Source organism: Ovis aries, chromosome 1 (assembly GCF_016772045.2).
Source record: "Ovis aries strain OAR_USU_Benz2616 breed Rambouillet chromosome 1, ARS-UI_Ramb_v3.0, whole genome shotgun sequence".
NCBI classification, from domain to species: Eukaryota; Metazoa; Chordata; class Mammalia; order Artiodactyla; family Bovidae; genus Ovis; species Ovis aries.
Window position 1 is genome coordinate 79657112 of NC_056054.1, and position 72089 is coordinate 79729200.

At 36.8% G+C, this 72089-nt stretch overlaps 1 pseudogene; it reads right to left on the minus strand.

Moving 5' to 3' along the window:
• Positions 1 to 24405: 24405 nt before the first annotated feature.
• Positions 24406 to 33043, minus strand: LOC101117031 (integrin beta-1-binding protein 1-like; annotated as a pseudogene).
• Positions 33044 to 72089: the final 39046 nt, after the last annotated feature.

The window sequence follows — 72089 nt, forward strand, 5'->3', positions numbered from 1 at the left end:
AGGAATGATCCTAAAGCTAAAGCTCCAGTACTTTGGCCACCTCATGCGAAGAGTTGAGTCATTGGAAAAGACTCTGATGCTGGGAGGGATTGGGTGCAGGAGAAGGGGACCTCAGAGGATGAGATGGCTGGATGGCATCACTGACTCGATGGACATGAATTTGAGTGAACTCTGGGAGTTGGTGATGGACAGGGAGTCCTGGCATGCTGTGATTCATGGGGTCACAAAGAGTCGGACATGACTGAGTAACTGAACTGAACTGAACTGAAACCAAAACTATTGATTGATGCTCAGTTTAACATTAAAATTTTAAATAAGAGTTTTTTTTCAACTCAAAATGTAAACATATGCTTGTAAAATTCTTTCTAAACATATGGTCATGTTTTATTGGCAATTTTTAAAAATTATCTTGAGTCTAGTTGATCTGTTTTGGTTTAATTTGGATTAATGTCAAATGAAAGTAGGTGGATATCTGCAAATATGTGTATTTCTTCCAGGAGGATATAAAGTTACAGCTTATCTTTCAAAATGTGTAACTGCATGCTCAGTCATTTCTGACTCTTTGAAGGCCCCATGGACTATAGCCTGCCAGGTTTCTCTGTCCATGCAGTTCCCCAGGCAAGAATACTGAAGCGGGTTGCCATGCCCTCCTCCAGGTGATCTTCCTGACCCAGGGATCAAACCCATGTCTCCTGCATCTCCTGCATTGCAGGATTCTTTATCTCTGAGCCCCTGGGGAAGCCTTGCAAGATACATTGTGAAACAATAACAAATGCATAATTACATAATCCATGGTATCCTTTTATTAAGCCCTTAAAACTTTATTGTGTTCCCAGGTTTTAGTCTTAGAGAGAAGGAAAGCATTTTGCTATGTGGTGGGAAGTTACAAGAAGTGTCTATTTAACCTTCTTATCATTGGAGCAGCTTTGTTGTTCAGTCACTCGGTCGTGTTAGACTCTTTGCAACTCTATGGACTGCAGCACGCCAGGCATCCCTGTCCCTCACTAACTCATGTCCATCAAGTGGGTGATGCCATCCAACCATCTCATCCTTTGTCATTCCCTTCTCCTCCTGCCCTCCATCTTTCCCAGCATCAGGGTCTTTTCCACTCTTCGCATCATGTGGTCAAAATACTGGAGCTTCAACTTCACCATCAATATTTCAAATGAATATTCAGGGTTGATTTCCTTTAGGATTAACTGGTTTGATATCCTCACAGTCCAAGAGACTCTTAAGAGTCTTCTCTAGCTAGTGACTGCAATTTTCCCTTATGAGAGAGGATTTACAAATAATTCACTTATACCTGATTCTAGAATATCCTGAACTTTATCAAATCTATAGCAGTCACATGAAATGATTCTGTTCTAACTCAAAACTAATAATGGGACTTTTTAAACTAAAAGCAAAATACTGAGACCACATAATTAGCTACTATCTTGAGAAAACCTTATGGAATCTGCTTTTAATTTTTTTAAATGATGATTTTTGTTGAAAAAAAATTAAGGTAGTTAAAACTTTGCTCTATTGTCAGATAATCTTGAATTTTACTTATATCTTTTTTCTTCCTTTTGCCCACAAATTTGGATCTGGATAATATTAATCATAGTGCTTAAGTAATTTAAATTATTTTTATACTTTTGTTATTATGCATAAAGAATGCAACATTTAGTAATGCCATTTAAGTTAAATCAGTTCCATGAAAAGAGTTTATAAATTCTAGAAGCATTGCATGAGAATTTTATGAGATGTTCTGAATAACATGATATTATTTGAATATAGATTTTTCATTTGTAAATACCATTAAAAAATTTTTTTTTTTAATGTGACGATGAGCTGTTAACTAGCTCTATGGAGAGACCCATGCGGTAAGGAATTAATCTATCCTGCCAATAAACATGGAGGAATTGAGCTCTCCCACTGAAAGCTGTGTTATGGGTTGAACATAATACATTTTGGGGGTGCCACACAAGTTCATTTGCTGATATTTTAACCTCCTGTTTCTCAGCATGTGACCTTATTTGAAAATAGATTAATTGAAGACAAAATTAGTTAAAAATTAGGTCATTAAGATAAGACATTGTCTAATATTACTGGCATCCATATAAAAAGGAGACATTTGAACACAGAAATAGTAGAGGGAAGACAGTATAAATAGACACAGGGAGATGATGCCTTTTACAAGCAAAGGACAAATGTGAAACAAATCCCAAATCTGCCAACACATTAAATGTGAACTCCTAGCCTCCAAAACTATGAGACAAAGAACTTCTGCTGGCACTTTGTTATAACAGCCCTGGGAAAGTAAATGCATTAAGTGGAACAATAGTTTCAAGGTAAAATGAGGAATTGATTACTATAAATATGTTCATCCACACACTTGTTTCATATGAACACTTTGGTGATTTTTGAAAATAACATTGAAGTGTAAATGAAAGTCAGAAAATATAAGATAGCTCTAAGATAGCTCACATTCTGTGATATAATTAACACAAAAAATCTTTATATGTTCATCTCTGCTTATTTGTGTTTTTATTTTTCACAAACAGGAATCATTGTAAACAAATGATATTCAGATTATGCAAAAGCTTAGGGAAAGAACATTCCAAGCTCTTGTGCATGAAATACTTATGCTCAGTAGATAGAATTAAATCTTCCTTACAGGAAAAATATTAGGCAATGGTAGCCTTCAGCAGTAGTAATTTATACTCTAAAGTTTTATGAGTTGCTTACTGGCTTTATTATTTAGAAAGCAAAATCCATACTTGCTATAGAAACTTCTATAGTTGTTTTTATTTAATAAATTTAAAGAGTGCAGCATATGGCTGAACTGTGATATCAGCCACAAAGGACTTTTTAAAATATATTTTATTCTAAAATGTGTATCAGGTATTATAATTCAATTCAGTAAGCATTTTTTGAGAATAATACTTCACCAGATTTTGTCCCTAGTTTCAGTTTCATGTATAGGTAAATAATACTTTAAGAATGCTATTTTTTTTTCAATATTTCTTAAGTTGGGCATCTTTCTATTCATGAAGTAACTAAGCTTTTCTTACTTTAGAAAGGGTGTTTATGAGCAGAAAAAAAAATTATAGAGTCTAGGATGTTGACCAAGAAGGAAGAAATCATGACATAGACAATATCTTTTAATTTATTTATTTTTAATTGGAGGAAAATTGCTTTCCAATGTTGTATTGTTTTTTGCCATGCATCAGCATGAATCAGCTGAAGGCAGACATATGCCCCCTTCGTCCTGAATATCTCTCCCAGCTCCCCACCCAATCCCTCAGACAACCCCTCTAGGTTGTCACAGAACACTGTTGAACTCCCTGCATCATACAGGAAATTCCCACTAGCTCTCTATTTTACATATGGTAATGTGTGTCTTTCAATTCTACTTTCTCAATTCATCCTACCCTCTCTTTCCACGTTGTGTACACAAGTCTGTTCTCTGTGTATGTCTCTATTGATGCCCTACAAATAGGTTAATCAGTAACATTTTTTTTTTAGATTCCTTATATATGAGTTAAATACAATGTTTGCTTTTCTCATTCTGACTCTGTATAACAGGCTCTAGGTTCATCTACCCCACTAGAACTGACTCAAATTGTTCCTTTTTATGGCTCAATAATATTCTATTGTATATATGTACAATAACTTCTTTATCTATTTATCTGTTGATGGACACCTAGGTTGCTTCTTTGTCCTGACTATTATAAATATTGCTGTAGTGAACACTAGGGCCACAGTCAGCTCCTGGTCTTGTTTTTGCTGACTGTACGGAGCTTCTGCATCTTTGGCTGCAAAGAATATAATCAATCTGATTTCGGTGTTGACCATCTGGTGATGTCTATGTGTACAGTCTCTCTTGTGTTGTTGGAAGAAGGTGTTTGCTATGACCAGTGTGTTCTCTTGGCAAAACTCTATTAGCCTTCACCCTGCTTCGTTCCATACTCCAAGGTCAAATTTGCCTGTTATTCCAGGTGTTTCTTGACTTCATACTTTTGCATTCCAGCCCCCTATAATGAAAAGAACATCTTTTTTCAGTGTTATTTCTAAAAGGTCTTGTGAGTCTTCATAGAATCATTCAACGTCAGCTTCTTCAGCGTTACTGGTCAGGCCATAGACTTGCATTACCATAGTATTGAATGGTTTGCCTTGGAAAAGAACAAAGATCATTCTGTCTTTTTTGAGATTGCATCCAAGTACGGCATTTCAGACTCTTGTTGACTATGATGGTTATTCCATTTCTTCTAAGGGATTCCTGGCCACAGTAGTAGATATGATGGTCATCTGAGTTAAATTCACCCATTCCAGTCCATCTGCACTGATTCCCAGAATGTCTACATTCACTCTTGCCATCTCCTCTTTGACTACATTCAATTTACCTTGATTCATGGACCTAACATTCCAGGTTCCTATGCAATATTGCTTTTACAGCATCAGACCTTGCTTTTATCAACAGTCACATCCACAACTGGGTGTTGTTTTTGCTTTGGTCCCATCCTTTCATTCTTTCTGGAGTTATTTCTCTACTGATCTCCAGTAGAATATTGGGCACCTAAAGACCTGGGGAGTTCATCTTTCAGATCATGAACACCGTATTGCCAAATTCAGACATAAATTGAAGAAAGTGGGGGAAAGCACTAGACCATTCAGGCATGACTGAAATAAAATCCCTTATGATTGTACAGTGAAAGTGAGAAATAGATTTAAGGACTAGATCTGATAGACAGAGTGCCTGATGAGCTATGGATGGAGGTTCGTGACACTGTACAGGAGACAGGAAGCAAGATCATTCCCAAGAAAAATAAATGCAAAAAAAGCAAAATGGCTGTCTGGGTAGGCCTTACAAATAGCTGTGAAAAGAAGAGAAGCCAAAAACAAAGGAGAAAAGGAAAGATATACCCATTTGAATGCAAAGTTCCAAAGAATAGAAATGAGAGATAAGAAAGCCTTCCTCAGCAATCAATGCAAAGAAATAGAGGAAAACAAAAAATGGGATAGACTAGAGATCTCTTCAAGAAAGTCAGAGATATGAAGGGGACATTTCATGCAAAGATGGGCTCAATAAAGGATAGAAATGGTAGGGACCTAACAGAAGCAGAATATATTAAGAAGAGGTGGCAAGAATACACAGAAGAACTGTACAAAAAAGATCTTCAAGATCCAGATAATCATGATGGTGTGATCACTCACAGTAACCTAGAGCCAGACATCCTGGAGTCTGAAGTCAAGTGGGCCTTAGGAATCATCAGTACAAACAAAGCCAGTGGAGGTGATGGAATTCCAGTGGAGCTATTTCAAATCCTAAAAGATGATGCTGTGAAAGTGCTGCACTCAATATGCCAACAAATTTGGAAAACTCAGCAGTGGCCACAGGACTGGAAAAGGTCATTTTTCATTCCAATCCCAAAGAAAGGCAATGCCAAAGAATGCTCAAACTATGGCACAATTTCACTCATCTCACATGCTAGTAAAGTAATGGTCAAAATTCTCCAAGCCAGGCTTCAGCAATATGTGAACTGTGAATTTCCAGATGTTCCAGCTGGTTTTAGAAAAGGCAGAGGAACCAGAGTTCAAATTGCCAACATCTGCTGGATCATCAAAAAAAGCAACAGTGTTCCAGAAAAACATCTGGAACTTCTGCTTTATTGACTATGCCAAAGCCTTTGACTATGTGGATAACAATAAACAGAAAATTCTGAGAGAGATGGGAATACCAGACCACCTGACTTGCCTCTTGAGAAATCTGTATGCAAGTCAGGAAGCAACAGTTGGAAGCAGACCTGGAACAATGGACTGGTTCTAAATTGGGAAAAGAGTACATCAAGTGTGTATATGCTCACATTGCTTATTTAACTTATATGCAGAGTACATTGTGTGAAACGCTGGGCTGGAAGAAGCACAAGCTGGAATCAAGATTGCTGGGAGTAATATCAATAACCTAAGATATTCAGATGACACCACCATTATGGCAGAAAGTGTGGAAGAACTAAAGAGCCCCTTGATGAAAATGAAAGAGAAGAGTGAAAAAGTTGGCTTAAAGCTCAATAATCAGAAAACTAAGATCATGGACTTTGGTCCCATCACTTCATGGGAAATAGATGGGGAAACAGTGGAAACAATGGTTGACTTTATTTTTGGGGGCTCCAAAATCACTGCAGATGGTGATTGCGGCCATGATATTAAAAGACGCTTACTCCTTGGAAGAAAAGTTATGACCAACCTAGATAGCATATTCAAAAGCACAGAGACATTACTTTGCTGACTAAGGTCTGTCTAGTCAAGGCTATGGTTTTCCAGTAGGCATGTGTCAATGTGAGAGTTAGACTATAAAGAAAGCTGAACACTGAAAAATTGGTGCTTTTGAACCGTGGTGTTGGAGAAGACTCCTGAGAGTCCCTTGGACTGCAAGGAAATCCAACCAATCCATCCTAAAGGAGGTCAGTCCTGCGTGTTCATTGGAAGGACTGATGTTGAAGCTGAAACTGCAATACTTTGGCCACCTGATATGAGGAGCTGACTAGTTGCAAAAGACCCTGATGCTGGGAACAATTGAGGGCAAGAGGAGAAGGAGATGACACAGAATGAGATGGTTGGATGGCATCACTGACTCAATGGACATGAGTGTGGGTAAACTCTGGGAGTTAATGATGGACAGAGAGGCTTGGCATGCTGCAGTTCAATGGGTCGCAAAGAGTCAGACGTGACTGAGCTACTGAACTGACTGAACATTGGGGCACATATTTCTTTTAGAATTGTGATTTTCAAAGAGTATATGCCCAGTAGTGGGATTCCTGGTCATATGATAGTTTTATTCCTAGTTTTTATTTTTTATTTTTTTAAGAAATCTCCATACTGGTCTTCTCCATAGTAGCTGTATCAATTTACATTCCCACTAACATTGCAAAAGGATTCCCTTTCTCTACACCCTCTCCAGCATTTATTGTTTGTAGATTTTTCGATGATAACCAATCTGACCTGTGTAAGGTGATACTGCATTGCAGTTTTGATTTCCATTTCTATAATAATAAACAATGTTGAGCATTTTTTTCTTGTTATTTGTTAGCCATCTGTGCGTCTTTTTTGAAGAGATGTTTGTCTAGGTCTTCTGCCCATTTTTGTTTTTTATTGGATTGTTTGATTTTCTGCTATTGAACTCCTTGTATTTTTTTTTTTTTTTAGATTAATCCTTTGTCAGTTGCTTCATTTGCAGTTATTTTCTCCCATTCTGAGGGTTGACTATTCATCTTGTTTGTGGTTTCCTTTGCTGTGTAAGCTTTTAGGTTTATTTAGGTCCCATTTGTTTATTTTTGTTTTTATTTCCATCACTTCAGAAGGTGGATCATTGATAATCTTGCTGTGATTTATGTCATAGAATGTTCTGCCTATTTTTTCCTTAAGAGTTTTATAGTTTCTGGTTTTACATTTAGATCTTTGATCCGTTTTGAGTTTATTTTTGTGTATGGTAGCAGGAAGTGTTATAATTTCATTCTGTTACACATAGCTGTTCTGTTTCCTAGCACCATTTATTAAAGAGACTGTCGTTTCTCCATTATATATTCTTGCCTTCTTTGTCAAAGATAAGGTGCCTATAGGTGTGTGGGTTCATTTCTGGACTTTCTATCTTGTTCCATTGATCTATATGTTTGGTATTGTGCCAGTACCATACTGTCTTGATGACTGTAACTTTGTAGTATAATCTGAAGTCATGAAGGTTGATTCCTCCAGCTCCATTCTTCTTTCTCAAGATTACTTTGATGACTCAAGGGCTTTTGTGTTTCCATACAAATTTTGAAATATTTTGTTTTAGTTGTATGAAAAATGCCACTGGTATTTTGATAGGGATTACATTGAATCTATAGATTGCTTTGGTTAGTACAGTCATTTTTGCAATATGATTATTCCAATCCAAGAACATCCATTTGTGTCATTTTGCATTTTTTTCATTAGTGTTTTATAGTTTTCTGTATACAGCTCTAATATTTCCTTAGGTAGGTTTATTCCTAAATATTTTATTCTTGTTGTTGCAGTGGTGAATGGGATTGAATCCTGAATTTCTTTCTGATTTTTCATAGTGTATAGGAGTATAAGTGATTTCTATGTAATGAATTTGCATCCCATGACTGTATTAAATTCACTGATTAGCTCTATTAATTTTCTGATAGCATCTTTATGGTTTTCTATGTCTAATATCATGTTGTTTGCAAACCCAATCTAGATTTCTTTTATTTCTTTTCCTTGTCTTATTGCCATGGCTAGGACTTTCAAAATTATTGAACAATAGTGATGAGAATGGGTACCTTTATCTTGTTCCTGATCTTAGAGTTTTCAGGTTTTCCTCCATTGAGAATAATGTTTGCTATAGGTTTTTCATATATGGACTTTATTATGTTGGCCTTTATTGAGATATGATCCTTCCATGCTCAGTTTCTGAAGAGGTTTTATCATAAATGAGTCAAAAGCTTATTCTGCATCTATTGAGATTATCATTTTTTAAATCTTTTATTGTGTTAATATAGTATATCTCACTGATTGATTGTATAGAGAAGAATCCCTGCATCCTTTGGATAAAGCTGACTTGATTATGATATATGATTATTTAAATGTGTTGTTGATTCTGTTTGCTAGGGTTTTGTTGAGGATTCTTGCATCTATACTCACCAGTGATATTGGCCAATAACTTGCTTTTTTGGTGATGTCTCTGTTTGGCTTTGGTATGCAGGTGATTATGGACTTGCAGAACATATTTATTTATTTTATTTTTAAAAAATTTTATTTTTACTTTATTTTACTTTACAATATTGTATTGGTTTTGTCATACATTGACATGAATCTGCCATGGGTGTACATGAGTTCCCAAACATGAACCCCCCTCCCACTTCCCACCCTATATCATATATACAATGGAGTATTATTCAGCCATTAAAAAGAATACATTTGAATCAGTTCTAATGAGATGGATGAAACTAGAGCCGATTATACAGAGTGAAGTAAACCAGAAAGAAAAACACCAATACAGTATACTAACACATATATATAGAACATATTTAAAAGTATTGCTTCCTATGAAATTTTTTGGAAGAGTTTGAGAAGGATAGGCATTAGCTCTTCTCTAAATGTCTGAGAGAATTCACCTGTGAAGCCATCTGGCCCTGGGCTTTTGTTTTATGGGACATCTTTCATCACAGTTTTGATTTCAGTGCTTATAATTATTAATAATTTCCATTTCTTCCTGGTTCAGTCTTGGATGGATGAACTTTTCTAAGAATCTGTCCATTTCTTCCAGGTTGTCTATTTTATTGGCATGTTCATAATAGTCTTTTATGATACTTTGTATTTTTATATTGTCTGGTATAACCTCTCTTTTTTCATTTCTAATTTTATTGATTTGAGTCTTCTCCCTTTTTCTGTTGATGAGTCTGGCTAATTATTTGTCTATTTTGTTTATCTTCTCAAAGAATCAAGTTTTAGTTTTATTGATCTTTGCTGATAGCTCAGTTGGTAAATAATCTGCCTGAAATGCAGATGACTCTGGTTCGATTCCTGAGTCTGGAAGGTCCGCTGGAGAAGGGATAACCTACCCACTCCACTAATCTTGGGCTTCCCTTGTGGCTCAGCTGGTAAAGAATCCACCTGCAATGCAGGAGACCTGGGCTTGTTGCTTGGGTTGGGAATATTCCCTGGAGAAAAGAAAGGCTAACCACTCCAGTATTCTGGCCTGGACAATTCCATGGACTGTATATACCAAGAAGTCACAGAGAGTCAGACACGACTGAGCAACTTTCACTTTTGTTGCTTCCTTCATTTCTTTTTCATTTATTTCTGCTCTGATCTTTATTATTTTTTTCCTTCTACTAACTTTTTTTTTTTTCATTCTTTTTGCAGTTTCTTTAGGTGTAAGCTTAGTTTGTCTGTTCAATACTTTTCTTGTTCTTTGAGGTAGAATTGTGTTGCTATAAACTTCCCCTTTAGAACTGCTTCTGCTGCATCACATAAGTTTTCAGTCATCATTTCTCATTGTCATTTGTTTCTAGGTATTTTTGATTTCCCTTGTTATTTCTTCAGTAACTGGTTGTTTATTTAGAAAGGTATTGTTTAATACCCATATATGTGTGCTTTTTTTTTTTTTACAGTTTTTTCTGTTATTGATATAAAAAGTCATTACTAACCTTCAATATATTTGCTGAAGAAATCTTTCAAATATATAAACCTTTATGCACCTTCTAAGCCTTAGAATTTAAGTGCGCTGATATTTATTATCCCTGTTAGTTCTTGAAATGACCAATAAAATATGACCATTAGTATCTTTAGTCTCCATGATAGAGAGAATGAGTCTTACTAAAGTTGTTGATAACAAATCAGAGCTGGAAATATATATATATATATATATATATATATATATTTTTTTTTTTTCCTGTAAGCCGTTTTCTGAGTATCTGCTTTGTGCTAAGCACCAGGAAGCAAAAGTGAGTAAGATGTGATTTCCCATCACCTGTACCTTAGACCACACTCTCAAGTACTGAAAGATAACACCGTTTCAAGAATCTACCCTGCGACTTAACTTATTCTGCTCCTTGCTTATTACTGGTGTCTGGAGGTCCCAGCCTGTTATAAACTTCAGATCAGAAAGATAGGTATGATATTCTGTCCATTTTCCCTAATAGTATCTAATTTAATCAAGCTTATAGGCATCCTGTCTAGAGCTTCTGTGCTGGGGAATAATGATTCTAAAGTTTTCCTACTCACAGCCTATTGCAGGTCCTCTCATGCACTAATCCCTCTAAAAGACTGCATTCAAAATTAAACCACAGAGTTCAAGTTCTTCATCTATTTTCCAAATGATAAACATTTGCTTCCCAATGCTTTTGAGAAAGAAATCTAAATCTGTAGGTATATTAGCAAGTTCTCATTAAATAAACAGAACACTAAACGTGAGTAGGGAAAAATCATCATAAGGAGCCCCTCCCTTGCCTGTGAAACACTTAAACGTTTTGACATTGGTATACTTGTTCAGAGAGTTGGAGGGTCCACAGGGTTGAGTCAGTATTGATGAAAACTTGTCAGAATCATTTTCCAGTGTGGTATTCCCATTCAGCTCTTGCCCCATTTGGTCATGTGCAGTCATCCTTGCACTGCTGTCATTGTTTCTTCTTCTTCTTTTTTTTTTTTTTTTTTCCATCCAGACAGAGATAAGCTTCTTCTCTGAAAGAAAATTGATTTGGTCAGTTTGAATTCTTTCAAAAAATCAGCTAGCAGTTTATTTTTGGCTTGAACTGATACATGTTGTTTAGTTCTTAGGAAAATATATAACATGGAATTGGCAATGAGGACTCTGCCCACATCCCTGATGAAACTGTAGAATCATAGCAGTAATATTTTTTTACAGAAAGCTCTTAATTTTGCACCCCAGTAGAGACTACATGGTGGTGGTGCTGGTTTAGTCGTGAAGTCCTGTCTGACTCTTGCGACCCCATGCACTGTAGCCCGCCAAGCTCCTCTGTCCATGGGATTTTCCAGGCAAAAATACTGGAGTGGATTGCTATTTCTTTCTCCGGGGAATTTTCCCAACCCAGGAATCGAACCCAGGCCTCCTGCATTGCAGGCATATTCTTTACCAACTGAGCTATGAGGGAAGCCCAGAGACTACACAGGAACACACAAATGGCCTGTGTAATAATGTATAGAATCTTTGCAGTTACACGCTGTATTGAAACATGAGAGAGAAAGAGATTTAAATTGCCGTATTCCAAAAACTCTGCTTGGAGCCAAGTGGTATTGTGATGACAGAAGCAAAATAGCTAATCTAATTTAGGTATTACAGCAACCCTTGATCTTAAACAAGGCAATGACAGACCATGATAGGAATATCAGCACTGTATTTGGCTGACTTTCTAAATTATAGCCAATACCATTTTGGATCAAAGTAGATCAGGAGCAATAGTATGATTCTCATTCTTATGTACGGTTTGAGACTGGGAAAATAGCCAGGGGACAATGCATCCTTGTGCAGACAAAACATCTCTGAAAGTATATTACCTCTTTAGTGGGAGGATGTGACAAAAAGTGAAATCTTCTTTGTACTGTGAAAGAAGAGTGGGCATCAAGAAATCAATTAATTGCTTAGAGGTGATAATGAAACTCATCCTGAAGCAGTCAGCTACAGATTGAATCAGTCTGGAAAGAATGGCAGACAACAGAGAATGTTATTCTTTGGTTTCCTTGGGTTTATACATTTTAGTTTCAGCAAATAAAATGAAATTATCAAGGTGAAAGCATTCAAGGATAGCTAAGAATGTAAATGATAGGATTCACTGTTCATTGTCGAGGTGAGTCACTTACTAATGACTTTTCTTTCTTTTTTTTAAAATGAGGCCGTATGTGATGATAGGGAAAATGAGTTTCTGTTCATTTTCTTCTTTGAGCTTATTTTTCCCCCATTCTTGGTAAAATCTTGGGTAGAGAATATTCCAGTTTAATCAGTGTCAATAATAACACTCTGAAATTAACCAAACTTTACTCAAATGCACATAAGCAGTTTATATTTGAGAGATTAATAAACCAATTATTAAATTAAATATAATTTATTATTCAGTTTAAATACAGCCAACCATTTATGTTTTATTACATTTTATTATAAAATCATTATAGGATTATTTTAGGATCACTATCTCTACCATAAAATAGTTGTTGTTCTCGTTCAGTCGCTAAGATGTGTCTGAATCTTTGTGACCCCAAGGACTGTAGCACACCAGGATTCCCTGTCCTCCACTATCTCCCAGAGTGTACTCAAACTCATGTCCTTTGAGTCAGTGATGCCATCTAATTATCTCCTCCTCTGTCGCCCCTTTCTCTTCCTGCCCTCAATCTCTCCCAGCATCAGGGTCCTTTTCAATGAGTCAGTTTTTTGCATCAGGTGACCAAAATATTGGAGCTCCAGCTTCAGCATCAGTCCTTTCAGTGGGTATTCAGGGTTGATTTTCTTTAGGGTTGACTGGTTTGGTCTTCTTGCAGTCCGAGGGACTCTCAAGAGTCTTCTCCTACATCAATTGTTTGGCACTCAGCCTTCTTTATGTCTCAACTCTCACATCTGTACATGACTACTGGGAAAATCATAGCTTTGATTATATAGAAATTCGTTGACAAAGTGATGTCTCTGCTTTTTGATATGCTGTCTAGATTTGTCATAGTTTTCCTTCCAAGAAGCAAGCATCTTTTGATTTTATGGTTGCAGTCACCATCCACAGTGATTTTCAAGCCGAAGAAAATAAAATCTGTCAGTTTCCACATTTTCCCCATCTATTTGCCATGAAGTGATAGGACTGATGCCATAATCATAGTTTTCTGAATGTTGAGTTTAAGCCAACTTTTGCACTCTCCTCTTTCAACTTCATCAAGAGACTCTTTAATTCTTCTTTGCTTTGTACCATTAGAATGGTATCATCTGCATATCTGAGGTTGTTGATATTTCTCCCAGCAGTCTTGATTCCAGCTTGTGATTCATCCAGCCCAGCATTTCGCATGATATGCTCTGAGTAGAAGTTAAATAAGCAGCCTTGACACACTCCTTTCCCAATTTTGAACCAGTCCATTGTTCCATGTCCAGTTCTAACTTTTGTTTCTTGTCCTAAATACAAATTTCTCAAGAGGCAGGTAATGTGATCTGGTGTTCCCATCTCTTTAAGAATTTTCCACAGTTTGTTGTGATCCACACAGTCAAAGCTTAAGGTCTTAGCTTACTTAATGAAGCAAAACCTGATGTTTTCTTCTGAAATTTTCTTGCCTTTTTTTTTAATGATCCAAAACATGTTGGCAGTTTGATCTCTGGTTCCTCTGCCTTTTCTAAATCTGGTTTATACACCTAGAAATTCTTGGTTCACGTATTGTTGTAAGTCTAGCTTGAAGGATTTTGAGAATTAGCTTGCTAGTATGTGAAATAAGCAAACTGTCCTCTATTTTGAACATCTTTCGGCTTTGCCTTTCTTTGGGATTGGAATGAAAACTGACCTTTTCCAGTCCTGTGGTCATAAAACTGCATTATTACTAAAGCGAAGTTACATCAGTAATCAGCTTTTTGTGTTTTTTTTCTTCCTTTGGAATTTAGTATCTATCCTTTCCTCTTATAAATAAAAAATAAATGATTATATATAAACATTGTTTGAGTGTATATATTATAAAAGGTTATTTTCTACTTTCTAATATTCTATACTTACAGAATATTTTTTAACTATATATGTGTCTTAGTCTTACATCAACTTTTCTTAAATAAAAGGTTGACTCCAATTGTTTTCAAGCTTTGTTAAAAATTAATTTGCACCAGGCAAATCTGTATATATATATCAAAATTATCAAAACAGGTACAGTAAATGAAAACTACTTACTCAAAACAATATTTTCTTAGTTTCTTCCCTTATGAATCTGCCTCTCAAATATCAGTGGCTGACTTTTAATGCTATTTTTTTAAAATGTTCATTTAAATGTGTCTTTTTTTTTTTTTTTTAATGTGGTTTAGGTAACTGTTCTTCAAAAGTCTCCATGAGGACTTCTGCACTCCAAAAAGTCCCCAACGTGTGTGCTATACTCTTTATCTGGTTTCCTATAGTTCTCCTTAAGCCTGGTCCTGATCCCTCTCACCTCTCTAGGACTCAATCCCAGGTAAAGACTTCTGTCTCTGACTGCCTATGGGAAACTCATCCATCTACATTGCCATGCTAAAAAATGGGAGTGCATGCTTTCTCCATTATCTTTTATCCTCAAACAGCCATCACTAGAAGCTCTATATTATCTCTCAAGTTCATAATCCTCAGGGCAAGTACACACCAATAATATGTTTATCCTCAAATCCCAGAATTCAGTGTTAAGCTCCTTCAGATACTTTTACCATGCCTTACTCTCACTGCCACACCAGGCTAGGGCTACGAAGTTTTGCACAAAATAGTGGTCTCTCCATTTTATAAATTTCTTCAAGTTTCCAACAACTAAGTTTGGGAAGGAACATTCTTCCTTTCCTTCATGAGAAAAAAATAGAGAAATTCTTCATATTCCTCATAAAACCAAATACCAGTAATACTTACTTTTTTCCAAGTATAATTTATGTTTGTTTGTTTGTTTGTTTTTGCTTATATAAAGGATTGGATTACTAAGTAAATGTCACATGCTGTTTACCAGTTCTTTTCAGGAAAGTATCTGACTTAATTTGGAAGAGAGGGAAATTTAGTTCCGCCTTTCTTCCCTATTTGTCCCTCTAGATAAAATTTTGAATCACAAAGTCTCAACTGAAATTACCTTATATATTAATGGAATATGATTCATTTTGACTTACCATTCATCCAATTATTATAGTTTAGCTAGAGCATTTTCATGATAACTTGGACAAATTATTAAGCTCTCACCATATTTTTAGCATGATACTAGGTCAAATGTAAAAGTATAACATGGTGGTGTTTCATTTGGAGAGTCAATATTTAAACATATAATTCAACAATTACAGAAAAAACAAAGACAAATACTATTGCTATAAACATGCTAAGAGTAATTTAGTGTTTGAAGAAGATTAGAAAGGATGTAGACTACTATAATCACTAAAATATTTGAAGTTAGCTTAGACCTTGAAAGATACAGAGCAACCTGGGCCAGTATAAAGGATAGATTAATTCTGAAGCTGTGGGAATATCAAAGCAGTGGAGTTGGCAGGCGTGGCACATGAACATAGAGGAGAGTAACTTGACTAAATTCTAATAAGAATATTGAAAAATAATAGGAAGTGTAATTTTGAAGAGGAAAGAAAGAGTGAGACCTATTAGGGGAGATACTAATTAACATAAAAATAACTTGATAGAGCCATTAGAGTACTTAACTTGTAGGAAGTATAGAAAAATGACAATTTAAGGAATGATCAGCTAATTTTCTAGGTATATTCTCACAAAATTAAGAAAAGAAATTAACTAGGCAATTAAAACCACAATGACAATACTCTACTGAGCATATATTAAGTAAAACAGTGACAGATAAGGTGAGACATATGAAAAATATATGGTAATAATCGCCTTCAATGAGTTTATGTATTCTAAGTGATGCTGTTGTTTAGTCATGTCCAACTCCTTGTGACCCCATGACTGCAGCATGCCAGGCTTCCCTATCCTTCACTATCTCCTGGAGCTTGTCCAGGCTCATGTCCATTGAGTCAGTGATGCCGTCCAACTATGCTGTACTCTGTCATCCCCTTCTCCTGCCTGCAATCTTTTGCAGCATCGGGGCCTTTTCCAATGAGTTGGCTCTTTGTGTCAGGTGACCAAAATATTGGAGCTTCAGCTTCAGCATCATCCTTCCAATGAAGATTCAGAGTTGATTTTCCTTAAGATTGACTGGTTTGTTCTCCTTGCTGTCCATAGGACTCTCAGGAGTCTTCTCAAGCACTACAGTTTAAAAACATAAATTCTTTGGTACTCAGCCTTCTTTATGGTCCAACTCTCACATCCATATGTGACTACTGCAAAAAACATAGCTTTGATTACATGGACATTTATTGGTAAGGTAATGTCTCTGCTTTTTAATATGCTGTCTAGGTTTGTCATACCTTTCTTTCCAAGGAGCAAGTGTCTTTTAATTTCATGGCTGCTGTCACCATCCACAGCGATTTTGGAGCCCAAGAAAATAAAATCTGTCACTGTTTCTACATATTCCCCATCTATATACCATGAAGTTAGGGGACCAGATGCCATGATCTTAGTTTTTTGAATGTTGACTTTTATGCCAGCTTTTTGATTCTCTTTTTTCTCTTTTATCAAGAAGCTCCTTAGTTTCTCTTTGCTTTCTGCTTTAAAGATGGTGTCATCTGCATATCTTAGGCTGTTGATATTTTTCCCAGCAATCTTGATTCCACCGTGTGACACATCCAGCCTAGCATTTCACATGATCTACTCCTAATATAAGTTAAATAAAAGGGTGACAATATACAGCCTTGACACACTCCTTTCCTGACTTGGAACCAGTCTGTTGTTCATTTTTGGTTCTAACAGTTGCTTCTTGAACTGTATACAGATTTCTCAAGAAGCAGGCCAGGTGGTCTGGTATTTCCATCTCTTCAAGAATTTTCCAGTTTGTTTTGATCCACACAATTAAAGACTTAAGCATAGTCAATGAAGCAGAAGTGGATGATTTTCAGGAACTCTCTGACTTTTTCTGTGATCCAACTGATATAGGCAATTGGATCTCTGGATCCTCTGCCTTTTCTAAATCAAACTTGAATATCTGAAAGTTTTCAATTCATGTACTATTGAAGCCTGGCTTGGATTTTGAGCAAGACCTTGCTAGCATGTGAAATGAGTGGAAGTGTGTAGTAGTTTGAACTTTTCTTTGGCATTGCTGTTCTTTGATACTGGAATGAAAACTGATCTTTTCCAGTTCTGAGGACACTGCTGAATTTTCCAAATTTGCTGATATATTGAGTGCAGCACTTTAAGAGCATCATCTTTTAGGATTTGAAATGGCTCAGCAAGAATTCCCTGACCCCCACTAGCTTTGTTCATAGTGATGCTTCCTAAGGTCCATTTGACTTCACATTCCAGGATGTCTGGCTCTCAGTGAGTGATCACACCACCATGGTTATCCAGGTCATTAAGATCTTTTTTGAATAGTTCTGTGCATTCTTGCCACCTCTTCTCAACATCTTCTGCTTCTGTGAGGTCAATATCATTTTTGTCCTTTATTGTGCCCATCTTGTCATGAAATATTCCCTTGATATCTCTAATCTTGAAAAGATCTTTAGTCTTTCCCATTCTATAGTTCCCCACTATTTCTTTGCATTGCTCACTTACTTAGGAAGACTTTCTTATCTCTTTTTACTATTCTCTGGAACTCTGCATTCAGATGGGTATGTCTTTCCTTTTCTCCTTTATCTTTGGCTTCTCTTCTTTTCACAGCTATTTGTAAGGCCTCCTCAGACAACCATTTTCCTTTTTGCATTTCTTTTCCTTGGGGATGGTTTTTGGCAACAGTGTTCTAAGTGAGTAATTGATAAACAAATGTTTCCCTCTTAACATGAAGGAGTCTAGATATTCTTAAAAATAATAGTTATGCATTACTCTATTGTAAAGGAAGAAAACAATATATTGGTTCAGCTCAGTTCAGTCGCTCAGTCATGTCCGACTCTTTGCAGCTCCATGAATCACAGCACGCCAGGCCTCCCTGTCCATCACCAACTCCCAGAGTTCACTCAGACTCACGTCCATCGAGTCAGTGATGCCATCCAGCAATCTCATCCTCGGTTGTCCCCTTCTCCTCCTGACCCCAATCCCTCCCAACATCAAAGTCTTTTCCAATGAGTCAACTCTTCGCATGAGGTGGCCAAAGTACTGGAGTTTCAGCTTTAGCATCATTCTTTCCAAAGAAATCCCAGGGTTGATCCCCTTCAGAATGGACTGGTTGGATCTCCTTGAAGTCCAAGGGACTCTCAAGAGTCTTCTCCAACACCACAGTTCAAAAGCATCAATTCTTCTGCACTCAGCCTTCTTCACAGTCCAACTCTCACATCCATACATGACCACTGGAAAAACCATAGCCTTGAGTAAACGGACCTTAGTCGGCAAAGTAATGTCTTTGCTTGTGAATATGCTATCTAGGTTGGTCTTAACTTTTCTTACAAGGAGTAAGCATCTTTTAATTTCATGGCTGCAGTCACCATCAGCAGTGATTTAGCCATTCTGAAGGAGATCAGCCCTGGGATTTCTTTGGAAGGAATGATGCTAAAGCTGAAACTCCAGTACTTTGGCCACCTCATGCGAAGAGTTGACTCATTGGAAAGGACTCTGATGCTCGGAGGGATTAGGGGCAGGAGGAGAAGGGGAAGACGAGAATGAGATGGCTGGATGGCATCACTGACTCTGTGGACGTGAGTCTGAGTGAACTCCGGGAGTTGTTGATGGACAAGGAGGCCTGGTGTGCTGCGATTCATGGGGTGGCAAAGAGTTGGACACGACTGAGCGACTGAACTGACTGACTGACTGAAAAAGTATTATCATAAATTATTTATCATCAACTCATCAAATAATTGTTGAGTACCCATTCTATTCCAGAAAGTGTTTTTAGAAAGACAAAGCAGGGTTAAAAAAAAAAAAAAGAAGAAGCATCTCTGTCCTACGGTGCTTGCATTTTCATGCGGGACCTGGTGGGAGGAGACATGTGAGGAAGTATATCCGAGGGTGCTAATACATGATAAAGGGCAGCAGGAATACCAGGATAGAGGAAAAGAAGATCATTGTTTTTATTTAGGATATTCAGGAAGATGCTAAGATAAAATTTAAGCAGAGTTCTTAAAAACTTGTAATGAATACGGTGGTGGTGGTTTATTTGCTAAGTTGTGTTTGATTTTGGGCATCACCATGGACTATAGTCCACCAGGCTCCTCTGCCCATGGAATTCCCCAGACAAGAATACTGGAGTAGGTTGCCATTTCCTTCTCCAGAGGATCTTCTTGACCCCAAGAATACTGGAGTAGGTTGCCATTTCCTTCTCCAGAGGATCTTCTTGACCCATGGATTGAACCTGGGTCTCCTGAACTTGAGGCAGATTTCTTACTGACTGAACCACAAGGGAAGCCCAATGAATAGGATATATTTTTATATACACTCTAGGCAGAAAAGATAGCAAATGCATAAATCCTGACACAGGAGCTTAATCAGTATGTGTGAGGGGGAAAAATAAAATAAAATCAAGAAAGTCACTGTGTCTGGAATGAAGAGAGTGAGAGAAGAGCAGAGAGTGAAGGCAGAGGAAAAAATGTCAAGATTCTGGTCAATGTGTATATGAATGACAAGTCCAAGATAATTTGTATCATGCTAAGCCTTGTTGGTCATAGTGAAGTTTTTTGCTTTTATTTTGAATGGGCTAGCAGGACATTGGTAGATTTAATCAAAGAAAGAACTATGGAGATCATTCTGAAGACTATCAATAAAGATCAAGTGAGAGTTATGACCAAACTAGACAGAATATTAAAAAGCAGAGACATTACTTTGTAAACAAAGTTCCATCTTGTTAAGGCTATGGTTTTTCCAATAGTCATGTATGGATGTGAGAGTTGGACTATGAAGAAAGCTGAGCACAGGAGAATTGATGTTTTTGAACTGTGGTGTTGGAAAAGACTCTTGAGAGTCCCTTGGACTGCAAGGAGAACCAACTAGTCCATCCTAAAGGAAATCAGTCCTGGGTGCTCATTGGAAGGACTGATGTTGAAGCTGAAACTCCATATTTTGGCTGATGCGAAGAACTGACTCATTTGAAAAGACCCTGATATTGGGAAAGATTGAAGGCAGGAGGAGAAGGGGATGACAAAGGATGAGATGGTTGGATGGCATTACTGACTCAATGTACATGAGTTTGGGTAAACTCCAGGAGTTGGTGATGGACAGGGAGGCTTGGTGTGCTGTGGTTCATGGGGTCACAAAGAGTTGGACATACTGAGCAACTGAACTGAACTGATCTGTGATCATTAAAAACCTTGGCAAGAACTGTTTAGAATGATAGGAAGAAAAAATATTGGTGATTTATTTGGGGATGAAAAAGATGAGAGGAACAGGAGAAAGCAAAAATAGATAACTCAAAATATTTAAATTACTAGTAGTCAAAAATTAGGAGAGGAGCTCAAAGGAAGGTAGCTTAGAGAGAGGTGCATAGTTTTTTGTTTTTTGTGTTTGTTTGTTTTTTTTTTTTGGTAGGGGTTTAGCGGGTATATTGCTCTGTTTTTAAAATAATTTTATGACCTTCAACCTCAAAGGAACCTTGATACATTTGTACAGATACAAGTTATAGGCAGATGTGGGAACATACAGCAGTTTTCTGATGATCGCTTCCATTTCCTTAGTGAAACCCAAAAAAAAAAAAAAAAAAAAGAAGATTGAAAAAGTGCTTGAAAGAGAGAAAATAAAAGATGAAGTGGTTGCTGAGGAAAGGAGATTGACTGGATTAGACACATGTAGTAGAATTGCTAGGCAGTATCAAGGTTCCTTTGTGAAGAATAGTCATAAAGTTAAAGTGAGACCAGTGAACATGTGTTTCTCTCCTGTCATAGTCGACTGCCTTGTTTGTATGTGAGGAGGAGAACAAAAAGCTGGACTCCTGCAGTGCTGACCTCCATCTCTGTGGAAGAGAGAGATTAAAAGAATTAAGAATATATGCATTGGAATGATTTTAATGAAAAGCCATGGAATCAGAGCTTGATAATCAGGAAGGTGAGGTTATAATGGGAATGGAAAATAGGGAAATATAAGATCAATGGATTGTAGGTCCAGGTGGACAGAAAGATGCTTTACAACAAGTGCTCTGAGGGAGTGGGTTGGAAAATCAAATGTGATTTTGGGGGAAAGGAGTGCTTCATATTGAAATAACAAAAGGTTTATAGTTTGATGTTGGCCTCCTCGGTGGCTCAGATGGTAAAGTGTCTGCCTGCAATGCAGGAGACCTCGGTTTGATTCCTGGGTCAGGAAGATAGCTGGAGAAGGAAATGGCAACCCATTCCAGCACTCTTGCCTGGAAAATCTCATGGATAGAGGAGCCTGGTAGGCTACAGTCCATGGGGTCCCAAAGAGTCAGACACAACTGAGCAACTTCACTTTCACTTTCTTATAGTTTGGTAAGTATGAGATTTAAGCAATAACTTCAGGAGTAGATAACTGGGGTAGTTGGACATACTGAGAGAATCCTAGGTATTGAAAAGATTATCTGCATGGTAAGTACAAATAGTAATTAAACATAAGACGCTTAAGTCTCCCTGTTGAAAATAAGAGAAGACAAGTCTTCCCTCTCCTTATATTAGAGTAGTTACTTTGTAAAACTTAAGTTCTTTCTCTGTCTCTTTGAACTGTATATAAATCTTTTTAGAAACTAGACAAGCCTCTTCCCAGTTATATGACTCAGGGATGCCTTTATCAAGGACCTAAACATCTGTGGGAGGGTAGAAGCCTAACTTTAATGGATGTCTTGCTCCATGTTGTAAAAGTATATCCTGTCATAAAGATACAATAACTTTGTTTTTCCTCTTGATAAAGTCAGTTAACACCAATAGTAATTACCAGATGAATTTGGGATAAATTGTTTTTGAAAATAGTGCTGCTCAGTTTCCGTATTAGAGGACAAGTTATTGGTTATCTTGAAAACAAGTAAATAATGGGCTTTACCTGTTTGGCTATTTAAAGAATGAGATGTCTTTCTGTCCTTGAAATCTCTTAGCAGATTGCCAGTAATATACATCACATTCTGGTTTAATACTTATTCAGTAGTAAAACTTTTTATTTCTACTACTCTAGTTCCTGGTGGTTCAGACGGTAAAGAGTCTGCCTGTAATGCAGGAGACCCGGATTTGATCCCTAGGTCAGGAAGATCCCCTGGAGAAGGAAACAGCAATCCACCACAGGGTTCCGGAAGAGCCTGTCTGGCTACAGTCCATGGGTTCACAAAGAGTCGGACACGACTAAGCAACAAACACTTTTGTTGTATTTCCTCAACAGCTTGGGTATTAAAATCATGGAGAATCATGACAATAAACCATGATTCAAAATCCTTCAGAAGTAAAGAGTGACCTAGACATCTCTAGATGAATACAACAGAAAGAAAAAGGCAGAGTACATACAAATGGGAGACCTGGGCTTCAGAATTATATTGCACAGGTATACATCACAGCTAAAATGTGATAACAAGGTGGTATTTTCTATACGGTCATTGTATCAAATATTTAGAATTAACTACCTGTAAGTTTGACTGTGTGGCTTGGTATGGTTAAAAATGTAGAGATGCACATTATGAAATAATGAGTCAGAAATGTTTTCTTACATGAAGAATTAAACATCAATAAAACAACAATTTAAGAAATGTCACAAGCCAGTACATGAGTTATTGTCAAATGAATTGTACAGACAATTTGTGTTATAATTTCAAAAAAGCAAAGAGGTCACAAATTTAATGAGTTGGAAAGATTTTTGTAATTAATATGTATGGAGCATTCTCTTTATCAAATCAAAAGGATCATGACTAAACTAGCTTTCAAATAGCACCCAGAATGGGACATATACCCCATGGGGGCTCAGTAAGTACTAATTATCATAATATCAAAGAGTGAGAGGCACCTCATCTAATTCAGCCCTAAGGCATCAGGCTTAAGCCATCATGGATAGATGAGAGGGTGTCTGAGTTTGAAAATCTTCCTTGAAAAACCTATTTAAAATAATTTCTGCTTAAAATCTTTTCTTGTTTTAAAACCTATCCAATTTTCTGGGCAATTACTACAACTTAGCACATATGCTACCCATACCTGCTAAATTGCTTCAGTCATGTCCAACTCTTTGCAACCCTATGGATCATAGCCTACTAGGCTCCTCTATCCATGATAGGCATGAATACTGAAATGGGTTGCCATACCCTTCTCCAGGGAATCTTCCCAACCCAGGGATTGAAACTGTATCTCTTCCATCTCCTGCACTGACAGGCAGGTTCTCTATCACTAGCACCACCCCGGCAGCCCAACTATTATTACATTTGTAGACAGTTCAATCATAAATGTTAGACATCATAATTATTTGCAGTTCTCTTTAATGAATTCTTTTTCTCATGTAATAGATGTCAGAATCAGATATAGATACAGAACTCAAAGTCCTGGCATTCATTCATTTATGCATTTATTCATTTATTTATTCAATATGTATGTTTGAGTATTATATTTATTCAGTTCAGTACGGTCACTCAGTCATGTCTTACTCACTGGGATCCCATGGACTGCAGCCAGGCTTCCCTGTCCATCACCAACTCCCGGAGCTTGCTCAGATTCATGTCCATTGTATCTTGATGCCATCCAACCATCTCATCCTCCATTGCCCCCTTCTCCTCTTGCCTTCAATCTTTCCCAGCATCAAGGTATTTTCCAGTGAGTCAGTTCTTTGCATCAGATGGCCAAAGTATTGGAGCTTCAGCTTCAGCATCAGTCCTACCAATGAATATTCAGGACTGATTTCCTTTAGGATTGACTGGTCTGATCTCCTTGCACCCCAAGGGACTGTCAAGAGTCTTCTCTAACACCATAGTTCAAAACCACACCACATTATATTTATTACCATACTAAAAAGCTCAAACTTTGAAAATGAAAATAGCACATTTCTTATTTCACAGTTACAGTGGGTCAGATATTTGAGAATAGTTTAACTGGATAGTTCTTTTTGTTTGTTTCCACTGTTAAATAAAACACATTTTAATTAAAAAAAAAAAAAGACTGACATTTTATACATTGCATTTCCTTCAGAAAATCAAAAGCAAAGGATCGTTCATATTTCCTAAAAGGTCATCACTGCAGATTGGAAACACAACTGTCGAAAAAACAGCTGAACTTGCACATGAAGCCGTCTTCCCCCTTAATTGCAGAAGTCAAGTTTTCTCAGATGTCAATACAGAGTTGAAAGCAGTTGGTAAAACTTTGCAGATTACTTGTGCTTGTTCCAGGCTGTTGCACTGGTAAACCCACAGGTTGTATTCTTGGTTGCTCGCATCTGTGGTCTTCAGAGCCAGAAAGCTCTTTCCTGCCTCGAGACCGTCGTGGAAACACACGATCTGGATGATTAAATACAGAGCGAGCCGACACAGAACACCATACTGATCTGATGTGGATACCTTTATATAATACTTGGAAATTCCCATAATAAATTCTTCCTCCAAGTTCTGCCCAGGTGTCTGAATTGTTGCTTTGTCCTGTGTTCTTGGTGGAATCGGTGTCGAGGCTTGCCACGGTGCTGGAACATGACAGTCCCCCAAGGTTAGAGTCTACCAACTTGCTCTTGGTACTGATTTCACTGCTCTGGGAACTGCTACTGCTGTAGTGCTTTTTGCCTTTAAGAAACACCTTCTACCATAGCCTGATGCACAGGTGCTTCCTGCCCAATTGAATGCTACTCTACCATCTTCAAAGGTTCGACAGAGTGTCTGCAAAAGTAGCATCCTTTAACTCCTACACTGTCAATTCTTGACAGAAAAGCAAGGTACCTGGGAAATCCCATGGACAGAGGAGGCTGAAGTGCTCTAGAGTCAGACGCGGCCAACTCGCCGCCCTCTGTGCTCAGGGCAGCCACTTTGGTTCTAGCTGGATGGTTCTTACTTAGGATCTCTCAAGAGATGTTAATCAAGATATTAGCTAGTACTGAAGTCAATTCGACTTAACTGAGATAGGTTCTGCTTCAGAGCTCACTCACTAGTCTGTTGGTTGGCAAGTCTCAAAATGTCCCTGCTCTAAGTTTATTCTTGTGTCTCTGTTGGGCTGCCTCAGAATATACAGCTGATTTCTTCCAGAAGCTTGTGATTTGAGAGAAAGTGAGAAAACATCCAAATGCCACAATCTTTTTTATAACCTAGTATTATAAATGATGGAATTCCCAGATGGCTCAGTGGTAAAGAATATGCCTTCCAATGCAAGAAACTTGGATTTGATCCCTGGTTTGGGACGATCCCCTGGAGGAGGAAATGGCAACCCACTCCAGTATTCTTGCCTGGGAAATCCCATGGACAGAGGAGCCTGGCAAGGTACAGTCCATAGTGTTGCAAAAAATTGTACATGACTGAGCCACTAAGCACACACACATTAGAAATGATGGTCTATCACTTCTTTCATGTTCTGTTTTTTTTTTTTTTTTAAAGAATCATGAAGTCAAGCTGACACTTAAGGGGAAACTCATTAGGAGACAAAAATATCACAAATATTGTTCTGTGATTTTTCTAATCAAGTGATTATAAATCACTTTATAATTGGTAAATTATCTAACAAAGATGGGCAAGTACAGACTACATGAGGAATGAGCAATCATTAGAAGGCATATTGGGAAGAACTGTTAGTGAAATATCACATCAAAAAGCATACTGAAAGATAAAATTTGGAAAACTGAAAAGTGTCTTTTGCATTGATCTTCATCAGTTGCACATTTCCCAGTAGAAGACCCAAGTGAAATATTGATAGGTACTTAGAGCTTTCGTAATTTTCAAGGCTTTAAGGAAAAGCAATAAATAATATATAAAGGTTTCCTTTTACCTTGTCAAATACAGTCACACATCAGACATGGATTCATGCTGAAGACTGAGACTTTGTATTCAGCTAGGCCTCCTCAATTTTATAGAACTCACTCAGGACTGTGAATTTGGTACTAGGTGACTAGATAGTGGGAATTTCAGTAAAGTAGGAAAAAAAAAAAAACTGTAAAAAAAATTCAGATGTCCAATCAACAAGTGTGCATTAGAATTTGAAGTATACTTATGAAGACATTAAAAATAATATTAAATAATTTTATTATTTGCATCCAGTTTTAGGAAGATTAGGTAATAAGAAAGTTAATTTGTTTTACTTAATTTATTTCCTTTTACTTTTTTATAGCTATTTAAAATATCCTTTCTGTGTTAAAACTCATAAACAATTAAATAGAATTGAGTATGTGGAAAATTTATTGAAAAAATAAGAAATTAATTATTATGATTACCCTTATTGATAGATTATCACTTTATTAAAAAAAGAAAAAGTTAGAAACTGTTTCTAAAAAAAAGTAATATAGTCTTCACAATATTATAGAAAGGGCTCTGAATGTTTTTAGTTATCTTTCTACTCAACTGTGTGCCAAACAATTATATTTATTTTTTCAAAGAGAAATGAATTGCAATCCAGTCATAACTGACTCTATATCCAATTATTTATTTAAAAAGAAAAAAGACATTTGTTTTGAATAACTACACCAGTGGAGTTAGATAAATTCGTGGGACAAAAATCTCTGAAACTCTGTGTTGTTGTCAAATTGAAGGACTTTTCAGGTGTTTAGGTTGTAAATAAAATAAACAGAGCAACAAGGCAGTAGAGAGAGCTATACTTTGTCATAGACAATATATGCACAAATCAGCTCAAAACTAGATCTGATCTTAGCATTGTGATTAAAACATGCATTTAGTTTATTTAAACCTTCTGAGCTCTAAGTGTTGATATTGGGAATAAATAATTGTACATAATCCAAAGAATGGCTGCAAATATCAAATGTAACACTATATAGATTATTCTATTATTTTAATTGATTTTTCATTGAAGTATAGTTAATTTGCAGTATTGTATTAGTTTCTGGTATACAGAAAAGTGACTCAGTTATACACAAACATGCATAATGTTTGTATCCTTTCCATTATGGTTTACCCCAGGTTATTGAATATAGTTCCCTGTGCTATCTAGTAGGACCTTGTTGCTTATCCTGCAAGGCTTATTACAAATCACTGGCCTACTATGTGGTTGATGATAAAACATGAGCTTTTCTGTTTTTTATTATTAGCAGTATGAAAATTGAAACTTGAAACAATTAGTAAACAGTTAGCTTTGTCTATTTTTAATTCTACATTCTCAGATTCAGCCAACTACAGATCATGTACAACGCTTGTGATCTACAGTTGTTTAATCTGCAGATACGTAATCCACAGATATGAATGGTTAGCTATGGGACTTAAACATCCCTGGATTTGGGTATCCACAGCAAGTCCTAGAGCCAGTTTACCAATACTGAGAGACAACAGTAATTTTACAAGTAGTGATAAATGCTGCTTAGAAAATTTTATAGAGATTGATCCTGTATCAAACAACAAAGACCTTATCAATTTATTATCAATTTATTAAGTAAAAGACAGAAAAGGAATGGTATTAAATCCACAACTGTATAAAAAATGAATATTGTTAAAATGGAACTTATTAGAATTAAATCTTTTGCTCTATAAAAGATCTTATTGAAAGGATTAAAAAAAAAGCTAGAGATTAGGCAAAATATTTTCCAATCCTATATCTGCTGAAAGACTCATATTTAAAAATATTTAAAGAGCATTCAAAACTCAACAGAAAAACAAAAGTAAACAATCCAATTACAAAATTATCAAAGGACATGAAAAAATGTTTTACCAAAGAAGTACAGATGGGAACGCATGTACACCCATAGTGGATTCATGTCAATGTATGGCAAAACCAATACAGTATTGTAAAGTAAAATAAAGTAAAACAATAAGAAAAAAAAACCCAAAGAAGTACAGATGGGAAATAAGCATATATAAACAGATATTGAATAACATTACCTTTCAGGGAAAGGCTAACTTAAAAACATGAAGAGCTAGTACTATACATCTATCAGAATGGCTAAAAATAAAAATAAAATAGCTGTAATATCAAATACTTACAAGGTTTCAGGAAAATTGGATTTCTTACATGTTGTGTGTGAGGATGTAAAAATGATACAGTCATTCTGGAAGGTATTTTCACTCTGGAAAATAGGTTTCATAGACACACACACGCATACATATATAAGGCTCTTGCCTTAACGACCCACCAGATGCACTTGGGTGTTTGTCCAGAAAGCAAAAACTTTTACCCACACAAAAACTTGCAGATAGTTGTTTATACCAGCCTTATTTGTAATAGCCAGAAACTGGAAACAACCAAAATGTCCCTCAGTGGGTGAAAGATTTAACAAATAGTGGTATTTTTATTGCCATGGAATACTACTCAGGAATAAAAACAAGTGAATTATTGGTATATACAACAACTTGTATGTATCTCAAGGCTATTATGTTGTGCAAAAAAGCCAATCTCAAAAGGCTGCAAACTACTATATAATTCCATTGACATGAATTTTTAAAATCATAACAGTACAGAGATAAAAAACATATGTGTGGTTTCCAGGGACTGAGGATAGTAAGGATGGGATTTGACAGATAAAGAGGTACCATGAGGTGACCCTTATGCTGATGCAGTGGCTATGTATCTTGATTGCTGAGGTGATTACATGAATCTGCACATATAATAAAATGGCATAGAACTATATGTGCCAATTGTACCAATGTCAGTTTCTTAGTTTTGATACTGTACTATATTTATGTAAGGTATAACCATTGGATGAGCCAGGATAAAGTTTACACTGAACCTCACTATACTATCTTTGCAACTTCCTGTGAATCTATAATTATTTCAAGATTATTTGTTAAGTGGGTTAAAAAGATAGGCATCTCAATTCATCAGTTCCTCAAAAATGTCATCAAAGAACTTTGTCAAAATGATCCTGAAAAAGTCCTTCTAAAGAACAGGCTAATGATGAAAGTACTTCTTCAAACTTTTAGTTTATCACACATGAAAAATTAGAAACTATAAAAATGTAATATGAATTTTACTAGTGGTTAGTGTTATTGTAGCATGTTAAACTATTTATTATTTGATTAATCTACAATTCAATTTTAGAGGGTACTCAGACTGCACTGAGTCCTATAATATTAATCTTTCAGGCAGACTGATAGGCATCTTTCTCAAAATAATTTTATTACTACAATTTTATGTGTAACTAGAAAATTCAAGATGCTATATAATATTTTTCCTACATCAGTGAGCAACTATGTCACACTTGTGAACTTTAATCTACGTTTGATCTGCTCCAAAGTCTCTGGTATTTCCAATGTAGTAAAACTATAAACTATTTTCTCTTTTACCCTCCATAGGTATGTTGTTAGTGTGTGTGTGTGTGTGCATTCTTCCTCGCTCAGTCATGTCCAACTATGTGATGCTATGGACTGTAGCCCACCAGACTCCTCTGTCCATGGGGATTCTCCAGGCAAGAATACTAGCGTGGGTTGCCATTTCCTCCTCTAGAGGATCTTCCCAACCGAAGGACTGAACCCAGATCTCTCTCATTGCAGGCCTATGTTTTACTGTCTGAGCCACCAGCCATTTCTGAAAAAAATAAAAAATAAAAAACCTTGGCCATCAATTTCTAACTCAGATTTTCCAACAAATTGTCCCTTTAGCCCATCTCATTGCTTTTGTGTAAAAAGTGGTTTGTCTGACACTCCACAGCTATTCTAGAAACTTAAGGTCATATAAGGAAGGGCTACAGGACTGATTTCTGTATTAGAGGTTGCTGGTCTTCATAATGGAATGATTAGATCTGATTTACAGTGGAATCAAGGTTTCCCTTGTGGCTCAGCTGGTAAAGAATCTGCCTGCAATATGGGACACCTGGGTTTGACCCCTGGATTGGAAACATCCCCTGGAGAGGGCAAGGGCTACCCACTCTAGTATTATAGTCCATGGGGTCGCAAGGAGTTGGATGTGATTGAGCGACTTTTACATACACAGCGGAATCAAACCTTGCTCTAGGTAACACCCTACAGAGAAGCTGATAATCTGCTGCAGCCCCAAAGCAGCTGTTATTTCTCACTCAGGTGAACTTCTAAACAAATAACTAACTTTGCCCAAAGGGGCCAAGGTCTCCTTGGAAGGAGCCTAACAATTTCTTAATATTTCTTTTGCTGTCCTCAGTAAAGTTTTCAGAGTGTGAATTGTGTGGCTATTTAAAAACTCCAGGTTGACATCTCCACTTACACTTGAAAAAAAAAAAAATTCTAGTATCCACTGAGAAATTTAGACTGATAAAGTCCACGTATTGGATGTTTGCAATTAGCTTTCTGGGGACTGCCAAGTAGAAGTCAAATCTGGGGTAGCTGACCGCTGACTTAATGTAATTTCCATGCTTTTCAGTGTCTTTGTCCTCTTCCTAGGCCCATCCAAATTCCTCTTTCTGTCATTTTCCCTACTATTCTCTACAGAATCTCTATTCCATGGGAAACAACTCCCACACGTCCTCAGCAGTATTCACCACCGATTTCTCATCTTTCACTAGAACCTAAGTTTCCTCTAATATTAGTCTGTTCCTGCATTCATCATGAGTGTTCTCTCTACCATTCTCCACTTAGCTCAAGTGAGGATTGACTTTTCCATAGCTTTCCACTTCTGCTTTCATCTTATGTAAAGGTCTTCCATCTTTAAAAGTTCTTGGTACTTATCTATCCTATCCAGTATCACTCTTCTCCCTCTTTATCTGCCAAGCTTCTAATTTATCCTGTTTAAATCTTGATGATTAGAATCTTCTCTGGCATCTTCTCACATGACTTCACCATATATGTGATTGGCCCATGTATAAGCCTTATACAATTTTTTTTCTGTTTTCACACTGTAGCTCTTTATCTCTACACTGCTTAAATGACTAATTTCCATCACTCTCCCCTCATTATCATCGTCATGACCACATGTTCTGTCTTTCAAATGTACTCTCACTGTTTCCAGCCAATTTTTTTCTCCTGCCTTTTCAGCATATTCAGCTTTCTGTGAATAAATTTAATTCTTGTGATCTCTTTACTTCTTTCATCACTTAATACCATTACCAGCTTAGTCCCTTGTCTTTTTCTTGCAACAATCCAGTACATACACTATGGGTAATCAATCCATAAATTTACATGCTCAGTTCCTACAGGGTCATTCACTCAGTATTTAGGTGAAAATCATCCAAATTAGCAGTTTGTTTTCTTTGAAAATATGGCCTCTAACCTCAACAAGATGTTGTTACTAATTGGAGATCATTGTACATATCACTGGCTAGCTTCTTCTTGCATTCCTAAAAGAGCTCCCTCAGAGCTTTGCTGGCATTTTCTTGCTCCCTGATTTACAGTTTTCCTCATTAGTTGGTGACCAAATTGTTCTTATCTAATTCCTTCTAATTTCAGTTGAGACTTGATTCTTCCCTACTATATTAAAGATAAATACAAATGGCAACCCACTCCAGTACTCTCGCTGGGAGAATCTCATGGACAGAGGAGCCCGGTGGGCTACAGTCCATGGGCTTGCAGAGTCAGACATGACTGAGTGACTAACACTTTCACTCTCACTTTTCACATATATTCTAGTTTGTATTTGTTCTCATCACCTCTGATACTGATCCATCACTTTGATTTCTTCTGTTTTTACACCTTCAACTTCTCTTTCTTTCTTTCAGAATATTTGTGAAATCATTCCATCATATTCTGTTCCATGTTTATTTTACATATTCTTTTAAATACTTATTTATTGTGCTTTTTTCCAATCCTAACTTCAAAATAAAAGACTACTTTAACTTTCTTCAGTTTATTCCTTTTCATTTTCAACTTAATACATTGTATTTTATGTTGTTGTTTCTTCATCACTAGTTGAAACTGCCATTTCAAAAGCCATGGTCTAAGCACTAGTGAAGTTAACTTCTTGATTGACCCTTCTTTTATTTTTGTTGACACTTACTTTCTTATCAAGCCTCTCTTTCTCCAACTTCTTTCCAGGTTCCCCATCTTCTGCTCATCTCTTAAACATCCGTATTCAATAAGGACCTCCTCTTCTGCCTTTTTACATTATATTCTTCTTATGATCTCATTCCATTTCTGGTTTGAATTGCCACCAGTGGACTGATGACATGAGTAACATTTTTTTTTTTTTTCTGCTCAAAACTTTAGCCAAAATATATTTAACCTGTTTATCAAAAATTATATCTCCAGAAAGTATAAACAGTGGATGAGAATGGCTTAAGATCCACACTGCCTGAGTTTAGGTCTAGGTTTTGCCATTCACTGCTGTGTATGATTAGACAAATTGTCTGTGTCAATTTTCTTTACCTAAATTAAAATTAAAGTAATTTCTCATTAATATTGTTGTTGGGAGGATTAGACATTTAGCATTCATATAACACTTAGAATGGTGCCTTTCATGAGCTTTCAACAAATGTTATTTCTTCCTAATGGTTTTAAGAAAGAAGGAAAGGACATATTTGGATTTATGTGTCTATTTATTATAGGAATACTGTAAAGAGATCTCTAAACTATAATTCTTAGATTTCTATGGACTCACTGGCCTTTTATACTACTCTTCAATTCCCCTGGTATTTGTAAATACCAGCCTTTTTCGGTATCTTTTTTATTGTATTTACAATCCCCCTGGTACTTTTAAATACCAGGTTGGAGTATTTACAAATACCAGGCCCCAAATGGCATCATTTACCTTCGTGCCCATGATACCAAACCTAGACTTAGTGCCTAACCTAACTGCAGTTTTTACCTTACCCAGAAATATTGTAACCAACCAGTCTGGAATATTTTCTTTTCCACCAATGAGGTAATCTGCCACTTGGGCCCTTTCCACCCCCAGAGAAACGGAGAAAAACTGCATGATAAAACCCTGGCTTTTCCCATTCCTTCCCCCACAAAAAGATATTCTAGCCTAAAGATAACCCCCACTTTTTTTTCTTTTGCTAATATTTAGCTCCCATTCCCTACCATTCTTCCTATAAAAAATCTTCTATTTTGTACAGTCCCTCAGCAGGCTCTTCTAGTTGTTAGAGGAATGCTGCCTGATTCATGAATTTCCTAATAAAGTCAATTAGATCTTCAAATTTATTCAACTGAGCTTTTGTTTTTTAACATAATATAGTTCAGTTGAAAGGATCCCTGTAACCCCCTTATTCTTGTCTGGATTCTGAATCTATTGCCACTGAAGTGAATTGGGCCTTCTGATACTTTTCATGGACTATTTAAATAGCTATAGACTTGGCTCTCTCCTAATCTGTTTTCTATGTATTGTATTGACTGATATTTTTAAACACAACACTAATTATGTCACTGTCCTTTAAAGATCTTTTCAAGGCTCTGTACTGCCTTTGGAGTTAGATCAGTCTCATGCCATGCCGTAGAGTACCACCATGACTGATCATGACTGGTCTCTCCAGCCACTTTTCTCACCAGCTGTTGCTCAAGCTCCGTGGAGCAGGTATAAGAACTATACAGTCAGGCTGCAGAAAGGGGGACCCCTTCCAGGGCCCAAGAGCGAGCTCTTGTCTAACACTCAGAAATTAATTGTCCAAGGAGATAAAGCAAGAGACTCTATTGGGAAGGAATGCCCAGGCAGAGAACATTAGAATGAGGGAACTCAGGAGAACTGTTCTGCCACCTGGCTTGCAGTCTCAGGTTTTATGATAATGAGGTTCGTTTCTGGCCAATCATTCTGACTCAGCATCCTTCATGGTGGCACATGCATTGCTCAGCCAAGAGGGATTCCAGGGAGGAGGATTCTGGGAGATTGGTGGGGGATACGGACTGGTGTCTCCTCTCTCCTTTTGACTTTCCTCAAATTCTTCCAGGTGATGGTGACTTGTTAGTTCCACTTTTGTTACCAAGACCTCCTCTTACAAGATAACCCATGCAAATGGCCACTATAGGGTCTGGTTATGGTGGACAGTTTTGGTCAATGTCCCCCTTAACCGACTGAAATATTCTGACCTCCCTCTCTCATGTTTCTTCACTTCCAGATTTTCCCAGCTTTAGCAAGTCTCCTTGCTAATGGATCACCTCTTCCTAGTCCAGATTAGGTGCCACTCCTATGGCTCATTTGCATACCTCTAGCTTACCACTTGGGCTTTCCAGGTGGCACTAGTGGTAAAGTACCTACCTGCCAATTCAGGAGACATAATGAGACACGGGTTCAATCCCAGGGTCAAGAAGATCCCCTGGAGAAGGGAATGGAAAATCACCCCAGTATTCTTGCCTGGAGAATCCCATGGACAGAGGAGCCTGGTGGGCTATTGTCCATGGGTTGCCAAGAGTCAGACACGACCGAGTGACAGAGCATACACATGCACATATCCCCATGAAACTTCAGACCTTCAGTATCTGCCTTTCACCTTTGCATCTCTAGCACCAAATGCAGAGCTTAGAACATAGTGTTGTATAAATTTCTGTGTGAAGAATGCAACTGCATTAACTATATCTTATTATAAAACTTTATTTTTTACTCTTAATATTTCCTGGAACCTAACCACAACAGCAGAAAATCATCTATATAAAAGGCCATTCTTCTATAAACTCTAAATAATCTGACAGTTTTCTTTTTCTGTTTCTTTCTTTCTTTTTTTTTTTTTTTTGTCTTTTAGATAAAAGCAAGGATTCTCAATTCAGTTCAGTTCAGTTGCTCAGTCATGTCCGACTCTTCGCAGTCCCAGGGACTGCAACACACCAGGCCTTCCTGTTCATCACCAACTCCCAGAATTTACTCAAACTCATGTCCATTGAGTCACTGATGCCATCTAACCATCTCATCCTCTGTTGTCCCCTTCTCCTCCCATCTTTAATCTTTCCCAGCATCAGGGTCTTTTCAAATAAGTCAGTCCTTCACATCAAGTGGCCAAAGTACTGAAGTTTCTGCTTCAACATCAATCTTTCCAATGAATGTTCAGGACTGAACTCCTTTAGGAGGGACTCTCAAGAGTCTTCTCCAACACCACAGTTCAAAAGCATCAGTTCTCCAGCTCTCAGCTTTTTTTATAGTTCAACCCTCACATCCATACATGACTACTGGAAAAACCATAGCCTTGACTAGATGGACCTTTGTTGGCAAAGTAATGTCTCTGCTTTTTAATATGCTGTCTAGGTTGGTCATAACTTTTCTTCCAAGGAGTGTCTTTCTTTCATGGCTGCAGTCACCATCTGTAGTTATTTTGGAGCACTCCCCCCCCCCCCCAATAAAGTTTGTCACTGTTCCCACATCCAAGGTCAGGAGTGGTGCCTGCACTTTGCTGGAGTAGCTGTGTGGAGCTACCCCACGTCCAAGGTCAGAGAAACCCCAGTAAGAAAGTAGGCACTGGAGCAGCTATAAGGAGATACCTCATGTTCAAGGGCAAAGGAGAAGCACTAGCAAGATGGTAGGAGGGGTGAATTCATGTTTAAAATCAAACCCCATTCCTGCCAGAGAAGCTCAGAGAGCTCAAACAAACTTTGTGTGCACCAGGACCCAGGAACCCCACAGAGACTGAGACAGAACTGTGTTTGAGAGTCTCTTGCGGATGTATGGGTCAACAGTGGTCAGCCACAGGGACAGGGGCTCTGGGTGTGGGTATTGCATAAGTCTTCTTGGAGGAGATCACCATTAAGCCCACTACAGAGCTGCCAGAACTTACATAGGATTGGGAAATTGACTTTTGCAAAGCACAACAGAATGTTGTGCACCAGAACCCAGGAGAAAGGAACAGTGACCCCACAGGAGACTTGCCTGTGGGTGTCTGGGAGTCTCTGGTGAAGGCGGGGGTCAGTGGTGACCTGCTGCAGGGTTGGGGGCATGGACTGTAGCAGTACAGGCACGAGATCTTTTGAGGAAGGTCGCCATTATCTTCATTACCTCCACCATAGTTTCACCCCAGGAAAATAGCAGGGAGGGAACACAGCTCCACCCATGAACTTCTTATTGCCAAATTCAGAGTCAAATTGAAGAAAGTAGGGAAAACCACTAAACCATTCAGGTATGACCTAAATCAAATCCCTAATGATTATACAGTGGAAGTGAGAAATAAATTTAAGGGACTGGATCTAATAGACAGAGTGCCTGATGAACTATGGACGGAGGTTCGTGACATTGTACAGGAGACAGGGATCAAGACCATTCCCAAGAAAAACAAATGCAAAAAAAGCAAAATGGCTGTCTGAGAAGGTCTTACAAATAGCTGTGAAAAGAAAAGAAGCCAAAAACAAAGGAGAAAAGGAAATATATAAGCATCTGAATGCAGAGTTCCAAAGAATAGCAAGGAGAGATAAGAAAGCCTTCCTCAGTGATCAGTGCAAAGAAATAGAGGAAAAGAATAAAATAGGAAAGACTAAAAATCTCTTCAAGAAAATTAGAGATACCAAGGGAACATTTTATGCAAAGATGGGCTCGATACAGGACAGAAATGGTATAGACCTAACAAAAGCAGAAGATATTAAGAAGAGGTGGCAAGAATACACAGAAAAACTGTACAAAAGACATCTTGACAACCCAAATAATCATGATGGTGTGATCACTCACATTCACCTAGAGCCAGACATCCTGGAAAGTGAAGTCAAGTGGGCCTTAGGAAGCATCACTATGAACAAAGCTAGTGGAGGTGATGGAATTGCAGTTGAGTTACTTCAGTTCCTAAAAGATGATGCTATGAACGTGTTGCACTCAATATGCCAGCAAATTTGGAAAACTCAGCAGTAGCCACAGGACTGGGAAAGGCAATGCCAAAGAATGTTCAAACTACCGCACAATTGCACTCATCTCACAGGCTAGCAAAGTAGTGCTCAAAATTCTCCAAGCCAGGTTTCAGCAATACGTGAACCAGGAACTTCCAGATGTTCAAGCTAGTTTTAGAAAAGGCAGAAGAACCAGAGATCAAATTGCCAACATCTGCTGGATCATAGAAAAAGCAAGAGAGTTCCAGAAAAACACCTGAAACTTCTGCTTTATTGACTATGCCAAAGCCTTTGACTGTGTGGATCACAATAAACTGTGGAAAATTCTTTAAGAGAAGGGAATACCAGACCACCTGACCTGCCTCTTGAGAAACCTGTATGCAGGTCAGGAAGCAACAGTTAGAACTGGACATGGAACAACAGACTGGTTCCAAATAGGAGAAGGAGTATGTCAAGGCTGTGTATTGTCACCCTGCTTATTTAACTTATATGCAGAGTACATCATGAGAAACGCTGAGGTGTATGAAGACCAAGCTGGAATCAACACTGCTGGGAGAAAAATATCAATAACCTCAGATATGCAGATAACACCACCCTTATGGCAGAAAGTGAAGAGGGACTAAAAAGCCTCTTGATGAAAGTGAAAGAGGAGAGTGAAAAAGTTGGCTTAAAGCTCAACATTCAGAAAACTAAGATCATGGGATCCGGTCCCATCACTTCATGGCAAATAGATGCGGAAACAGTAGAAACAAGGATTCTAAATGAGTATTATTCTTTTTTTTCCTAAACTGACCTCAGCTCTTCATATTTGTGACCACTTTAATTTCTCAGTGAAGACTAATAGTAGTACTTATGTTTGTTAATGAACAGAATGGAAGAGAGATTTGGACTACAAGGAAAATATTTTAGCAAACTACAGATTATAATGGTGATGGTTTCTTTATATGCTAATTAATTTCCCTATTCAAAGTTAGGCTTCTAGGGATGTTCTTGGCTCTGAACTGCCCACCCCTTTTTCCCAGTCTCTGTGACTTCTAGACTTTCTTCATGAAATATTCACAATTACAAGCAGCACTTGAATCTCAGAACTTAATATTAAGGAAAAGGTGTCATACACAAAATAGAATATTCTGTATAATTCAATTGACAGGAGGTACAAAGTAGACAAAGCTAATGTATGCTCTTAGACATGAGGATGGTGGTTACTTTAAAACCCAGTGACAGGAAAGGAATACAAGGAGCACATCTGGAGGAAATGTTCTATTTCATGATCAAGGTGCTGGTTGCATGGATGTGTTTATTTGTGAAAATTCACTATAGCTTAAAAAACTGAAACAGTTTTTATGAGGAAATGGTTATTATTATTTCCAGTTGAAGATGGGGCATCTGAGGTTCTGAGAGGCTGATGACTTGGTCGAGGTTGTACATTCCTTCAGTGGCAGACCTGAGTTTAAATCTAGGCTACCTGCCTCCAGTATCCAAGTGCATAACCATTCTGAGGAGTGATATCTGCATGGAAATTGTGACTTACATAGGACTCAATACAGGAGTATAATATCAGGCCTTTCAAATAATTTATGATACTGTAGCAGCCTTTTCTGTGTCTTTTATATTCAGTCTTTAATGGAAGCATTTTACTTAGATTTGAATCTTGGAGTTTAATATGAGATATCAATGAATCGGAAAGACTGCATTCTAACTAGCTCATGTTTTTATAGCATACAAAGAAGGCTTTTTAATGTATAAATCAGAATCATGACACAAAACTAAAATATGTAAAGATATGTCACCCACTTTTATTATTTTTAAAAAACCTTCACTTGAATGATTTGTGTCTTCAGCATCAACTTTGATGAGTTTTGTCACTATATGAGTATAATGTACATTTTGTTCATAAAATAATCAAAATATAACTATAGAAAGAAGATTTATCATTACTCTGAGGACATAGTTTTTGATAAACACCCAAGTAGATTATGTGTTCACAACTTGAACTAGAAATAAGTTATTGAATTATTTTGATTGTTATATAAGTATATATGACATAATACATCACATATATATCTTACAAATAGAGAAAATACCAATGTAATCACTGGTATAAAATAACTGTCATAGATTAATAAATAATTTCTTCTGACCGAGTTAACTTTTTCTCATTAAGATGGGAAGTGAAATGTTTTATCAAAGTGCACATAGAATAAGTCCTTTTGACTTCCTTGAAAAAAAACCTTTGATAAAATTCCACATGACAGGATGATGAATAAGCTGAAAGCTTCAAAAACTCTAGGCATTTTATCCAAAACACTAAAACAAGCTAAAAGGGATAATGGAGATTACTTTAAAAGTGGCTTATGGCCACATTCTTTGGTAAGTGTTAAATGGGGTTTTATAAGGTCACTTTATTGAACTCCACTACTTTAAAGACATAGAAACACATATTTTTAAAGTATAAAACTAGAAGAAACTATTATGCATCACTGTGATACATTTAATAAAGCCAACCATTTTTAATTGAGATCAGAGAGTAATATTGTCATGAATACATTCAAATTATAAATTTACTTTTCATTAATTTAGAATTATCACATGGGCTTTATGTGATATTACCTTTAGTATATATTTTAAGGTATCACTTTATTTTTTATCAAATATTTATAGATGATAGCTCTATATAAGTATCATTGGTTAGAATGAAATTGCATTAAAATTCAGCATGAAAATGAGCTATCAAAGGGATATTGAATTAAATTAATTTCCACCCTATTTTTCTCCCTGAATCTCATAAGAGGTATCAAAGTATAAAACAAAAAAGGGAAATTCCATTTTCTATCAAACTGGGTTATGGTTACAATTCCAAAACACAGTGTGAGAAACAGCCCTTCCAGGATACACTAAAATGTGGAACAAACAGAAGGAGGATGTGATGGCATACAAACCAGCTCTCAGAAGTGCCACTTACCTGAAGTGACTACTCCCTGAGAACACTACCATACAAAGTATAAAGTAACCACAGTTCAGTTCAGTCGCTCAGTCTTGTCCAACTCTTTGGGCCCCATGAATCGCAGCACGCCAGGCCTCCCTGTCCATCACCATCTCCAGGAGTTCACTCAGACTCATGTCCATTGAGTCAGTGATGCCATCCAGCCATCTCATCTTCTGTCGACCCCTTCTCCTCCTGCCCCCAATCCCTCCCAGCATCAGAGTCTTTTCCAATGACTCAACTCTTCACATGAGGTGGCCAAAGTACTGGAATTTCAGCTTCATCATTGTCCCCTCCAAAGAAATCCCGGGGCTGATCTTAAGAATGGACTGGTTGGATCTCCTTACAGTTCAAGGGACTCTCAACAGTCTTCTCCAACACCACAGTTCAAACGCATCAATTCTTTGGTGCTCAGCTTTCTTACAGTCCAACTCTCACATCCATACATGACCACTGGAAAAACCATAGCCTTGACTAGACGGACCTTAGTCGGCAAAGTAATGTCTCTGCTTTTGAATATACTATCTAGGTTGGTCATAACTTTTCTTCCAAGGAGTAAGCGTCTTTTAATTTCATGGCTGCAGTCACCATCTGCAGTGATTTTGGAGCCCCCAAAAATAAAGTCTGACGCTGTCTACACTGTTTCCCCCATCTATTTCCCATGAAGTGATGGGGCCAGATGCCATGATCTTTGTTTTCTGAATGTTGAGCTTTAAGCCAACTTTTTCACTCTCCACTTTCACTTTCATCAAGAGGCTTTTCAGTTCCTCTTTACTTTCTACCATAAGGGTGATGTCATCTGCATATCTGAGGTTATTGAGATTTCTCCCGGAAATCTTGATTCCAGCTTGTGCTCCTTCCAGCCCAGCATTTCTCATGATGTACTCTGCATATAAGTTAAATAAGCAGGGTGACAATATATAGCCTTGACATACTCCTTTTCCTATTTGGAACCAGTCTGTTGTTCCATGTCCAGTTCTAACTGTTGCTTCCTGACCTGCATATAGGTTTCTCAAGAGGCAGGTCACAGGGAGGCCAATAATTGAGAAAGACATTTCCACCGAATGACAAAGGAATAGACACTAATAGAAAGGGACATGTTGACTTGCCACCTTTATTTAAGAACTGTTTGAACTATTTTAAGAAATGTCATTTAATCTGAGAAGAAAAAGAAAAAGTAACTGATGAAAAATGAAAAAGTAGTAGAGAATAAAAAGTCACCAATGGAGAAAGTGTTTATACTATGATTTCTGTAAGAACAGGCTTACATGTTCTCCAAGTAAACTGAATAGAAAACTGATGTCTTTTAAGATCCTTTAGCAGTGCTCTGACCAAGCCAAGGCTTCCTCAAGCTTCCCAAAATGAGGCTGCAACCTTGTGTGTTTGCTTCATTGTGATTTAAGGAAGACTGGTAGTTATGTTCAAAAAGACCCCTTTAGGGCAAAACTTGAACTGTGTAAATATGAAAATCATTAAGTTTTAATCAATGATCTAACTAAATTTGAACCAGGTTAATCTGTAAATATGATTGACTATTAATAATCTGGATAACTATACCAGTTCATTTATACCCAGCTGACTCAGAGTTCGCAGGATAAAAAGAATAGCTGAAAGGCCCAATGAATGTTAAGAAAAAAATATAAGATAAACAGATACTGGAAAAAGTATTTGTCAAAACTCTTTCAAGATGAAATTTGACAAATTAAGAATGGAAAAGAATCTTCTTGACCTGATAAAATGTACTTAAGAATACTTCACAGCGAACATCATATTTAACAGTAAAGGCTAAAGCTTTCCCACGAAGATAAGAAATAAAACAAGGATATTTGTTCTCACAATTTCTAATTAACATTTTTCTTGATATGGTAGCCAGAGAAATCATGCAGATAACATGCTCTTGTAAGTAGAACAACAAATGAAATAAACACAAAGACACCTATGCTGAGGCACATCAAAATCAAATTTAAGGTGAAGAAAAAGAAAACAGAAAAAGGAAAATGACACATTACATACAAAATAATAGGGATATGATCAAAGACTGATCTCTCACCATGTAACTTCATAGGAAGCTGGAGAAGCATTTTTTCTATCATTTTGATAGAAATGAAAATAACAAGTGCTTAACTCAGAATTATATCTCCAGCAAAAATATAATTCAAGATGAAATATGGCATTTTTAGAGAAAGGAAAGTAGCCAGAGGACCTGTGCTTTAAAAAAAAAAGAAATCCAAGGAAATTGCTTTAGGATAAGGCAAAGTTGTATCTAATGGAAAAAGAAACCCTCTAAAGCACTGGAAATAGTATCTAGGTGAAGGCACAGGATTATATTTTTTTGCCATTGTCCCTCTTAATTCATTAACAAAACTGTTTAAAGCTAAAATCATAACATCATCTTGTGGAGTTTGTGATATATTTAGATGTACAACATGTAACTGTAACATAAAGTGTGAGTGACTATATGAGACTGTAAATCTACTAGATGTCTATATTTTATGTGAAGGATTATTTTATTTCCTGTAAGTAGACTGTGAAAAGCTTAACATGTCAATTTTAATCTCTAGAACAAAAATTATAACACCAACATAAAAATTAAAATGGAGCTCTAAATATACTCAAGGCAAAAAAGACAGAGAAAAGATGAGTAAAAAAACAGATACAGAAAAGTAGAGCTTCAAAATTCTGAAGTCAGTAATTAACAGAAGTAAAAGAAAAAATAGAGACCACCTCAATCATAATTGGAAGTTTTAACAACTTTGTCAGAAATTCACGAAAGAATTGGATAAAAAAAATTAGCAAAGATGTAGATCTTAAGAACACTATGAACTACCTTAATTTTATACTTATAGAACACTACCTCAAAATGCTTTGCAATTGTTCATAATTACAAAGATGGGCTACAATAAACACCTTAAAAGTGTCTAAATTAATTTTTAAGTACTGAAATAATACAGAGTATGTTCCTTTACCACAGTAGAATTAGAAACGTAAAAAGTGAGATAACAAGCAAATGCTCAAATATATGGAAATTTAATGACATACATAAATTTTCTTTGGGTAAAAGAATATACAAAATATTTTGAACTCTATATTAACATATGTTTATTTTAGTAAACTTACACTATTTGCCTACTTAACTTTTTTTAATGACATATTTCACTACACAGGAAATCTGATCTCTCTTTACCAGTTACCCTCCAGTCTCACCTTTCTCTCACACACAAAAATGTATTCACAATCAAATCAGTAAGTAGATACACAGATCAGCTGGTCAGACTATGTGTGACCAGTGACGAAGACCATACGAACTTTTTGTTAAGTAGGGCTGTTGTGATAAAAATTCATATTCCCAGATGGACTAATCAAGAAAATTTACAACTTTATCTTTCAACTAATGAAATTCTTGCAGTAGTCGACCCAAGAAAAACCTTAATGTAATGCACACTTCAACTTACATCCTAACCCCTTCAAATCAGAAACAAGCATAAGACAGATAGGATATTAGTGCAGGATCTAATATTTCTTCATAAATTGATGAAGTATATAAGTAAAATGACATTCTTGGAAAAAAAACAGATAAAACTGTTTCACAGTTTCCAGATAAGTTGCTTTAGTTAGAGTGATGGACCTTCAGAAGAACATCTACATTCCAAATATTCCAAAATATTAAGTAGGGATTGAATATATACTTCTACAAAACTGATTATTTTTTTTCAATGGATGTTACAAACTTTTGAGAAACAGTGTGCTGTAATAAAATTTGTTCATTTACAAAGAATCATGGAATGATAGAAGAAGCAGAATCATTAATTGTAGAAGTCTGTAATTAAATCATGCTTCTATTGTTTTACCTGCTGTAGATGATTATACCAACATCTTATGGTTCTTGTGCCTCATACATCCACATGGTAGTCAAAAGTGTAACTTCTCTCCCCCTTTCCTTTCAGAATACTGTACTGGTGTATCTGTAAATGGGAGAGATAATAACAGCTGCCTTATTTAATAATGACACAGGGGAAAAAATTACTTGAGCTCCAGAAATATTCAAAATATACAGGAGAGATGGATATCTCAGGTTACTGAAAGAATTAATTAAAATAACATTTTAATTAACCTGGAATATAATAATAAATACCATATATTCAATTGACAAATCAACAAATAGTTATTTGGTGGTTCTTATGTGGCATATATATATATATATATATATATATAATTGTTGAAGATAGAGAATTACACAGAAGGAAGACGTTTCCTTGCCTCGTGTTCCTACCCATGAGTGTTCCTGACCTCATATCAATGGATTTGTAAACAAATGAGCAATGCCTCTAAGTGTAATGGCAGGTCATGTTAGGAGTGATAAATAAGAATAAAACAGTATGTTGTTTAGAACTATGAGGGAAAGCCTTTCTCAAGAGGTGCAGAAACTGAATGTCATGAAGAAATAAATCATAAAAGTGCTGGGGGATGCACACACTGGCCAAACAGAAGAAACAGCAACTGCAAAGCCTCAGGGAGTAATCAGGGAATTTTCAAGAAACAGTGAGGAAAACAGTATAATTAGAGCACAGGAAATAAAGGATAATACCAGAAAAGCATCTGCTATTGTTGTTCAGTCACTCAGTTGTGTCCGACTCTTTGTGACACCATGAACTGTAACCCACCAGGGTTCTCTGTCCTTTACTGTCTTCCAGAGTTTGCTCAAACTCATGTCCATTGAATTGGTGATGCTTTCTAACCATCTCATCTTCCACTGCCTACTTCTCCTGTTGCCCTCAGCAAGGCATAGACATTACATAATTCCTTGTACACTATAATGATTACTTAAGATTTGTTCTAAATATGATTAGAAACCTACTTGATGATTTTGAACAGAAAAATGTCACAATTTCGAAAATGGTTACTCTGGCTCTTCCTTTATAATATATTCTAGAAGTTGTTTAGGGAGTGATCAATTGACATTATCCCAGTAGAGATGATGACTATCACTAAGGTGGATTCTAGGCAAGCAGTGACTTATAGTTGCATTTGGAATATATTTTGATTGTAGAGTCAACAGAATCTGAAGATTAGTCAGATGTGGGATACTGCTCTTGAGCAAATGAGTGAATGTTCATGTCACTTACTGATAGAATAATACTGGAGTTAAAGGCAGATATTAGTTAGTGAAACAGTTACACTTTTGTAACATTGATCTTGAATTTTTTCTTTTCCAAATGAAATGTCACATCAGCTATTGAATATATCAATCTGAAATTCAAGAGTGAGGTCAGGGATGGTTACATACATTTGGGATTCATTAGTGCTGAAAGAGTATTTAAAGCCATGATAATAGATGAAGTCGCACATAGAATAAGCATAAATGGGGGCAGAGAGGATAACAGACCTAGCATTAAGGCTTTCTAAACAGAAAAATTTGTTAAAATTTGTGATTTGGACTTATTTTTGTGAAAACAAAACATTCTTTGAGCATGGGTAGAAGGATCTAGTACGATAGGAAGAAAAACCAGAGAGCCTTGTCTCGAAAATTCATCAAGTATTTTAGACAGAGTAATAAGCTCTGAGGAATTAGGCTAAATAAATAATATGAGGACTATAAATTAATTATCATTTGGCTATATAGCAGTACTTGGTAACTTTCATTAGAATTTTTCAGAAGAGTAATGGGGATAAAAATCAATGAATTAATAAATTTACCAAATTGTGTTGTGTGGGATTTACCTTAGCATTGGTTCTAGTAGCCCCTGGTTGCCTTAATCGATTCAATGCATTCCATTTCCCTAGCCATAGTGAACTAATCCAGGAAGAGGAAGCAAGCTATTCAAGTGAAAAGATAAGCAAGGTGACATTATTCCAATTTCTGTGAAAAATCATCTGTGTCTCTCACTCTGAGCACTGTGCTGTGACGATTTGAGAATGGCTGCAATTTGTTATGCAGTGAGGAACATCTTGAAATCACCATGTGGACAGGGTATTGTTGTGAATATGTGGTTGGGGAACAAGGAGATGCCACATGTCTTCTAAAGAGTAAAGCTGTGTTAAGGAAGCAGAGGTGAAAGATGGGGAGAAACAGCCCTTGTTATACCATTTGAACTACCAGAGAAAGTTGTGTCTAATGATTCTACATCTGAGCTATCACTTCTGAGTGTCAGAAAGTTCTTTCTTGCTTTAAGTTATTTGAATTTGCCTTAACAATATTAGCAACAACAAAAACTTAACTGTTATAAGAATCTTGTTCTGCATTTCATTGACTCAAACCCAAGAGGGTGTTAATATAGTTTTCACTAAATAGATGACAAATTTGAATTGGCTAGCAGGAAATTTTAAGCTGTCATACCATGTAAAATTAATACCAGTCTCTGTGGGTTAAAATGTAAAAATTGTATGTACTGAAATCAATCAACTGTGATATATTGTCAACACTTGTCATATATTTAAAGATATCTATCACTATACTCATTTAACAGAAAAAAATATTTCCCAAAGCTTTAATAGCTCAAAAAACCATAGGAATGACCAGTAGTCACTTGGAAAAAATGAGTGATTTCATGAGCTGTATCTTTTTTTATCTTTCTCCTTAGCAAACTAGATCACGAGCTGGAAAAGGAACACTGAAAAAGAGGCAAGGAGAACTAGGAAACTGCTTAAATTAATTGAGTCAGCTATGCACTTTAAAAAATATCCATCTATCAAATGAAAGGGCTTCCTTAGTGGCTCAGACAGTAAAGAATCTGCCTGCCATGTGGGAGACCTGGGTTCGATCCCTGGGTTGGGAAGATCCCCTAGAGAAGGGTATGGAAACCCACTCCAGTATTTTTGCCTGGAGAATGCCCATGGACAGATGAGCCAGGTGGGCTACAGTACATGGGATCACAAAGAGTCAGACACGACTGAGCAACTAAGCACATCAAATGAAATAGGTAAGTTTCAGTTATACCTTACTTTAAACTGTACTAATATAAACTGGGACAAAATGATTCAGATAATATGCATCTGAAAGAGCATAGATCAGATGTGCAAGTTTTATCAGCAAAAAAAAAAAAAAAGTGGATGCAAAAATTAGGAGCAAAAGAAAGGCATAGAAAATTTGGTAACTGAATGTGTCTTGGAGAATGACTATGTACTATCACAAGTCAAGTAATTACCAGCTGGTAAAGGCTGAGCACTGAAGAATTGATGCTTTTGAACTGTGGTGTTGGAGAAGACGCTTGAGAGTCCCTTGGACTGCAAGGAGATCCAACCAGTCCATTCTGAAGGAGATAGCCCTGGGATTTTTTGGAAGGAATGATTCTAAACCTGAAACTCCAGCACTTTGGCCACCTCATGCAAAGAGTTGACTCATTGGAAAAGACTCTGATGCTAGGAGGGATTGGGGGCAGGAGAAGGAGATGACAGAGGATGAGATGGCTGGGGGGCATCAATGACTCGATGGACGTGAGTCTGAGTGAACTCCGGGAGTTGGTGATAGACAGGAAGGTCTGGCGTGCTGCGATTCATGGGGTCGCAAAGAGTCAGACACGACTGAGCAACTGAACTGAACTGAACTGAATCTTTGGTATGGAAAGATATTTTGCTTGGCTAGTTTAAGCTAAACCAATGTTTAAAAAAACTAAATAGTGTCTACTTCCATTGGGATGGGAAGGATGTGAAAGATCTTTACAGTAATGGAAAAAATAGAGAAATGTAATAAAATTTATCCATTTGTATAGGAAAGAGGAATATAGCATTTTGAGCCCCCAGTCCAAGTTGACATTGATACATGGATGCATCATCATAGTCCTTTAGTTTATAGTTGCAGCAGATGGAGATAATGGTATGAATGAATTTGTGTTTAAAATTCTCAACAGTGAATCAAGTGACTGCATAGAACTACCTGGTCACCAGAGTCACATAATTGGCCGCTAGAGTAACCCCTCCATAGAGTCCTTGGCCTATAGTGCTATCTTCCTCATCATATTTTAGCATCTGAAACTAGCAACCCTCCATTCCTGACCAGGATAGTAAATGCTATATATATATATATATATATATATATATATATATATATATATATATATATATATAATTTCAGGGGAGCTGTAGAGATTAAGCCACCCTTAATGATCTAAAGAATTCAGGGAGATAGTCCTGACCACTCTTTATATATCCATTAAGTTTACTAGTCTTGTCCCTCAGAAACTGAATGTGTCTTCAGAATGACTATGTACTATCACAAGTCATTAGAAGCTTTATCTTCCACCTTGTCAGATAGCATGTCATTGTTAGAGTCAGCTAAAAAAGCCTGCAGAGTATCAGCCTCCTCTTGTTGCCCAGTATCTTGCATCCTCTACCAAAATAATGCACAGAGATCGGAATTATTTAGTCATACTACAGAACAGCACATTGATCCCATATATTAATGACAGCATCATGACCCAGAAAGGCAACCAAAAGTTCCTAGTATGCTAGAGATCATGGTAAGCAAGATACACACTAGAAGGCAGGTGATAAATCCTGTAAGAATCAAAGACTGAACTTCAGTAATGTTTTCAGAGGTTCAGGTATCATGAATGTGCCGGTAAATCCCAATCTAAAGTAAGAGACAATTACTGCTTCTTGTAATCACTGCTATGAAGAAGGAAACACAATCTTAGTAGACCTCTGTATTCTGGAGACAACTTACCCCACACTTAAGAATATTGTTCTTCCAATACCCTGGGTGATACAGAACAATGCAACATTTGGCAATGACTGAGCAAGAATGGGTTCTACAAGGAATGCAGAAGCACTGATCTGGCTTCTCAACCAATGGAGCAATGGGAGGTTTTCTTCATTCTCTCTGAAGGTCAAGAAAATTTAACCATGTAGAATCGCGGTGGAGAATAAGCTGAGTTTATTAAAAATGGCTCTAGTGACCTTAGGGAAAGAGGTTAAGACCTTTGTCTGCTTTCCCATCCCCACCCCTCTGACCTTATGTTTCTGTGTAAAGAATAATAAAAAAGCACTGGAGAAAGATTATGTCCCCTAATCACCCAGGCACAAATAGCAGACAACTCTGGAAAGGACCTTGCTACCTATTTTTCATTTCTTTTCAATTTTGAAATGAAGGTCATTATAGAGTTAAAATTAGAGTAATAAGTGAACATAGACTTAAACAATTTAAATGTCAAAAAATGTTAATGAGAAAGCAGAGACATTACTTTGCCAACAAAGCTCCATCTAGTCAAGGCTATGGTTTTTCCAGTAGTCATGAGTGGATGTGAGAGTTAGACTGTGAAGAAGGCTGAGCACTGAAGAATTGATGCTTTTGAACTGTGTGTTGGAGAAGACTCTTGAGAGTCCCTTGGACTGTAAGGAGATCCAACCAGTCCATTCTGAAGAAGATCAGCCCTAGGGTTTCTTTGGAAGGAATGATGCTAAAGCTGAAACTCCAGTACTTTGGCCACCTCATGCGAAGAATTGACTCATTGGAAAAGACTCTGATGCTGGGAGGGATTGGGGGCAGGAGGAGAAGGGGTCGACAGAGGATGAGATGGCTGGATGGCATCACTGACTCAACGGCCGTGAATCTGAGTGGACTCCGGGAGTTGGTGATGGACAGGGAGCCTGGTGTGCTGAGATTCATGGGGTCACAAAGAGTCGGACGTGACTGAGTGACTGAACTGGACTGAACTGAACTGAATGTCCTGTGAGGTTATTAATATATATCAATATAATTTATGAGATTTGTAGTGCAAAGAGTAGGGGAATTAAATTGGATTAAGTAATAGTTTCTAGCATTAGTTAGTAAATGGTCAAATTGAGATAAATTGTAGTAAGTCTATGAGGTAGAGGCAAAATAAAAATCATGTAAATAAAATTATAATAAAGGAGAAATAGAAGTAAAAAAACACTGAACAAATGAAAAGAAATCAAAAAAGAAAGAATAAAAGTTCAAAGAATATATGAAACAAATAGAAAAAAATTTAAGGTGGTCCATTTAGAAATTACATTAAATGTAAGTAGGTTAGCGCATCAACAAAAGGAAAATATTGTCAACATAGATTTTTCAAAAAGGAAGGCAATGGACATATCTTTTTACAGGAAGCATTACTATACATTGACACAGAAGTATTAGAAGAAAAGGTCTGGAAAACATCTACAAAAAGATAAAAAAAGTGTGAATGAAGAAATTAGATGTTCTTGAGAGAAGTGACTATTGGAATTAACAAAAGGGATGTAGGAAAGTTTTGCTAAATGAGCAAGGTGAAATAGGGTATTGGATACACCAAAGGGCAGAGATGCTTATTTAACTAACATTCTGGAGAAAATATAAGGCTATTGGACTTTATGCACTGTGGATAGGTTAGCTTTTCATCCCAACAGGAATATTTGATTGTGCTTTTTCACCATGAATCATGAGACAAGTTCATCAGTTAAGACACTCACTCCAGCCTCAATAAGCCTCTTTAAGTATAGACGTGAAATAGGCAGATAAGTGGGTACAAATTGAGTTGGACTTTTGTTAGATGACTGTGGCAGGCAAAGGGATAATAGGTTCAGAGTTTTGCAAGTGATTATAAATCTGAACCATGGAATCTCAGGTGAAAATAGATGAAGTTATCACTGAGGGTAAAAGTGTCTAGAACTTGAGGTTTTGACTAACATGCTATACTTCTTGCATGGTAATTAGATATATTATTTATATATATATATGCAGATTGGAACAGCATATCAAAATAAATGATAAGAATCTATACTATAACAAGTTCATTATTGTACATTACTCATGTGCATAGCAGTAAAAAAAATCCTTGGGTAAAAACATGACTTGAATAACATTTAGAAATGGGTCTAACTGCTCTAATTTACCTCATACTCTTTAAATGAAGAAGAACAATATTTGAAGGTTTATTTAATCTAATATTGTTTATGGATTTTATTTAAGTACTAAATAAATACGTGTTTGGATAAATAGTCCATTATTAAGATATTCAGAAACAGTCTGGGCTTTACACTAGTCTTAAGAATTTCTAGCATTGAATAAATGTTAAGTGAAACAGCACTAAAAATGCATAAATGGCTTCCCAGGTGACACTAGTGGTCAAGAACTCACCTGCCAAAACAGGAGACATAAGAGATTTGGGTTCAATCCCTGGGTCAGGAAGATCCTTTGAGGAGGGCAGAGCAAAACTCACCCCAGTATTCTTACCTGGAGAATTCCATGGATGGAGGAATCTGGTGGACAATGGTCTATACGGTTGCAAAGAGTTGGACATGACTGTGATGGAATTCCAGTTGAGCTATTTCAAATCCTGAAAGATGATGCTGTGAAAGTGCTGCACTCAACATGCCAGCAAATTTAGAAAACTCAACAGTGACAACAGGACCAGAAAATGTCAGTTTTCATTCTAATCCCAAAGAAAGGCAATGCCAAAGAATGCTCAAACTACCACACAGTTGACTCATCTCACACGCTAGTAAAGTAATGCTCAAGATTCTCCAAGCCAGGTTTCAGCAATACGTGAACCAGGAACTTCCAGATGTTCAAGCTAGTTTTAGATAAGGCAGAGGAACCAGAGATCAAATTGCCAACATCCGCTGGATCATTGAAAAGCAAGAGAGTTCCAGAAAAATATCTCTTTCTGCTTTATTGACTATGCCAAAGCCTTTAACTGTGTGGATCACAATAAACTACCTGCCTCTTGAGAAACCTATATGCAGGTCAGGAAGCAACAGTTAGAACTGGACATGGAACAACAGACTGGTTCCAAATAGGAAAAGGAGTATGTCAAGGCTGTATATTGTCACCCTGCTTATTTAACTTATATGCGGAGTATATCATGAGAAATGCTGGGCTGGAAGAAGCACAAGCTGGAATCAAGATTTCCGGGAGAAATATCAATAAACTCATATATGCAGATGACACCACCCTCATGGCAGAAAGTGAAGAGTAACTAAAGAGCCTATTGATGAAACTGAAAGAGGAGAGTGAAAAGTTGACTGAAAGCTCAACATTCAGAAAATGAAGATCATGGCATCCGGTCCCATCACTTCATGGGAAATAGATGGGGAAACAGTGGAAACAGTGACAGACTTTATTTTTGGGGGGCCCCAAAATCACTGCAGATGGTGATTGCAGCCATGAAATTAAACGATGCTTGGAAAATTATGACCAACCTAGATAGCATATTCAAAAGCAGAGACATTACTTTGCCAACAAAGGTCTGTCTAGTCAAGGCTATGGTTTTTCCAGTGGTCATGTATGGATGTGAGAGTTGGATAGTGAAGAAACTGAGCGCCAAAGAATTGATGCTTTTGAACTGTGGTGTTGGAGAAGACTCTTGAGAGTCCCTTGGACTGCAAGGAGATCCAACCAGTCCATTCTAAAGGAGATTGGTCCTGGGTGTTCTTTGGAAGGAATGATACTAAAGCTGAAACTCCAGTACTTTGGCCACCTCATGTGAAGAGTTGACTCATTGGAAAAGACTCTGATGCTGGGAGGGTTTGAGGGCAGGAGGAGAAGGGGACAACAGAGGATGAGATGGCTGGATGGCATTACCGACTCGATGGATGTGAGTTTGAGTGAACTCTGGGAGTTGGTGATGGACAGGGAGGCCTGGTGTGCTGCAATTCATGGGGTCGCAAAGAGTCGGACACAACTGAGCGACTGAAATGTACTGAACTGAAGCGGCTTAGTACACATAGAGCAAAGTTTTGATAATGGGAAAGGTAAAACAAGGCATTGAATACATTTGGATTTGTTCATAGGATAAGTTTGGTTAATTTTTTTAAGTCTTGGTTTTGAAACCCTCAAACTGTGATTTTTAACCACAAATGTTTTCTACATGAATTTATCCTTTTACCCTGACATGTGTGCTCCGTCGTATCTGACTCTTTGCAACCCCAATAACTGTAGCCATCCAGGCTCCTCTGTCGATGGGATTATCCCCGCAAGAATACTGGAGTGGGTTGACATTTCCTTCTCCACGGGATCCTCCCCACCCAGGGATCAAACCCATGTCTCCAATGGCTCCTTGCATTGCAGGTGGACTCTACCCACTGAGTTATCAAGAAAGCTCAATTCCTTTCCCCTTATTAGTTAAATATATCTTTGCATAAAGAATGAGATATAAATGTTGTTATGAGGTCAGACATTATTGAAGCCAGGATTATTAAAAGGAAAAAAAAAAAAAAAGAACAAGCTCAAATCTTGCGGCTATTTGAACATGCTGCATTGCTGCTTACATTCTGAGGTCTACCTTAACCCCAAATGTTGTTTCTAATCAAATGATAGTAGGTTGAATAAGCCGGTTACAATTTTGTGATTAGAGATTAGTTTTCTAGAAAACAAGGTAAATTAAACTTTAATTGATTGCTTCTCTCTTCAGTTGTAATTTTTAGGTTTGATAATAGCAGGAAAAAAAGATTTTGGATCCTATTATTTTAGAAAATACTTTTAAATATTGTACTGTGTGGGGATAAGACTAGCATGTTAGTAACCTGATAGAAACAGAATGAAAAATATCACTTATTTTAAACTACAGTAGAAAAGGAATCCCATATTTTGATCATTATATTGCCTAAGAGTGAAGTCTTAGACTCTGGTATGGATCTTGGCTCCAGCACACACTAGTTGGGTGCATTCATGAATTTTATTGTCGCTGTTCAGTCTTCCAGTTGTGTCCAACTCCCTGCGACCCCACGGAATGTAGCATACCAGGCCTCTCTATCCCTTACCATCTCCTGAAGTTTGCCCAAGTTCATGTCTTTTGCATCGGTGATGCCATCCAACAATCTCATCCTCTGATCCCCTCTTCTCCTTCTGCCCTCAATCTTCTCCAGCATCAGGGAATTTTTCAATGAGTTAGTTGTTTGCATCAGATGAACAAAATGCTGAAATTTCAGCATCAACATCAGTCTTTCAAAGGAGTATTCAGGGTTGATTTCCCTTAAAATTGACTGGTTTGATCTTGCTGTCTGAGGAACTCTCAGGAGTCTTCTCCAGCACCACAGTTCAAAGGCATCAATTCTTTGGCGTTCTGCCTTCTTTGTGGTTTAGCTCTCACAACTGAACGTGATCACTGGAAAGACCATAGCCTTGACTATACTGACCTTTGTCCACAGAGTAATGTCTCTGCTTTTCAATACACTGCCTAGATTTGTCATTGCTCTCCTGCCAAGAAGCAAACGTCTTCTGACTTCATGGCTGCAGTCATCATCTGCAGTGATTTTAGAACTCAAGAAGCAGGAATCTGTCACTACTTCCACTTTTTTCCCCTTCTATTTGCCATGAAGTAATGGGGCTGGATGCCATGATCTTAGTTTTTTTATTTTTATTTTTTTATGTTTAATATTGAGTTTTAAGCTGTCTCTTTCACTCTCTTTCTTCACTCTCATCAAGAGGCTCTTTAGTTCCTCTTCACTTTCTGCCATTAGAGTGGTATCATCTATATATCTGAGTTTGTTGGAATTTTTCCTGCCTATCTTGATTCCAGTAACTCATCCAACCTGGGATTTCTCATGATGTGTTTAGCATATAGGTTAAATAAACAGGGTGACAGTAGACAGCCCTGTCGTGCTCCTTTCTCAATCTTGAATCAATCAGTTGTTCCATATATGGTTCTAACTGTTGCTCCTTGACCCGCATTCAGGTTTCTCAGGAGACATGGTATTCCTTTAAGAGGTTTCCATAGTTTATTATGATCCACAGAGTCAAAGGCTTTGGCATAGTCAATGAAACAGAAGTAGATATTTTTCTGGAATTCCCTAGCTTTCTCTATGATCCAGTGAATGCCAGCAATTTGATCTCTGGTTCATTAATTTCCTCAATTCTAAAAACTTTAGTATGGTAATCTCCAAATCAGAAGCAATAATATCTATCCCTGTTAATTGTTCTGACATTTTAAATAATATATTTCATAGCAACTGTGCAATGTTTGATTCAATCTGAGAATGCTGTGAATGAAAGCTATTTTTGTTATTGCTATATTAGAATTAAATAAAATTAATCTATGAGTTTGACACACTCTCCTGGCACAGAATGTGAAAAAATAGGCTTTGGCTGACATTTTCTTTGAATCCATATCTAATTAGCTTGTAATATATTAACTCAGTGCATAGTTACACTATATTTATAGAAGAATTGCTATAGTGAACCAAATTAAAAGAGCATTTCAACAAGTTGAACAGTATAGAAATAGAATAAGCTATTGCAAACTACAAATTTATTGTAGTAGCTTTAAAAATCTCATATTAACCTTTTACTCCATCATATCTGGAAAAATATTATAATTTTTATTGGTATAATTTATATACAAAAATTCAACCTAAATAGACATATAATGTGATGGACTTTAGATATAGTCCTGTAACCAAAGCACAATTGATTTACATAGGTCTAACAGTCTCATCACTCCCAAAATTGCCCCTTTTCCCTTTGGAGTCAATTCTCTTCCCCCAGTAAAAAGACCTTGGCAATCAGTAATAAGTTATGCTTTAAAAAAATGTTTATAGTTAAGATACTTTTACTGTTACATGACGTGGCAAGCATAATATTAAGTTCTTACATACTGTCCATCCATCTTCCTCTCATGTAAACATCTTCAATAATCATAGACTGATGATGAAAACTAGGAGATTAATTTTGGCATAGTATATAAAGTAAGTAGCAGAATATTTTGAAACTTCATTGATTTTTATACCAGCCTCTATTCCAGGATCTAATCTCCAATCCCACTTTGCATCTAGTAATAAATCTAATGGGAAAGATCTTTATGAACATGCAAGCATTCTGAATTTGCTTAAATTTCTAGATGTTAATTTTAGCAACCATCAGATCTACCTCATGGCAATCACTGCTATGTTAGTTAATGGTGATTTCTGTTTTCCTCATTCTTTTCCTGCACTCAAAGTTTTATTGAGAATAATATATATCTCAATTTAATCAGCTTTACCAAACTAAAAAATACATCATTTTATTCACTTACATAATTTCTCATTTAACTTTATAATGCATGCAAGTCATTAGAGTATAAAACTCCAATGAATTCAAAGCTCTAAATTCAGATCAGCTCAACCTTTTGCAAATTGGTGAGTGAAATAACCTGCCATGTTGTTGTCAATACTGTCAATCTCCCATGTTTCCAAAGGATGTGGGGATTGATATCTTGAAAGCCCTAACTTTTGCTAATCACTTAAAAAGATATTCTCCATTTATTGAATCTGTTTTTGAAGCCAAACATTGCACCTGACTTAAGTACATATATTTTTTCCATTTAATCCTCATAAGTAATAATTAGTGAAAATACAAGACTTTCACATATATAAGGAATAGACTGTAGACTAAGAAACATGTCTCATTAAAAAAATTTAATGTGTATTAAAATGCCTAACAGATCACAATACTGCAATGCAATTCTGATACCAACCATTTGGATTTAGTACAGACTTTCAAAATTGAGGAAGCAGTCCCAAACAGACTGTCCACAGTTCATATGCCAGACATAAGTTTGAGGGTCCCAAAGCTACCCACATTTCTGACAAACCATGTACAGATTTAGGAATTCCCACCACACCTTCAGGTTTGATAATTTACCAGAATAACTCACAGAACTCAGGAAAGTGTTATGTTCACGACTAGAAGTATATTGTAAAAGATACAAATCAGAACTATTCAAACGAAGAGACACATGGGCAAGGTCTGGAGGGTCTAGAAATGGAGAGCTTCATACCCTCTTTTTGTGGAATCAGGATGTGTCACCTTTCCAGAGAGGATACTTTCCAGGTCTCAGATGAGTCACTGGGATGGACCTCCAACAGTGGGTTCTTAGCTTCATGTAGGAAAGAATTCAAGAGTGATCATAGAAAGTGAAAGACACATACTCCATAGACAGAGTACAGGCCATCTCAGAAGAGAAGAGGTCATGGGAGAAACACATTCTGCAAAAGTGCATGCATCAAAAAGCAAAAAGCAACTTGATCATATAGTACCAGAATGATAGCTTTACCTAGGATATAAGCATTCTACCTTTTGAAAAAGAAGCAGTCATTAATAAATATCAAGGAAAATACCTGCTATCTGCAAGTTAGTTTTCACTTTAAAAACAAAGTATATATTATGCTGCTCAACCTATCTTCCTGTGCAGTAGTTGAGGAGAATCAGGAAAAGTCGGTGAACTGGAATTTATATCAATAAAAATTATCCAGTTTGAAGAAGAAAGACGAAATATATATTTTTGAAAAAAAATCAGCTGAGCTTCAAGGGCTTGTGAGGCAATATTAGAATATCTAATACAAGATAACAGAAGGTTTGGTGGGAGAGACAAAATTATTTTTCCTCTACCCTTCTAAGATCTTGGTTGAGACCCTTCTGTATCAACACACAGAAATCCCTTGCATTCCTATACACTAATAATGAGAAAGTAGAAAAAGAAATTAAGGAAACAATTCCATTCACCATTGCAACAAAAAGAATAAAATACTTAGGAATATATCTACCTAAAGAAACTAAAGACCTATATATAGAAAACTATAAAACACTGATGAAAGAAATCAAAGCGGACACTAATAGATGGCGAAATATACCATGTTCATGGATCGGAAGAATCAATATAGTGAAAATGAGTATACTACCCAAAGCAATTTACAAATTCAATGCAATCCCTATCAAGCTACCAGCCACATTTTTCACAGAACTAGAACAAATAATTTCAAGATTTGTATGGAAATACAAAAAACCTTGAATAGCCAAAGCAATCTTGAGAAAGAAGAATGGAACTGGAGGAATCAACTTGCCTGACTTCAGGCTCTACTACAAAGCCACAGTCATCAAAACAGTATGGTACTGGCACAAAGACAGACATATAGATCAATGGAACAAAGTAGAAAGCCCAGAGATAAATCCACACACATATGGACACCTTATCTTTGACAAAGGAGGCAAGAATATACAATGGAGTAAAGACAATCTCTTTAACAAGTGGTGCTGGGAAAACTGGTCAACCACTTGTAAAAGAATGAAACTAGATCACTTTCTAACACCGCACACAAAAATAAACTCAAAATGGATTAAAGATCTAAATGTAAGATCAGAAACTATAAAACTCCTAGAGGAGAACATAGGCAAAACACTCTCCGACATAAATCACAGCAGGATCCTCTATGATCCACCTCCCAGAATTCTGGAAATAAAAGCAAAAATAAACAAATGGGATCTAATTAAAATTAAAAGCTTATGCACAACAAAGGAAAATATAAGCAAGGTGAAAAGACAGCCTTCTGAATGGGAGAAAATAATAGCAAATGAAGCAACTGACAAACAACTAATCTCAAAAATATACAAGCAACTTATGCAGCTCAATTCCAGAAAAATAAACGACCCAATCAAAAAATGGGCCAAAGAACTAAATAGACATTTCTCCAAAGAAGACCTACGGATGGCTAACAAACACATGAAAAGATGCTCACCATCACTCATTATCAGAGAAATGCAAATCAAAACCACAATGAGGTACCACTTCACACCAGTCAGAATGGCTGTGATCCAAAAATCTGCAAGCAATAAATGCTGGAGAGGGTGTGGAGAAAAGGGAACCCTCCTACACTGTTGGTGGGAATGCAAACTAGTACAGCCACTATGGACAACAGTGTGGAGATTCCTTAAAAATTGCAAATAGAACTACCTTATGACCCAGCAATCCCACTGCTGGGCATACACACCGAGGAAACCAGAATTGAAAGAGACACATGTACCCCAATGTTCATCGCAGCACTGTTTATAATAGCCAGGACATGGAAACAACCTAGATGTCCATCAGCAGATGAATGGATAAGAAAGCCGTGGTACATATACACAATGGAGTATTACTCGGCCGTAAAAAAGAATTCATTTGAATCAGTTCTGATGAGATGGATGAAACTGGAGCCGATTATACAGAGTGAAGTAAGCCAGAAAGAAAAACACCAATACACTATACTAACACATATATATGGAATTTAGGAAGATGGCAATGACGACCCTGTATGCAAGACAGGGAAAGAGACACAGATGTATAACGGACCTTTCGACTCAGAGGGAGAGGGAGAGGGTGGGATGATTTGGGAGAATGACATTCTAACATGTATACTATCATGTAAGAATTGAATCGCCAGTCTATGTCTGACGCAGGATGCAGCATGCTTGGGGCGGGTGCATGGGGATGATCCAGAGAGATGTTATGGGGAGGGAGGTGGGAGGGGGGTTCATGTTTGGGAACGCATGTAAGAATTAAAGATATTAAAATTAAAAAAATAAAAAACTAATAAAAAAAAAAGACAGATTAACAGGAGAAAAATAAACATAATTTTGTAACATGTACACTTCCTTTTTACATAGAAGAGACCCAGGAAAACAGTAACTCCCTAAAATGGCCCAAGCCATCATCTTTAATACCATCTCCAGATAAAGATTAAAGAAGATTTGGGGGAGGGAGGGCCAATTAGGGGGATTACCAGGAAAAGCACAATAGACAAGGATATGGATGTTATGCAAATATAAATCACTGTCTTCTCATTTGATGAGTTTTTGAAGATTAGAGTCACCCTTCTCTTTCTAGTACAAAGAGGGAGACACCCTTAGAAATAGAGATTTCCCTTATAAATGTGAATGTCTCCTACAAAGGGGGTAACTTAATCTCAGGTTTCAGAGTTTTTCCTGTCTCTTGTTTCTTAAAAATAATCAACCGAATATAATTCTTATGCCAAAGAGGTATATTTTGGAGTAGTATATTATGCTCCCCTTCAAAACCATCTTAGCTCAACCACAAAGAAAAAATCAATGCCATTCCTAGACCTTTCTGTTACAGAAGTAGAAGACAAACTTAAGGCGGGTGTTGTGATTATAGCTAAGTTACTCCATGGTATTACTGCCTCTGGGTTCATTTTATTTGCCAGATGGCCTGCAGTGATCTTAACCTCACAGTAGCCCTTCACACAAGCAGATGCCCTAGATAGCAGCTGGCAGAGTCACAAGTAAATGTAAGTTCATTAGAACTTACGCATTACCCTTTGTGAGCCGCCCTTTGTGATTCTCTCCTGCCTCCCAATGCTTTCTCATTATGCACACTTAGACAAGACCCCCATGGGACTTATCAAAGTCCCACTTTTAAGATTTCAGTTGGCCAATGTAGCCTAAGCTCAGGAACTCCAAAGCACTGCACCCACAGATCTTAATAAAGGCACGTGCTTCCTTGAGGTATGTGGGTACTGTCTCCAGGATCTGTAAATAATAAGCTTCTCTATTTCAGTTTCTCTTATGGGCTGTTGTTGAATCATCCAGAATCCCATGTTTCACCTAACACTCATGAATTTTACAAATTTATGACAGAGGATTAGGAAAGCAACCTAATCCTAGGACCCAAAGCCCAAGCAATGATTGAGAAGTCATAGAATCAAAAGCTATTTACTCCTGGAAAAGGGATAGGAAGTAAGCCTTATCTTGTTCTGAGTCACAGATTACACAGTACTACCAGAAGAGGAGTAGAACCAGGTCTCTGCCCTGGAAGGAGAGAAAAAAGGATAGTATTGTTAAAAAAAAAAAAAAAAAAAATCAACTGAGTAAATTTGAAAATCAAATTGGCTTCTTTAAATGATTTATGAATTGACCAGCATCCCATTTAACAAGTGAAAAGAAGCCTTAGCATGTATGCAAATAGAAAGGTTTTTTAGGCCAAAGGGACAAGGAAAGAGTAGATTACCTCCTCTTTCTTTACAGAATGAAAGAGGCCAATCTGATGGATTTCCTAACTAGTACTGATCAGGAAACTCCAGACTGATTTTCTAAGAGAAATTCCAGACTGATTTTCTATATTTCTAAGAGGAACCTAAACTTCAGTCAGGGTTACGTCTTGGTTTGCTGACATGGGGCACAAGTGATTTCATTTTGGGCCTGTTATTTCTTTAAACAGTACCTATGAGACTATACAATTGTTATGTAGATAACACAAATTTTCATTTGTTGAGGATCTTTGTAATGCCAGGTACTGGGATTTTCATGTAGAGGATTTCAATCTATACAAAAACACGAGGTTAGATGTTAACTCACTTCGTAAGTTGATAAGCTAAGGATCAGAAAGTTTAGGCACATTTACTGTGTTACAGTATAAGAATGGGATAGAGTTGGGACTTAATCCTTGGTGTATCTGGATTAAAACCTCATGCTCTTTTGATTATTCTCTGCATCCCAGTCCCCAAACTCCTCTGACAAATTTGAAGGAGAGTTTTTAAAAAATCATGAGAAGAAGTAAGTGTTTTTTAGCTTCTGGAAAATAGCAAATGGTGGAAATAAAATATGAAGAAATAATATTTTAAAAGATAGAGTACCTGAGGTCAGTAATAGTAGAAAAGCTTTATTTTTATCCGAAGACTAAGAACTTACTTGAGAATAAAGTCAATGGTAAATTTATATACTGCCTATTTTCAAGGTGGTTCTCTTCAGTTGCTAATGAAGCTAACCTGTGCATTTGTAAGGGATAGCAATTATTTGACTCACTCAGTCCTCCTCATTTATTATTCTGGGACATGTGACCTATTTGCAGGGAGAGTTGCTTTCACCTCTCATCTAAAATCATGATACCTTATGAAATGTTTCAATCATAGTATTTTACTTCCCAGAACTAAAGACTGGGCAACTAAACATAAATGTGTGAGAAATTACCAATATGACTAAAATAGTCATTACCATTAGTTTGGGAAGAATTAGAGCTCTTAAAAGCAAGAATAAAGGAAACAAAAGAGTTTATCATCAGAAATAAAGATAATGTGTCAATACTGTAAGTAAGTGTACAAAAGATATCAATTACAGTTAGGATTTGACAGCAAAATTTCAAGTCATAGATACTGCGAAGAAAAGAAAAAGTAAAGACTAATCTCACCATTAACTTCAATTTTAAATATCTAAATAATAAAAACAATAATAAGCAATTAAAATCTAACAAAAGAGTTATATTATAACCTAGAATTTATCTCAGTTAAATTAACAGCATTTCTATTTAACGTTGTAATGTAAATGCTAAATAGTAGTTAAGAAAAAAAAAGAAAAATGAAAAGCATGATAAATAAAACAATAAAAGAAATCATTGTCATTTTTACAAAGAAAAATCCAAGAAAATGTATGGATAAATTTGGTGAAATTTTAAGAAATATTTTAAATTTACAAGATATGAAATTAATATGCTATAACCAATAATAGATTTTATGAGACAACAGATAAATGATATAAATGAATGAGATAGAATTTATAATGGCATAAAATTACAAACTACATCCATGAGGTTGAGGTTGCAAAGAGTGACCGAGGTTACAAAGACACGAATGAGTGACCTTCACTCACTCATTCGCATAAGAATAAACCTATCTAAAATTAGACTTTATAGAAAAAATTAAAATATTCAATAATATCAAATAAAGATTAGATACATAAATGGAAAACTACATTATCTTTGTGGGTGGGAAAATTCAGTATTATAAAAATGTCAATTATTTCCTTCTGATATCAGAATTCACTATAATGCAATAAAAATGTAGATAGTTTGAAATAATACAGGCTAATCATCAAATAGATTTAAAATTATGTGCACACACACATCTGTGGAAAATTGTAACAGAAATGATGCTAACAGTCAGTAGGAGGGCTTCCTCGGTGATCCAGTGCTTAAGACTTCATGCTTCCAATACAGGGAGCACAGGTTCAATCCCTTGTCAGGGAACTAAGATCTCATAAGCCATGTGGCACAGCCAAAAGAAAAAAAAAGCAATTAGTGGGAAAGACTCAACTATAAATTATGACATAAAAATAAAATATACTGAAGAAAATGTATGTGATATCTGGTTGTAAATTAATTCTAATTATCATTGTTTATTGTAAAGTCACAGACCATCTAAGAATAAAAGGATCAAGAATGTTAAGTCTTGAAAACAGTAGCCAAAATAGCTGATGTGGCTATTTTAACATCATACAAAGTGGGTTTTATAGCAAGGAATATTACTAGTGGTATAGGAGGATATTTCCAGAACAGGCACAGTGAAGGAAATAATAAAGGTAAGATTAGAAAGTAATGAAACTGAGAAGAGAAAAGCAAAATAAAAATCAATTAATCATAATTCTGGGTCTTGAAATTGATCAAAAAAATTGATGAAATGATAAGATTTATTAGTAAAAAAGTATTAATAGAAAATAACAGTGTTAGAAATAGATGAGAGATTGCAACAGACTCTATAAATATTAAGTACTAAAGCTCACTTATGAAGAGGGAAATAACTGGAATAGCTGAGTATATACTAAAGATGTTAAAATCATAGTTTAAAATTCCCCAACTAGGAAACTCCAGGAAAAGATGCATCACAGTACATTTCTGCCCAACAGTTAAGAAAGAAATAATACTAATCCTACAATCATTCATTCAGAAAGAGATATAAAAATAATACTTTTCAACATATTTTATGAGGCTAGCGTAACCCCCAAACTCAATCAGAAAAAGTTATTACAGAGAAAGAAAACTATGTTTCTGGTCTCAGGATTATAAAAAAAAAAAGAGAAAAAACTCAACATGCTGCTGCTGTTGCTAAGTCACTTCAGTCGTGTCCGACTCTGTTTGACCCTAGAGACGGCAGCCCACCAGGCTTCCCTGTCCCTGAGATTCCCCAAGCAAGAACACTGGAGTGGGTTGCCATTTCCTTCTCCAATGCATGAAAGTGAAAAGTGAACGTGAAGTCGCTAAGTTGTGTCGACCCACAGCGACCCCATGGACTGCAGCCTACCAGGCTCCTCCGTCCATGGGATTTTCCAGGCAGGAGTACTGGAGTGGGGTGCTGTTGCCTTCTCCCAAAATTCAACATAGTTGTAGCAAATTGAATTTATCAATAAATGAAAACCATATTATGAGGGAAAGGGGAAAAGAAAGTTTTTGCTTCTCTTTACACTCCTACTACTACTCTTACCACCTCACTTCTGACAAAATGAATGGATCTTCTGATACTCCAAGCAATTCTCTGACATCAACTGGGTATCTTACAATTAAGCTATATTCTAACAACTGTCTACCTGGAGATAGCATCAGATCTTACAAGTGTCAAGAGGGGAAAATCTCCCCCTCTATCCCTCTTGAGTTCTTAGACTAGACAAAGAATAGCATCAACACAAGACAGATTAACAGGGGAAGAAGAAACCAATTTTAATTCATATGTTCAGAGGTCTCTTAGAAATGGGACCTAAGACGTGGCCAAGGCAGGAAGATTTTACTGTTTTTAGACAAATAATAAATGTGTAAGAAAATGAGAGGACAAAGAAATTTAGGTCTTGGTTGCTCAGTTTGGTGAAACATCTTAACAGAGTTTGGGCTTGGGGCAGTAAATTAAAGAAAAAACAGGTTTCTCTGAATTCCCTATGTTTGGCAGTAAGTGTATCTTTATTCCTTCAGATGCAGGAGTGCACATTTCACATTAAAGGTTTATTTCTTGCTATCAAGAGACAGAAAGGAGTGTCACAGTGTCCCTCAAGCATTTTAAGTAATTTTAATTCAAAATAATCAGTATGCCATTATGGCACATTTGGGGGTAGCTCACCTTGTTCCCCAAGCATCAAATTAAGGGCTCAGTCCCCAAAACTGCCCCCCACCCCTTACTTCAGCTACCAATCACAAGTCACCTATGCTCCTGATCAACTTGCTGTGAATTGGAGATTCCTATGACTTCCCCCTAATGTTCAGTAATTTGCTAGAGTGGGTCACAGAACTCAGAAAAATGATTTTCTTACTAGCTTGCCACTTTATTATAAAAGGACACAACATAGGAGTGGTAGTGGTGGTGGCTTATTGGCTAAGTCATATCTGAATCTTGAGACCCAATGGACTGTAGCCCACCAGGTTCCTCTGTCCATGGGTTTTCCCAGGACACTGAATCCAAGAATTGAAACCAAATCCCCTGCATTGCAAGAAGTTTCTTTACTGATGAGTCACCAGGGAAGGCTAACATAGGAGTTTAGTTCAGTTCATTGGCTCAGTCGTGTCTGACTCTTTGCGACCCCATGAATTGCAGCATGCCAGGACACCCAGTCCATCACCAGCTCGTGGAGTTCACTTGAAATCATGTACATCGAGTTGGTGATGCCATCCAGCCATCTCTTGTTGTCGCCTTCTCTTCCCACCCCCAAGCCCTCCCAGTATAAAAGTCTTTTCCAATGAGTCAACTCTGTACATGAGGTGGCTAAGGTATTGGAGTTTCAGCTTTAGCATAAGTCCTTCCAAAGAACATCCAAGACTGATTTTCTTTAGAATGGACTGGTTGGATCTCCTTGTAGGTCAAGGGGCTCTCAAGAGTCTTCTCCAACACCACAGTTCAAAAGCATCATTCTTCGGCACTCAGCTTTCTTCACAGTCCAACTCTCACATCCATACATGACCGCTGGAAAAACCATAGCCTTGACTAGACAGACCTTTGTTGGCAAAGTAATATCTCTGCTTTTCAATATGCTATCTAGGTTGGTTATAACTTTTCTTCCAAGGACTAAGTGTCTTTTAATTTCATGGCTGCAATCACCATCTGCAGTGATTTTGGAGCCCAAAAAGTCTGACACTGTTTCCACTGTTTCCCCATCGGTTTCCCATGAAGTGATGGGATCAAATGCCATGATCTTCGTTTTCTGAATTTTGAGCTTTAAGCCAGCTTGTTCACTCTCCTCTTTCAGTTTCATCAAGAGGCTTTTAGTTCCTCTTCACTTTCTGCCATAAGGGTGGTGTCATCTTCATATCTGAGGTTATTGATATTTCTCCCGGCAATCTTGATTCCAGCTTGTTCTTCTTCCAGCCCAGCTTTTCTCATGATGTACTCTGCATATAAGTAAACAAAGCAGGGTGACAATATACAGTCTTGATATATTCCTTTACCTATTTGGAACCAGTCTGTTGTTCCATGTTCAGTTCTAATTGTTGCTTCCTGACCTGCATACAGATTTCTCAAGAGGCAGGTCAGGTGGTCTGTATTCCCATCTCTTTCAGAATTTTCCACAGTTTATTGTGATCCACACAGTCAAAGGCTTTGGCATAGTCAATAAAGCAGAAATAGATGTTTTTCTGGAAATCTCTTGCTTTTTCCATGATCCAGTAGAGGTTGGCAATTTGATCTCTGGTTCCTCTGCCTTTTCTAAAATCAGCTTGAACATTTGGAAGTTAATGGTTCATGTATTGCTGAAGCCTGGCTTGGAGAATTTTGAGCATTACTTTACTAGCGTGTGAGATGAGTGCAATTGTGTGGTAGTTTGAGCATTCTTTGGCATTGCCTTTCTTTGAGATTGGAATGAAAACTGACCTTTTCCAGTCCTGTGGCCACTGCTCAGTTTTCCAAATTTGCTGGCATATTGAGTGCAGCAGTTTCACAGCAGCATCAGCTTTCAGGATTTGAAACGGCTCAACTGGAATTCCATCACCTCCACTAGCTTTGTTCGCAGTGATGCTTTCTAAGGCCCACTTAACTTCGCATTCCAGGATGTCTGACTCTAGGTTAGTGATCATACCATCGTGATTATCTTGGTCATGAAGATCTTTTCTGTACAGTTCTTCTGTGTATTCTTGCCACCTCTTCTTAATATCTTCTGCTTCTGTTAGGTCCAGACCATTTCTGTCCTTATTGAGCCCATCTTTGCATGAAATGTTCCTTTGGTATCTCTAATTTTCTTGAAGAGATCTCTAGTCTTTTCCATTCTATTGTTTTCCTCTGCTTCTTTGCATTGATCGCTGAGGAAGGCTTTCTTATCTCTTCTTGCTATTCTTTGGAACTCTGCATTCAGACGCTTATATCTTTCCTTTTCTCCTTTGCTTTTTGCTTCTTTTCTTTTCACAGCTATTTGTAAGGCCTTCCCAGACAGCCATTTTGCTTTTTTGCATTTCTTTTCCATGGGGATGGTCTTGATCCCTGTCTCTTGTACAATGTCAGGAACCTCCCTCCATAGTTCATCAGGCACTCTATCTATCAGGTCTAGGTCCTTAAATCTATTTCTCACTTCCACTGTATAATCATAAGGGATTTGATTTAGGTCATACCTGAATGGTCTAGTGGTTTTACCTACTTTCTTCACTTTAAGTCTGAATTTGGCAGTAAGGGGTGTATAGGTCAGGGTTTGGAGGAAGAGGCATAGAGGTCTATGCCTGTTTCACACACATGGCTCTCCCAGTACTTCCTGTGTTCACCAACCCAGAAACTCACCAAATCCTGTAGTTTAGGGAGTTTTAGGGATGCTTCATTGTATAGGCATGATTGATTAGGTCACTGGCCATTAGGAGTTAATTCAGCCTCCAGCTCCTTTCCTCTCTCCAGAGATCAGGAGATTGGGTTTAAAATTCCATCTCTCTAATCACATGATTATTTTAGGCAAACAGCACTCATCCTGTTCTTACCTAGGAACTTTCCAAAAATCACTTCATTATCATAAACTCAGATGTAATTGAAAAGGGCTTATTAGGAATAAAAACATATACATTTCAGTTTTTTCTTTCAGGAACAAACACATGAAGATCATAACAGAAGTTTTCCCTAGAGCTCTATCACTGAGGAAATGGCAAGAGATTTAGGAGCTAAGTGCCAGAAACCATGGATGAAGACCAAAATACGTATTTCCTATTATATCATAATGTGACAATGACCAAGTAGGGTTTATCCTAGGGGAAAAAAAATTGTCCAGTATTTGATAAATCAGTCACTATGTCACCATAATAACAGGCTAGACTGAATAAACAAAACAGTATGATCATACAAATGGCTCATAATGCTTAACAATATCAAACAATAACTCAATCAACAAATAAGATGAAGAGCTAAATAGACATATTTCCAAAGAAGGCATACAGATGGCCAACAGGCACATGAAAGGATGTTCAACACCACTAGTTATGAGAGAAATGCAAATCAAAACTATAATAAGATGTCACCTCACACCAACCAGAATGGTTGTCATTAAAAAAAATTTTTTTTTAATCCACAAAAAATAAATGCTTAAGAGGATGTGGAGAGAAAAGAACCCTCCTAACGCTGTTGTTGGGAATGTAAATTGGTACAGCCACTAGGGAGAACAGTAAAGAGATTCCTTAAAAAAGTAAAAATAATGTTATCTATGACACTGCAATCCTATTCCTGGGCATATATTCAGAGAAACATGATCTGAAAGGATACATGCACCCCAGTGCTCATTACAAAGCTGTTGACAGTGGCCAAAATATGGAAACAACCTAAATATCCATCAACAGAGGAACAAATAAAGAAGATAATGGAATATTACTCAGCCATTAAAAAGAATGAAATAACACCATTAGCAGCAACATGGATGGACATAGAGATTGTCATACTGAGCGAAGTAAGTTAGAGAGAGAAGGTAAAATATTGTATGACATCCTTTAAATGTGGAATCTAAAAAAAAAGAAATGACACAAATGAGCTTATAAAACAGAAACCAACTTACAGACTTAGAGATCAAACTTAAAATTGCCTGGAGAAAGATGGAAGGATGGGGAAAGGGATAGGGAGTTTGGGATGGACATGCACAGTCTACTTTACTTAAAATGGATGACCAATAAATACCTATTGTATAGCATATGGAACTTTGCCTAATGTTGTGAATGGGAGGGGAGTTTGGGGAGAATAGATGTATGTATGACTAAGTCAATTACAACATTGTTAAGCAACCATACCCTAGTACAAAATAAAAAAGTTAAAAGAAAACAAAAACACAACTGTGATAACAATGAAACAGTATGATCGTCTCAGTACAATAAATGCATAAATGTGTTTGAAAACTGTCAGCACAATAAGATCTGTAAAGAACATTCTCATTCTTACAGAACAGTTTCAGAAAAACTAAAGTTCATATTCCATTTTTCAATAAAATCTTATTTCTCCCCCTGTAATTTTGGGAACAAGACAATGAAATCTGATTTCACTTTTTCTATTTACCAGAGTATGTAATCAGTATAATAAAGATATTAAGTGCTTACTTATGGAAAAGGAAATACGACCCTCTATTAATAAACAATTTGACTATTTAGAAAAGCCTCCAATTATGCTGCCAGAACTACTAAGCAGTTTGGGGTAACCATAGAATGATTTAAGTATACAAAAAAAAAATCAATAGACTATTAATATACTAGCAATGAAAAAGTGAAAACTGAAACAAAAGTGCCATGTATAATATTAATGAAAAATGAACTATTTAGGCAGAAATATAATAAAATATATACAATACCTATTGAACTACAAAGTTTAACTGATCAAAGGAAACCTCAAAAATTGAAAAATGCACTGTGTTCATAGTTCAGAAGATTCAAAATTGTCAAGGTATCAATTCTGCCCAAATTTATCTGTGGATGTACTGCAATTTCAATCACAATCCTGGAAGGTTTTTTTTGGTAGAAATTGATAGACTGATCCTAAAATTTATATGAAGCAGATTGAGCCTAGAAGAGACAAAACAATTATCAGAAATAATACATTTGGAGAACTCACATTATTTGATTTCTAAAGTTTAATATAAACCTCAAGTAACCAAAATAGTGTGGTATCTTCTCAACCCAGGAATCAAACCCAGGGATCAAACCCAGATCTCCTGCATTGCAGGCAGATTCTTTACCACCTGAACCACCAGAGAAGTCCATTGCTTTTAGGGTAGGCATAGAAATAAGTGGGAGAGAATAGAGTGTAGATCAGGCACACAGTTGGTATTCGATTTATATTTGACATAGGTGCCAAGGACATTCAGTTTTAAAAGAATTATTTCAGCAAATGGTTCTGGAATTATTGGACATCTCTATGTAACCTATATGATGCAGACATCTATATCTAACTGGATTTTAAATTTCTTTCTTATTTTTCATCTTAATGAGAGAAATACTTTTGTTTACAAGAACTTTTTCCCCAGCTTAATGTAGAAAAGGATATCCTACCCAAACACCAAGAACATTATTGGGATTCTGTGTGCCTTGGTTTTTAAACACCTTGATTGTATGTTGAGTCAAAGTTTAGCATAAATCTTGGCTCTACCACTCAATTGCTCTGGGACTTTCAGCAACTAAATTAAACCCCCTAATTTTTGCTAAAATTGTTTATTACATGTGATTAATGAAAACTACCTGATCTGCTTGCCACAAGGATTAATTTGGCACAGTTCCCAATGCTTAGTAAACAATGGCTAACATAAATATGCTATTTACAGTAGAATTTCCAAAACATTTTGAAATGTTGTTATTTGAATATGATACTTGAATCAATATATTATTTATAGTAAATAAAACTAAAGCCTTTCAGGGATTTTAATTTAAGTATTGCTCTATCAACAAAACAATTTTTATATCTATCATTTAAAAGCTTATCATTTATAAACTTCATAGAACTATCTGTTAGGTATTATTATCCTCACTTAAGAAATGATGAATCTGAAATTCACAGAAGGTAAATTACTTGCTTATATTAAACACAGTAAAGATTTTCAAAGAAAGGGATTGAATTTGGATTTATCTTTAAGCTAAGACTATCTTTATTTCATGCCATTCTTCTCCAATTAGACATAAAAGCTTAATGTCTTTGCATTTTAATTTGTAATTTCATGAAATATCAGTTCAGTTCAGTCGCTCAGTCATGTCCCACTCTTTGCAACCCCATGACCACAGCACGCTAGGCCTCCCTGTCCATCACCAACTCTCAGAGTCCACCCAAGACCATGTCTGTCTCAGTCAGTGATGCATTCCAACCATCTCATCCTCTATCGCCCGCTTCTCCTCCTGCCCTCAATCTTTCCCAGCATCAGGGTCTTTTCAAATGAGTCAGCTCTTCACATCAGGTGGCCAAAGTATTGGAGTTTCAGCTTCAACATCAGTTCTTCCAATGAACACTCAGGACTGATCTCCTTTAAGATGGACTGGTTGGATCTCCTTGCAGTCCAAGGGACTCTCAAGAGTCTTCTCCAACTCCACAGTTCAAACGCATCAATTCTTCAGTGCTCAGCTTTCTTTATGGTCCAACTCTCACATCCATACATGACAACTGGAAAAACCATAGCCTTGACTAGATAGACTTTGTTGGCAAAGTAATGTCTCTGCTTTTTAATATGCTGTCTAGGTTGGTTATAACTTTTCTTCCAAGGAGTAAGTATCTTTTAATTTCATGGCTGCAATCACCATATGCAGTGATTTTGTAGCCAAGAAAAATAAAGTCAGCCACTGTTTCCCCATCTATTTCCCGTGAAGTGATGGGACCAGATGCCATGATCTTCGTTTTCTGAATGTTGAGCTTTAGGCCAACTTTTTCACTCTCCTCTTTCACTTTCATCAAGAAGCTCTTTAGTTCTTCAGTTTCTGCCATGAGGGTGGTGTCATTTGCATATCTGAGGTTATTGATATTTCTCCCAGCAATCTTGATTCCAGCTTGTGCTTCTTCTAGCCCAGCATTTCTCATGATGTACTCTGCATATAAGTTACATAAACAGGCTGACAACATACAGCCTTGATGTACTCCTTTTCCTATTTGGAACCAGTCTGTTGTTCCATGTCCACTTCTAACTGTTGCTTCCTGACCTCCACATAGGTTTCCCAAGAGGCAGGTCAGGTGGTCTGGTATTCCCATCTGTTTCAGAATTTTCCACAGTTTATTGTGATGCACACAGTCAACGGCTTTGGTATAGTCAATAAAGCAGAAATAGATATTTTTCTGGAACTCTCTTGCTTTTTTGATGATCCAGCGGATGTTGGGAATTTGATCTCTGGTTCTTCTGCCTTTTCTAAAACCTGCTTAATGAAATGATAAATTATGGTCACCAGTCTTTTAAATTGACAGTTAAGATTTTTAGTAAATTATATTCTTACATTTCAGATTTCCCCATGAATTTTATTATGATGTTAGACCTCTTTTTTGTTTGTATGTATTTGCAAACCAAATTTTTCTAAAAAGGAAATGCCAAACAATATGTGGCCAGATAATCACCTTTACCTGCAGTACAGACAAATAGATTGGATATTACAAGAAAAAAAAAAAAAAAGAAATTTTGTATCTGTAATGCAGTTTTTAAAATAGTGTATATTTACCTTTTGGTAATGACAATGATGCAGGTTTTAACAAAGCAGTTTTAAGAATATTGAGAAAGATGTAATAATATGCTGTTAGAACTTCTATCTATGAATATCAGAAGCTTCTTAGGCTCCTTAAACATTATCATCATTAATAATATCAAAGTAAATGCCATATTCTGAAAACATCATACCTAAATTATTTAGGAATCTGATTTTAG